Here is a 72,089-nt window from a genome sequence, read left to right on the forward strand (position 1 = left end):
ACGCTCTGTCTGGACTTAATCCTTTTTTAAAGTAATTACCTGTCAAAACACTTTCTTATATACATATAAGACTCAGGAGCAGCAGATTCACAAGTTTTAAATATCTTTCTCAATGAGATCAAGTGTGCAGGCACAGTATCTAAAGATGTTTGGGGTGTTTGTTTGTCTAAACTGCATATTGTTAAAAACAACTTTTCTCTGAGGTGTGAAATAAATGTTCGAAGCAGAATCAGGTTGTTCAAAGTTGCTTCTAACACCTGGTAGGTTGCTGTGTTGTAGCTCCCATGCTGTGCAACAGTGTCACCTTATTACGCTCTCATCCATCTCTGCTGATCCACGGGGGTTTAAAAACTTCTAGATTTTTTCACATTTTCATACTTACGAAAAATTGACTGCTCTGAGGTTCTACTCAACATAATGGACAAGTTTGTTTAGCTTTACCAGACGTCCCAAGTCTCCCGGAAGTTGCGGGAGTCTACCGCATATCAAAAACGGCTCCCTGATGCCCGTGAGTCAGATAAAATCTCCTGGAATTTAGAATGAGCGGCCCAAGAGTGAACACCAACATGCACACAGGTGAGTTTTCATGAAGCGCATGCAAAACAGAGAGGGTTTTGATTGTCCTGATCTCTGCAAAAGTCTGTGAGTCAGCCAATCAGTTTTAAGTGTGGACGGGCAGTGTTTTTTCTTCCCTCCTGGACGCGTTTAGTAAGAGAAGAAGCATCATGACTACCATTAAAACTCATTTCACCTCTGACTACTCTAAAGTATATCCATGTCTGATAAAAGAAAAAAACAATGAAGGTCTTGCCCTCTGTACATTTTGATAATAGTGGTTTTAGCATTGCCCACGAGGGATGCATTTTGAGGTTAGTTAATGTGAATATATATAAAATAGCCAAGAGGTACATTTCTATTATTGTTTGGTATCCTTTGGTGTGTGCTCAAGGATTTTGGGGTGTTTTTTTTGGGTGGGGGGGTTCAGGGTTTGGGGGGGGGTTCAAGTTCGGTTCTGGGTGAACCTCCCGGAAATCTTTTTTTTTTTTTTGCAATTTGGGAAGTTTGGTTTTACATACTCTATATGAAAACTGTCAGTTTTTGCTACCGAATCACTGTTCTTTACTTCTTACCAAATATTTACAAAAGTATTGGGACACTCATACATTTCATACATATGTTTCCTCTAAAAACAAGAAAGTTGAAGTACCTGTCTATTGTCCAGGAAAGACTTTCTTTTTTGTAAGATATTGTAAAAAAAAATATTTCGAAGTATTTTGGCACCTTCCTGTAAGGATTTGATTGCCTTAAAGGAGAGATCCGGTGTGAAATGGACTTGGGATGTAGTGAAACATGATCAGGAGTACAAACTTTTGTCGAAAAGCCTTCCTCTGTTCAGCTCCTGCAGCCCCAGTCTATTTCACACTGAATTTCTGCTTAAAGTATCCCTACTCCACAACTCGCTCCAAAATTACTGCATGGAGCACCATCATTCCCGAGAACACAACTCCACTGACAAACATCCCATTCCTGTTATTAGGCATGGTGCCAATAGGTTTATGTTTACCTGCTCAAAAGATTCCTATTCTATTGCTATACAAGAACTAGATAAGCTGTGTTTGTGAATTTCAACAACTGTGTCAGCAAACGTGCGGAACTTATCGGAAATATCTTAATGTATTAATTCTCCGTGAACATTTGAGCATATTGTGTATGTTGTTGTGATAGATCTCAAACCTGAACTTACCACAACTCACCAGATCTTACCTAACAGCTAACACACGCATGTGCTGACCAACATGGTGTTTTCCTTTAAACAGTAATAAATACAACACACATCTGACTTTCCTCATTTTTGATTTATGCTGTAAAATTAAACTAAGATAAATTTGTGCAACTTCACAACTGTAGATAAAAAGGATTCCACCATGTGTTGGCGTAAGGTAATGGTGCAGTTAGATTGTTTAACCTGTTTGTGTTGATGTTATTAGTTGTTTATCATTTGCATTGAATGTGACTACAAGATACTCAATGAAAGGGTGATAAGGTTACATCTTTTTATCTAACTTCACTGCGCACCATACAGGTTAATTTACGGTTTATCAATGTCTTTGGTATTGTGAAGACAAAAAGTATTGTGCAGCTCAAAATGCACAAAAGGCATGTAGAATTTTTTTTAATTAATCATGGGTGTGTTTTGGGCATAACATGAAATAAACCAGTGTGTCATTCCCTTTAAAAGCCAGGTGCACTCTGAATTTGGCGGACTGGTATTTTAACAGTGCAGCACTTCTGTGCTTCTCAGCAGAGGAAACTGACCTGCACATTAATTTGTTTATGTTTTGTTTTGTATTCTGTTTATTGTTGATGTAAAGTTGGATTTGTGTGTTGCTGTGCGTCCTTGTGTATGTGTGACAAGTAGGGGTGTGTACATGTTGAGTGCGCATCTGCATTGCCTAGATAGCAATGAACGTCTAACTGTTGACTGTAGTCTAGCTTTCAGTCAGATTTCAGTCAGTGGCGCACCTGTATTTCCCATTGCTAATATAGCAATACACCAAAAATGTATTTGAACACACCTCACTTCGACACCACCATGGCGGTGTCGGTGTAGATATATTTACAAGCTCAATCGCTACCTAAACGACGCAGGTGCAAAGAGTGAAAAAAGACTGTTGGCAGGGTGTAAGGTAGCAATGAGCGTCGTGACGCACCTTGCGCAGGATGTAAGATAAGGCCCCTGGACAGAATCATAAATGTAAGATGGTACTATAGTGAGTTTGGGGAAGAAAAGGTAATCTGTGGTGATTGGCTGGATTATGTCACCATGATGGCTCACAGTAGGCATAGCAAAGCTTAGCTGTCCTTTCTGGTATGCTAAGCTTTTAGCCTAGCACATAGCTCTCACTCACTTTACTGCCTTTCCTGGCCTTCCTGTGTTGGCCCTTCCTCAATCAGTGCTTTTCACAGCTTCTTTAACCTTGCCTCCATATTTGTCCTAAGTAGCTATTGTGTTTTATCCTCTAAAGGTTTTTTTCTAGTGGGCTGGATGTATGTAACTTTTGGGGGTGCGTGTCAAGGCAGTTGCGTCACAGTTGGGTCCCTCTAAAAACCTCAAGTTTTTAGATTTAGTGTCCTAAATCTTGTAAGATGTTAATCTCAATATAGAACAACACTAACATCAATTTCTCATCAATGCACCATTATACATCAGTGCAGTACATTTTTAATACCCCTAGCTGTGACCCCAGTATTTCATTTTAGATTTCATACCAGCACCAGCAACATATATGAGGAAAAGCTGCTGTATAGCTGGATTTTGAAAGACCAGTCATAAACCACTGGCAGCTTCTCATCATTGAAATTCAGTGGCATGCGTGTATAGATTTCTCAGATGACCTAGCCACACCAGTGAGAGACCAATACGGACAGTCCGTGAGAAATCAATAGATATGAAAAATGAAGCAGTGAGAAATGCATTAGGCAGAGTGTTTGGGGGGCAGACTGATGAAAATACTTCAAAAACTCCACACTGCAATACTGGTATCATACTCTACAATTAACCTCTAAATTAATATGAACCTCTTAGTGCTAAACTTACTTTACACTACCAGATTGCTGCATACAATTTACTTGTAAAATACAAAAATGAGTGAATAATCAGTTCTTTAACACTTTCAGACCTGACTTATGTTCCAGTTATGGACAAAATATATCAATGATGTCTGTCTGTAAGGCGCACAAAATAAGAGACTACTTTCCTAATATAGCATCTATATTTTAATAAATCCAATTATCTGTAATGCTGACATGAATGTCTGAGTTGCCTTTTTTTCCAGTGCAGTAGGCAGAGCTAAGCTTCTGTTTCATTGGTTGGCTCATGATCTATTCTGATGGACAACAGGTCTCAATTAGTGTTCCATGATATTAAGACCTTTTTCACACTTATATATTAATTAATGCGAAAGCATAAATATCAGGGATAAGCAATTTCCGGTCATGTTCTAATGGTCATGTTGTTGGCAGCTGCTGAAAATAACAAATAAAGTAACTTACTTACTTTTAAACTCAAATAATTCAAAGGAATAATTAGTAATAAGATTACTTTTTCAAAGTAACTATGTCATCACTGGTTATTATTATATATTATTAGCATTTACTCTGGTTCAGTACTGGGAGGGAATAGCTTTCCAGATTTAAGTCCACCTGAATCAAACCTCAGACCACCATTTTCAGGAGGACCAGAGATCAGTACTCTGAATCACTCCTGATCTCAAAAATAGCTTTCACACATGACCAAACGTACTGAATCCATGGAGATGGAGCGTACCCGGATGTAAAAAAAAAAAAACATGTTAAAAACCACCTTATATATGAAGTCCTATATTTGTCATTGTTTTAAGGAAGATGTAAAGTTCTGCAATCTTTGGTGTAAAAGCTCTGCAACCACCTGGACCTCCACACCAACCAGCAAACCAAACCCAACCAACCACTAGAGATCCCATAGCCACTGCATAGCAACATCCTAGCAACCACCTGGGACACTATACCTAGCAACACCCAAGCAACCACTTGAAACAACATAGCTACCTCCTACTGCTTAGCAACACAATCAGCCATTTGGAAAAAACATTGCAACGCCATTAAAAATGTAACAGGTAACAAAATTGTAACACCCTAGCAACCATCTGGGAATCATTTTAATAGTCACAAACTGTTATTATATTTTAAAGTTTGACATGTAAATGTAAGAATAACTGAAAATAACAAGCATTTTAATATCCTATTCATTAAATCCCATCATTAAACTCATGCCCACAAAATTATGTTCACAGATTCGTTTTCATTCATAAGGACTGAACAGAACTGCACAGTATTAGGCTCAGGAGTGTCGACCTATTTAGGGCGTGACTGCTCTCTTAACTGGGTCAGCGCAGCACACACACCTACACACACACACACACACACACACACTTACACACATATACGCACACCTACATACACTCTCCTCTATTGTCCTTCCATGTCCCATATAATGTCAATTTTCTTTTTGTGTAAGTGAGTATGTATGTGTGTGCGTAAGTGTGTGTATGTGTGTGTGTGTAGGTATTCCCTTACCTTACATCATCCTAAAGGTGCTCCTGTTTTTTTTTTCAACCCACTTTGAAGCACAGACACAATTCAAACCATTTTCCCACCTTTGTTCTTTACTTATTTCTTTATTAGTTCACATAAATTCAATAATATTTTTATTTATAGTTTATATATATATATATATATATATATATATATATATATATATATATATATATATATATATATATATATATATATATATATTATTGCTGCAATACTGGAGCCATTATTTTTCCACATAGGTCCCGTAATTTTCCATGTTGCATGGTGCTATAGTTTTATGCATGCTTCAGAGTAAATACCTGCACATAAACAGGGTGCAAAAACAGAAGTAACGTCCCTTATTTAAATATATAAATACAGCCCAGGACACAGTCTAGCCATTCTAATAATGCATTAACAACATGCCATGTTTTTTTTATTATTATTTTATCTCTGCTGTAGGCTACGTGAGAAGTCTGTAGTAGAAAAAAACTTATTTTCCCTTCCTTTGTTTTGTAATATACAATTACGTTCTGAGAAAGACGTGGTAAAAGAACACTGTCTTCATTTTAACTTTTTATATTTTGCTCTCTTTCTGTGTTTTTTTTTTCTTTGTATGTTAAAGCTAGCACTCCGTAAGATAATCTCTAAACTATGTACAGTGGTGAACAGACAGCACCGCGCGGGCTCCAGTAGAAGTGACCGTCAGTGGACGTGAATGCTAACGGCTGTTTACGTTTGTGTTTGTGGTTTTATTTGTGTTTATGTGCAGAACTGAGGGGAGGTGCTGTAGCCCGGCTGCTGTAAAAGTGGGGGGAGGGGCTTATCAGAGGGTCTGTTTTCCTTTTTCTTCTTTTTCTTCTTCTTCTTTATCCATTTTTGTCTTTTATAAATAAATGCTACATATTTAGCATTAGCACAAAGAGGAGAGACAGAGATATGAAGAGACTGGAGCGAGAGAGAGTTAACCTTCATGAAATTTTCTTCATTCATTTGTGTGGAATTAACAATTACCAATTCCTGTGCTCAGCCCAGAAATGTATTCTTACACATATACTGTTTCTAGATTGGACTAGCTAAAAATTATTATTTTTTCTATTTCATCTCATTCTTTCCTGTTTATTGTATATATTTTTTATTTTGTACAAAAGCAAACGTACGACTTTAACTATTAAGTGCACATAGCAAAACAATCAATTGGATTAACATTTCTTTATTATCTTGCTGTTACTAAAAATACTACTAGAAAACTTACTAAAAAGATTTAGTAACAGTGAGAAAAGTTCAGAATTGATTGAATTAAAGTAATTAGTTCAGCTAAAGGTTCTATATATGTTAGCTACATGAAGTTGCACTCACTGAAAGAGAGTGATCCATTATTATAAACACACAGCAGCAGGATCTCTTAATTTCACTTTTAATAAAGTAAAAAAACTTGAAAAATGGAAAACCCTATTTATAGTGTAAGACTTTACTTGCTGCTGGTGATGATGTTGTTTATTGATATGAGAAAGGCTCACTAGAAGGCTAAAAAAGCAGCAGTGACATATGGCAGGTTCTTTTTTTATAACTAACGATTAATTCCCACAGTCAGCTAGCTCACCCACAGAGTTTCACTGACACGCCAGATCTGGATTTTGTGATGTTTAGAGAAGCACAACAGGATCCTGCAAAGATTAGAATTTCCTAAAATAATAAGGAATGTAAAAATGCTTTGGATGATGTAAAAAAAACAAAATGCACAAACCTTTACTGGAGTTTTGTGTTGTTTTTACACAAATTTCCATATTCTAAATGTGAATGGATTTGCTACATATTGCTGAGTTTTTCTTTTTCAAAATGCTAAGCTATCATTTTAAGAGATTTTTAGATGGGTGCTAGTTTAGAAGTGTCTATTATTTGGCATAACATTGGTTACCATTCCTCCTCGAAAGCTGCCCCGTGATTTGTTAGGAGTTAACTGTGGATCGACAGGATTTGGTGACATCTTACACGATTAGCACATGCTAACCCAGGATTAGCACATGCTAACCCAGATATTAGAACTTGCTTACCCTCTTCTTTACCCCTCCATCTTGGTAGAGTTGTATGTGGTATTGTACATGACTAAATTGGGCAGGTTTGTAATTTTTTATCAAGCTGAACACTGGTGTTATAGATCATTTAAACTAATATTCAGATCTGTATCAGGTGTTTTTGGCCAGAGTGATAGCCGTCTCTATGTCATTTTCGCACATACAAAAAAACACAACACTTTTCTAGACTGTTTTGCGTCCATTTAAGTTGTAAAAAAGATGGATTTTTTACACACGTTTTGGGATTGCAGTTTGTTTTTTACCCACAATGTCTGATATGCTTGTAAATTCATACCGACAAAAATCCATGTCTCTACTTATAAAATGACATTTGATAGTTCTGTTACTGTCACGTTAGCTCACAAGCAATTCATCTTTGCTGGCCTAACCGCATCTAAAAAGACTATTATATATAATTGGTTTAACCCCAATACACACCTCTCGCAACAGTGGTTATTATTCTGCCATGACAGTGTTTCCCTGGAGCAGACCACTGCGATGATAAATAAAGCTAATTCAGCAACAGTTTTGGCGTGGGATGCCATTAGATCAGCCCTTAAGGACTTGGTTTCAGCTCATTAGGAGCTGAACGTCTGACAACCTCACCCCACACTTTTTATTTTCTTGCCTGATGTGACAGTGACTGTGTTTGTTTTATATAAGAAGTTTGTCTGTACTTATCCATGTTTTTCAGTGATAATATATAATAATATAAACCTTACCTATTTAAATCCATATGTACAGATCAATACCAAAGTGATCACAAAATGCCTTGTGAAAACAAAAACTTGTAAATGTAAATATCATAATATTGTTCCCCATAGCGATATCTTTATATGGGCCAATTTAAGTCTGGCCCAAAACTGGACATCCATGAGCTTATTTATTCTAACAGTGTGACCTTTCAGCGGCACGTAAAATAAAAAAAATATCATGTGAAATTATAGGTATTTTGACAAACCTTGTCATAAATTGTGAGCTACAGTCTCTCAAAAGCCTGAACAGTTATTTTTTTGTCATCATTTTGTAAAGCTTGTCCAACTTAGCAACAGTAGCTATGAAAGACTGTATTTGTGGGCTCAGCACGAATAGGTCAAATGTATATGTCTCTTTCTCTCTCTCTCTTTCTCTCTCTCTCTCTCTCTCTCTCTCACTCTCTCTTTTTCTCTCTCTGTCTCTCGCTCTCCTCAAAAACAGGCATTCCAAACAAGTCTCTCGTTTTCAGTGCATCTCTTTCAGCATTCCAAACTTCTGTGGGCCTTGGGGAGATATGTGTCCATGTGTGTGTGTGCACATATATGTTTGTGTGTTTGTTTGTGTGTATTCAAGTGCATATGTCCGTGCATATGTGTGTGTGTGAGTATCCTCTGTGCATGCGTCTGTGGTTTGTGTGTTTGTGTTTAGAGGGTTGAGAATCCGTTCTTTCAAACAGTAAAACAAACTCCAGTCTTCTTTTACCAGGAAACGGGATGAACTTCAGTCTTTCGCCAACTCAAGAGTGTCTTTCTCATATGAATTCATTCCTCTCTTGTTTTTTCCATATCTTTTTTTTATTTTTCTCATGTGTCCTTCAATTCCCAGTTCATCTTTCTTTCTTTGTTCGCCTTTTGTCCCATTGTCTCTAAGTCTCAAAGTTCATCCATCTTGTTTCCCTCTCTTTCTTTCTCATCCCAGAATGTTCTGGTCTTTTCTTTCTCACTCTTTCTCTTTGTCTCTCTTGTGTCTCCCAGTTTCCAGTCCATCCTTTTCTCCCCTCTTTCTCAACCCTCTCTCCCCATTGTCCGGCCCATGGACAGTACTTTCAGTATCAAGTCTCAAACACCGGGCGTGGCCTTCGCCCCGTGAGCCACGCCCACCCCCTCCTAAGCCCCTCCCCTACCCGCCGTCAGACGTAAGCTGACTCGCTGGACTGAGTGCGGCCGAGGTTGGGCAGGGAGGACAGGTGTGACAGGTCCTTCTTGCGCACCTCGCACACGGACTTGCGGCGGGCCTGGACGCCACGAATAGCCGTCTTGATCTTCCTCCATCCCAGGTGGTTTAGCTCGGCCAGGTTAAGGACCACGCAGATGCCGCTTACAGCAAACATGAAGACGAGGAAGACGGTCTTCTCCGTAGGCCGCGACACGTAACATTCCACCTCTTTCACACACGGGTATCGGTCACACTCGAACATGGCTGGCACGTTGAAGCCGTACAGGAAGTACTGGCCAGCCAGGAAGCCGATCTCCAGTGCATTCCGGAACACAACCTGAAGCAGAGCAAAGTAAAAAAAAATCAATATTCATCAAAATTTTTTTTTTTTTTTTTGTTAAGGGTTTTTCTGTCGCAGACCATATGCTACATTTTATTTGAAATAGGAAGTCAGTACTTGGAAAGTCAGGAGTCGTAAAGTACAGAATCCAAGATGGCTGCCCCCATATGAACAGTACTAAAAGCAGTAGCATTATATTGTTTATTAGCTCTTATATCTATTTTAGTTTCATTAAATCAATCATACAACACACAGTAGCGTCCAACATCTGTTTATAGACATGTTTCCATGGAGTTTAGATGCAAAAAAACCCCTGTGTAATGCAAGGCTAACCTTGGACACTCGGGTGTGGAGTCATTCCCAACTCCAACCTCTGATATCCAAGGTAAATAGATTATAGCATTAGTCTTAGGGTGTTTAAACATTTTCCAGATTTCTTTTATTTCTGTGTATAAATAAGGTATACAGTAGAGTAGATACAGGTGTCACAAGTACAAGTTTAAGTTGAATTTTGTCAAATCACTTGTTCTTTTTCTTCTTCTGTTGCTTAATGAGTGACAATAGTCTGAATAAACTTCCTGTAAAAGATCCGAAAGTTCAGACCACCAAGACCACCATTTTGGGTCAGATCCATTTTTTGATGCTATGGTCCAGAACTTTGTTTATGGCATCTTTCACACCTGCAATTTTTGTTTGTTTGAAAATGTTTTACCGAAAACAAGTTATGTGTGAAAGCACCCTTCGACTTATCATTTGCAGATCCTTAAAACTAAATATATATTTTATACTTGTGTTGACAGGACTGGGGTTGCAACAACTACAACCTAGTTATAGCCATAATTGCCAGATGTCATGGGACAAGAACTAGTAAAGGGTCCCAAATAGGGTTGTCACGATACCAAAATTTTGATTTCGATACCGATACCAACTGTAGTATCACGATTCTCGATACCAAAACGATACTTGGAAGAAAAAAAAAACAATAAAAATATCTGAACATAAAATGTTTATTTTTGACTGAACTGGATTGAACACTGAACAATCGGTGCAAACGTTTTTATTCTAAAATGAAACATTTGAAACAAATGAAACAAAAAACAAGTTTTGTTATTATAACCTTAACTATAACATAATTATCTAAACACTTCCTAAAAACTAAAACCAGAGGTAATGGTAGCCCGATTATGTGAACCTGACGGGCGGGCAGAAGTTAAGTTCTGAATAAGGAAAATAAAGAGACAGAAGAACATTACAATGTTATGTTCATTTTAACACTCACTGCTCCGTTTTATTAATCAACCGTTTACCGTTTTTAATAAGCCCATGTTCAGTGTAACGATCAAGCAGGCTACGTGCCTGACCACAGATTTGCGATAGAAACACGAAAACGTGAACATCCTGGCTGTTTTCGGGCTGTTTGAATGAGCGAAATATGATCAGAATTATGTTAAATAATCAGTTCGGGTCAGTTCGGGTTCGGGCAGAGAATCTAAGCTCTACTCCTCTGCACTGGATAGACTTATAACACCGTTTATAAACTGGGTTTGTGGTGTTGGTCGGATTCCCTTCTTCATCAGCGATGTAAGCAAAATTTGCCCACACTTTACTCCTCGCGCCCGTTTTGTCCACAAGTCGCGGACGAGAGACATCTGTTATTTTAGCCGTCGCCATTCTACACTCGCTGCTGCTCTGCTGGCTTGGGCGTGCGTGTGTCGCTCTCAACCGAGTCAAATGAATCGATTCACAAGTGAATCGATTCATTTGTTCAGAACACTAAGTTTATCTGAATCCTGCCACACCGACTGCTGCGGTGTGAATCAGTTTCTTATGAACTGAATCAAATCGCGCCTACTAATTTGACACATTTGAAGCTAGTGACTGGGCTATATACAGTATCGAAAGCATCGAACGCTAAAGAACCGAATCGTTTGTGATGACGTAGTATCGAAAAAGAATCGAACCTTCGGTACACCGTGCAACTCTAGTCCCAAAACATTTACCCTGTTCAATAGAAGCTAAAGGATACACTGTCATGATATCATAATTATGTGGCTTCTGAGTTGCTTGTCCGTTCACATGGACAGTACTAGCCATGTGTTACCAGCTATAATCATTACCACCTATTGCAAAATTACTACTATCTGCCAGCATCAACAAAAATATTTATATCCCTTGACTACAGCCAACCCTACCTGAATGACATAGAAGCGTGAGATGCCCTCCTGCCGCCGCGTCTTGGCGCTCTTGGTGGAGGCATGCGTGAGGCCGCGAGGAGCATTGGGGATCTCCTTGGTCTCCAGGCACTCGTGCTCGTCTTTGGAATCCGGGTGCACCAGGATGCCGTTGAGGTTTCTGAGCTTGCGGCTCGGGCCGTGTCCGTGGTCAATGTAGGGCCCGTGCAGGAAGGTGTACTGCCGGTCCTTCTGCTTGGCAGATTGGTGCACGGAGTAGGTGATGAAGCACAGACTGGGTGTGCACACCAGGATGATCTGGAAGACCCAGTAACGGATGTGCGATATGGGGAAGGCCTTGTCATAGCAAGCCTGGTTGCAACCTGGCTGCAGTGTGTTACAGATAAACATTATCTGCTCGTCCTCATACACCTTCTCTCCCACTATTCCCACAATCAGGATCCGGAAAATGACAACCACTGTCAGCAGGATCCTGCACAGAGAGAAATAATTTTTTTATCAATTTGTATGAATGGATACATTGGATTAAGGCAAGACACTATTTATGGCCAGTCAGTCTCCATACATAGTAAAACCATATGTCACAAAATCCTTTTTACTTCCTTTTTAATAATTAACAGCATTTCCACAAATGGGGGTTCAAAAATTAGTTTTCAAAATCAAAAATAGCTTTTATAAAGGTATGGATTAAATTTCACATGTTATTTTCTAACCAAATCAGAAATATGTATCACAGCAGGATATTATTAGGAGTAAAATATTGCTAATAACAAATTTTGTTATATCTGATTCCCACCCACCAGGGCTTCCCCTTGGGTTCAAACTGTGAATGACACAACACCACTGAAGCTCAACATGCTTCAGCAGTTACCGTGTTTTTGACATTTGATAATCATTTAATAGTAGATCTGAGATACTGAGTGAAACCCAGTTGGGGATTTAATCCTCTGTTCCTCTTTTATTTGTGGTGTGTTTTTTTGTCTCTCTCTTAATGAGATACCCCATACAGTTTAAGTAAATATATTAATTAAACAAAGATTTTGCTTAAAATGTAAAAAAGAATGTTTCATCTTTATGACTTTTGACATTCAGTTAATATGTTCTACTCACCTGTTCACAGTAACAGAAATTAAAATGTATTCAGTACTGAAATATCACAATGACACAAACATACACACAATTCTCAACTGACACAGAAAATACCATTGCATTGTGTGTATGTGTGTGTGTGTGTGTGTGTGTGTGTGTGTGTCTGTCTGCCAGTCCGTCCAGTAGTTCTAAAAAGTGGGCCACACTATATTAAGGCCATTGAAGCGGTGTGCACGTGTATTAATGTGTGTGTGTGACCTGCCTGCTATGGATGACGTCATAGTTGGTGCTACAGCAAGGTTATTACAGCGGTGAATGAAGGACACAGTCAGCTTAAGTGTGTGTGTGTGTGTGTGTGGGTGTGTGAGCGAGAGAGACAGAGGGGGAGAGAAACCATATGTGCACTTACTGCAGCATAAATGAACAAGGACAGCTGAATGTGTGTGTGTGTGTGTACTGTGTGCACACTAGTGTTATATGATATATTGTTTATTATCAGATTTATCGTTCTCCTGATATTGGTCTTTAAACTACTGATATTGCAGAAGGCTGCAATATGCAAATGAGCCCTCTAGTCTATCCTTTCAAACTCTAGCTCTTCTAGAATCTGGCTCTTTACTGCAGATGTTTCAGGCTTTGCATCTTTCACACATGCAGCTCTTAAAACAGCACTAGGTAGAATTTCCTTGATTTTTTATCTTTTTAAAAAGCGACCTGCTTTCCGCCCTTTAGTTCTAACAGTTCTACAAGGACTACTGGTCCATTTTTTACAAACTAACATACAGACACTCTGGCAGAAGCTGGAAAGAGACCAAATATGTCTGTGAAAGCCAGAAAACAAGAAAGAGAAACTAATTCGCCTGAAACATTTATTACACTCTACAACTGTAGGGGGAGCCCACAAGCACAAAATCTTAATCCTACCTAGTGGAGCTTTAAGTGGTATATTACCAGGATGAACAAGTTCACCCTCACTCTAAAATTACTGTTACTATTACCATTAAAGTGTTTTTCTCTCTGTAAACTTACTAGACAGAACCAGCGAACCAGCGATCTCCTGATCACAGTGGCAGCGCTTAGCCCGCTGGACCACTCAGAGCCCCGAGGTTATCAGTTTGTATATACAAAAAAATCATACTTGATGTGAAAGGGGGTTTGGTCAGAATTAGCTAAAGTTAATGACATGCTAGCCCTGGTAGTAGGTCATTAGCTCATCCTATTAGTTATCCCTCAGAAATGTAGCACTCTAGACTAAAGTGGCTTTTTCCATAAAATTCTTAAAATAGTCAGGCACTATGTTTATCCATTGAGATTCCCCTTCAAACCATTACTTAACAGCTCTGATATGCTCAATTTATCAAATGAAGTAGCAAATGTATCAATTGGCAACTGAAGGAATTAAGAATAAGATGAAACTTATATTTTTCAATTTAATTTACTTTTATAGCATTTATTAGACACACTTATCCAAAGTGACAGAAGTGCTTCCCTATTCTAGCCTATCTAGCTATTATAGTATTAATATTCTAAATATTAATAGCTTGTGTGATCAGGCCACAGTTTAAAAGTATCTAAACTTAGATACTGCCAAATGCAAAATTCAGTATTCTAGTGTGTACTAATACCCAGATACTAAAGATACTGAAGATGCACAGTGCTGAAGAGCTGGAATCATACACCACCTATGTGTAAAAATAGTGCTGAATGTAGAGTTGCTGAAACAGAGGGTTCTGAAGTCTGCACTTATAGACAACAAGCGTCTCACACTCTCGGACACACCAGGGAACTGGTTCCACTATCTTGGTGCCAGGACAGAGAAAAGTGCTTGTCTTTCATGTGATCTGAAGAATAGATCTGAAGCCATACTCGAAGCTCAAAGGCCTTTTGGGATAGATGTGGTTTTGAGCACTGCCAATAAACCAGGAGAGACAATTACTGTGTTGTGTGAGCATCTTATTCAGTGTCCACAGCTTCAGATTAATAAAGGGGTTCATGTAACCCAGGGCCTTAATAAGGTTAGCCAGCAAGATAACTTGTATATAATTTTCATAGAACATAAGGTAGAATAGTTTTTTTAAGATATAGGTCTGATATATTCTCAGGATTGGTCTTTATAATACTTGATCTGAATCGATAAGCGTATTGAACAATCACACCTCCAGTGTTTCACCTCACGTCACTGATTGATCAGTGTGTGTTTAATAGACTGTAAAGCAGCATATCATAATTGCTGTATGTAGCAGTAAATTCCCAATGCAGCATTTTGCCCATATTGTGCAGCTCTAGTGTACGTTCATATGTTCATACGTCTGTGTGTCTGTGTGTGTTTGTTGGGGTAAAGATGTTTCGCTCTAAAAAGCAAGCTCCCTCATGATGGGTTAAGGTGTTTTTATTGCCATCACACCCTCTCCACTGCGTATGTACGTGTGTGTGTGTGTGTGCGCGTGTGGGTGGGTGCGTGCGTGCGTGCACATGCATTATCAGCATTCATGTTCACCGTGAACCTCCCTGTTTCTCATACACACACTCGTCTTTAATCCTGTCTTGCTTTGTGTGTGTTTCTGTCGTAAATAAATTCTTTTTTCAATGCTGTTGGATGTTTTTGCTTCCATTTATTGTAGATTTAATTGGAGAGTGGTAAATAAAGTAGTAAGCCATGTTTTTTAAATGTGTGTAATCTGACTGATTGTTACAAATAAGTAAAGGGAAGTGAAGGACACACACAGGGGTGTGCAAGATCAAATTCAATCATTTCCAGAGGGAAATGAGGGATTGAAATGATTTTTTTTTATAAGCTCCTATTCTCTTGATTGGCTTTGTGTTTTTGGAAATATGCTACAAGTTATTGTTAGCTAATAAAATGAAAATGAGCTACATTTTTAAAAAATGGACTGACTTTAGCCTGTTTTGTTATTTTATCCTTAATATTTTTAATTAAAGGTATTCACTTTATTTCTTTACTACTGTTCAGACATCCCACCTCTCCCACGATGCACGGCAATCATCCACCTCTTGGTAGCTATTTCCTGACACCAGTAAATAAATACAGAAACCACAAAAAAATTAAGAAACTATTTCATTTTCTGAATCCGTTTATCTGATTTTGCTATTTATAGGTTTATGTTTGAGTAAAATGAACATAGTTATTTTAAAAAATACAGACATCATTTCTCCCAAATTCCAACTAAAAATATTGTCATTTATTTGCAGAAAAAGAGAAATGGCTGAAATAACAACAAAAAAAAAAAGATGCAGAGCTTTCAGATCTCAAATAATGCAAAGAAAACAGGTTCAAGTTCAGAAATCAATATTTGGTGAAATAACCCTGCTTTTTAATCACAGTTTTTTATTCTAGGTGCAAAGATTCAAGCAGTTCAGCTTGTTTTGATGGCTTGTGATCATCCATCTTCCTCTTGATTATATTCTAGAATTTTTTTCAATTTGGTAAAATCAAAGAAACTCATAATTTTTAAGCTGTCTCTTATTTTTTCCAGAGCTGTATACAAATACAACATCCCTAAAATCGGGAGATTTAATATATCACATTCATTTTTTATAGTTTCTGGATGTCAGGGAAAAAGTGTGATTGAGTGAGAGCGATGTAGCAGAGAGCAACACAGAGAGTATCCTGTGTGATCATATGTAAGTGGTATATACACAAAAGCACCCATTCAGTTTAGTTCTATACCTTTATGGTACAGCATTTTTTTTTAACCAAGTGAAATGTGCTCTTTCACTAAAATATTAGACATCTATTTATTTGGACAGAAAGAGTCAAGCTTTTCCTGGACAGAAGAGAGCGTTCTTATATAAAAGCAGGATCTCTTTTTTCGGAAAGAGATTTCAGAAGAAATGATAAATAAGCAGGTGTCCCAATACTTTAGTCGTTTTAGGGTATGTAAATCAAAAAGAGCAAGCTTATGTATTTAAAAAAATAAGTTTCTTTAAATTATTTTCCCCCCAAAAAAAGCTTTTCCAATCTCTCAGGACCACTTGAGGAACCAGTGTGGTGTGATAAACAACAAGGCCATAAATCCTGACATGTCACAGCCTCTTTTGAGACACTTTCTCAAGCTAAGTGCTAAAGCAAGGGCTTTAAAGACAGGCGCTACAAAAATATTACTGCTGGCTGTGTAAGATAGCAGAGTTTTGTACCAGTCAGCACGCCGACACGCATTAGAGGTCGCAGCCTTAGCTCTAAATGACACAAAATGACGTTAGCTTAGAAGAGACTACAGCTCAATCAGTTTGAATGGCAAATTCGCTAACTTTAGCGCAGTGCTTCCGTTGCAGATGTGTGTAGACAGATAATGTGACGACCACACAAAGCTGTACGAGGTGACGAGCTATAGAAACGCTAATGATGTGCGTAGCATATGCTAACATTAGCGTCGTGCTGTGTGTGGGAAAAACAGATGCTTCATTAGCAGAGCGCTGCACAGAAGAAAGCTATAGGGAAGTCAGCAGCATGAATGACAGATATACTAGCGTTAGCGCATTGCTGGTGCAGAGGCTATAGGGAGGTTAGCGACGTGGCTTCGTGTTAGCGGTGAAAGCCCCTGGTGTGTCTTTAAATTAGCCGCACCCTCCCCCCCTCTCTGCCGCCATTACCACAGCAACCACATAGTGAACCACTCAGCACACCATCCATCTACTGTAGTGGGGAGAGAGAGAGAGAGAGAGAGAGAGAGAGAGAGAGAGAGAGAGAGCAAGAGAGAGAGAGAGCCAGAGAAAGATGATTAATAGAATATTGGGTTGGAGAGGAAGGAGAGAGAGAGAGAGAGTGGTGGGATGGGGAGGAGAGAGAGAGAGGGGGAAAGATGGATGGATCAAGAGAGCAAGGGCACATTGAGGGAAGGTGTGAGAGAGAGGAGAGCACAAAGACCACAGTGATAGAATGAGAGAGAAAGAGAAAGTCTATTGAGGCTACTGAGCAAAAGAAAGAAAAGAGAAAGAGATAAATAGATAGATCAATAGTAGAGAGAGAGAGAGAGAGAGGAAAAGATGGATAGAGAGTGAGATTGACAGAGACAGATACAGCACAGCTTTTCGCAAACTGTGCTGAGGTGGAGGTGACCGTACCGATTCCACTTTCTCCACAGCATCACAGAGTCCCATGATACCTTGAAGGAATTATGGGATGTGCTTGCACTCAAACATAAACAGCTAGCTAGCACGTTAGCCACGCTGATAAGCACTTTTTGTACAATGAGTGCAAGGCAAGAACACACTAAAAACAATGGCACAATGGCAGTTCTATTGTACAGAGGCGTCAGGGGTGTGGAAAAAAAGTGTCCTATAGTGTTTTTAGCTTCTTTAAAGATTCTGTTAATAGAAACGTTTGAGATTAACTTTTATCTCCAAGTGTTTTTAAAAGATTTTTAATGTAGTGAATAAATCTTTCATATTTTTACATCCCAAAAATAGGCATTTCTGGAAAAAAAAGAACCTATGGTCACACTATTGAAGTCTTACCAGCTGAAGCAAACCATGTGTATTAATAAGGAAGGGAGAGAGGAGAAACTGTCTACATTTGACTGTTTTTTTTTTTTTGCCTGATGTCCTTTTAAAGAAAGAAAGACATTTTTAAAAAGAGACAAATGGAGAAAGAGAGAAACTGGCTGAGTGAGAAAAGAGACAGAAGAGAAGAGAGAGTGCATGAACACAGCAGAGACGCAAAAACAGGCAGCAGTAGTGTAATAGAGAGAGAGAGACAGATGGAGAGAGTGAGGGAAGAAAAATGAAGCGCTAGAGGAGTGTGAGCAGATAGAGAGCGACAGAGTGTGAAAAGAATGCAAGTGTGTGTGTGGGGAGGCAGAGAGAAAGACAGACAGACAGAGAGAGAGGAAGAGGAGGGACAGAGAGAGAGACAAGAGAGAGAAGAGGAGGAGAGACAGAGAGAGACAGACAGACAGAGGAATAGGGACAGAGAGAGAGACAGAGAGAGAGAGGAAGAGGGACAGACAGAGAGAGACAGGCAGAGAGAGGAAAAGGAGGGACAGAGAGAGAGAGAGACAGAGAGAGAAAGAGGGGGGAAAGAGAGAAAGTGCAGGAAAGAGAGAGAGAAAGAGGAGAAGGGGAAAGAAAGAGAGAGAGATAGGGAGAGAGAGAGAGAAAGAGAGTATGTGAGCAGCTGGGTAAAAACACGGTAGACTGAGTCTCAAAACAAAATTGAGGCACTTTCTGTGCCTTGGGTGTTTCTGAAGCCTTACACACACACACATTCTCTCTCTCTCTCTCTCTCTCTCTCTCTCTCTCACACACACACACACACTTTCTCACAAACTCCATTTACACACAAGGAATGACACTCACAGAAAACTGTACACACATTGTTTCATTTCATTTTACACACACAGACACAGAATGATTCTCACCCACTCACCCAGGGTAACTACTAACTACTAAAACTAAAATTGGGGTTAGGTTTTGTTGTAGACAACTTAGATTAAGATCTGGGTTAAAATTACTGAGATTATTGAGACTAAGGTTGGGGTTATTCTGAGATTAAGGTCAGAGTTATGATTTGTTTATTAAGACTAAGATCAGGGCTATGAAGGATTCTGAGATTAAGGTCAGATTTATGACTTTTTTTATTGAGACTAAGATCAGGGTTATGTCTAGGATTCTGAGATTAGGGTTGCAGTTATGTCTAGGATTCTGAGACTAAGTGTAAGATTATGGACAGGGTTAGTAAATGATTAGTACATTTATTAGTAAGTGATATCACTGATCTGTAATAATATCTTTATTATTTAACATCTTTAGTGTGATAGCATCTTCATTGCCTTTCAGTATGACCTGTTTAGTAAGTATCTGATTAGGACACCGACTTGCTTCTGTTTGCCTGAAGCGCTTACAGTTAGTGCACATTTGAACAGAGAGAGAGAGAGAGAGAGAGAGAGAGAGAGAGAGAGAGATGAATATGTGTACTAAAGGACAAACAGACAGACAGGGAGGCAGGGCTTCATTCCTACAGACGAGCAGTCACTCTGGAGACCCCTGTCCTTATGCGCTCTCTCACAAACACCGGTACACACAGACAGAGAGAAACACACATGCGCTCAAAAAAGAGGCAGAACAAGTCAGATGTTTGAAATACAAACGGAAAATGTTAAATATTAATGTAAAATTAAATTACATTAAATTGGTATGATTACCTATCTACCTAACTAACTAATTTCGGTATTACTGCAAATGTGTGGTACAATAAAAGAATGTAATAAAGTATTTTAAGCACTGCCAACGAAGGATTAGTTTGGTTCCTTAAAGAACTATTTTTTTGTAAAAGAGTGTGAGTGTAAGGAATCTTTGTAATGTTAACACACAAACACACAACTAGAATAATCCTTGTTATAAATATAGTCAAGGTGTATCCATCCAAAATATAATACAAATCTTTCCCTGGACAGTAGAGACAGTTACTTCAACAAGGCAATATGAACTCTTTTAGTAATATTGATTTTGAAAGAGGAACAATGAATGTGCAGTTGCCTCAACACTTTAGTCAGTATAGTGTAAGTCAATAAGCTGTATTGCGGTGAAACATGCTGAAAGTTTATTTAACTGTAAATGTGGGCATATTTAAATAGAATATAATCTAATTTATTACACATTCTGGGATGAATTAATCTAACTAATCACATTCATAATTTTGCTAAAATAGTATTTTAAACAGTACAAATCAGTTAAAGTAGTATTAATTAATTAGTATTTGGCATTGACTGTTATAAAATATTATAGTTTGATGCACCTTTATTTGCCTAAAAATTACAAAACATTTGACAAAACACATGCCAAAGGTTACTTTCAGGAGATTCTAGGCTACTCAAATATGTATAAGAGTAATAAGAAGACACTCTGAGACATTTGTTTTTTATATTATTAGGTTATTAGGTCAATATTGTGCTCTGTAATAATAAAATATAACAGGATTTATAAATATTAGCATTTTATAATCAAAGGTAAACTTCATGACAAAAAAGTCCAGACTTTTATTATGAAGCCCCAATGTCAGAAAAGTCATAATCGTTACCAGCTAACTAGCGATGCTAGCTGTTTTCCATGCTGAATTAAGGGTTGATGTTTGGTAACAGATGGATGGCGCTGTGATGATTACATTAATAGGTTCTGGGATTTGATATGAAGTGTGGATTATGGTTATAGTTCAGTCCAGTCTTTAGTAAATGACCTCAGAACACCCGAATGCAGCTAACGGCTAAAAATGTTAGCTAACAGCCCAACTCAGCAGTGACGATAGAGGGGTGTTAGCTTGGATGCTAACTGTTTTCTGAAAGGAATGAATTGCAGATTTTTGCTACGTTTTGCCTAATTGCTTAATGATCAATTGCACACAGATCATGATACACAGATATAAGATTAGTAACAGTACACTGTGGTTGGAGGAAGGCACAGCCGCCAAGTTTGCTCTCAGTTTGGGCTGGATAATCACAGACACATCCAGCAGTATTAAAAACACTGCTTTTATTGGCCACAGAGAGAGACGCTAGCCTCAGGGCTATGGAGTCAGTGAGAGAGGGACTTCTGAGTGAGAGAACAGCAATTAAGGGCAGAGACTCAAGTTCAGTATCATAGAGTGTTTGTTTGGTTATGTTTTGATGCACTGTGTGAATAAACACGGGTTCAGGGATTTGCAATCTCAGTGTGTGTGTGTGTGTGTGTGTGTGTGCATCAAGTTTGAGATCACACTATGCATAGAGCTTGTTAGCAATATTAGCCTAGCACCTCATGTTCCCAACTATTCAGATAGATGCTGCCTGATCTGTGGAATCAGGGGTCAGTGATTAATCATTTTTGATTCTTTGACAAACTGGTAGCTTTTTCACTCTGTGTCCGGACATAAAAAACGCATGTCAAGTTTTAAAAAAGTACATGCATATGTTAATGATTAATTTAAGACTGCTACGCTGCATACATTTTTTTATTAGTTTGATTTTCTGCATGGTTGATTGTGATATAATGTATGTTAATGTACGTTAAAATTATGTTTTTTTTTTTTTTAAGTCAATAGCATGTTTTTCTACTCACATGTGCTGTTAATCGTATTTTTTCCTAATTGTGCATTCATTGTGTGTGTGTGTGTGTGTGTGTGTGTTTGTATGTAATGACACACATTCCCTGTCCTGATTGGCTCTAATTCCGAGGGGGGCTGACCCGAGAGTAAAGCTGCAGTCTTCCCTCATTTGTCTCTCACTCACTCGCTCTCTTTTTTTCTCTCACTCTGTTTTTTTCTAGTCCCTTTACACACATACATCTGTCCACTTAAGTCAAGATCCACATCAGTCTTTCCTTGAACCAGAGCTCGTAGAAATCAATCACTTCCAGGAAATACACCTCACACAGAACATTTGACTGATGGTAGCTTTGTCCTGTAACATCTCTGTTTTAAAGCGATAGTTCGGCTGGTACCTTTCTCTAACCCCACATATATAGGCGGTCAACAAAAATTGTTTCTTTGTTTTTGAAGTGGAAATGAACCCCAAAACTACTTAGCACTGTGCAAACTTTATAGCTACTGTATATCATCACAGGTACTAATCTGACAGTATGTGTAAAAATTAAGGGCACAGGGTTTTTAAATAGGCAAGATAGATTTTATTAAAGACTACTGCAAAAACATTACGTGCTATTCTGTGCATCCAAACAGCATGAAATAGTCAAATAAAAAAAGGTTGAAACAGCATGGAAAATGCAGTCACAAATCCAGTGTTTCTTTCATTTCCTATTATTTTTTGTTTATTAATATATATATATCTGTCCCTCTTTTGGGGACAAGTCAGGACTACAGACCGACCAGTTTAGTTTTTGTAACTTTTCTTTTTCCACAGCCATGCATTTGTAATGTGTGCAGCATGTGGTTTTGCACTGTCTTGTTGACAAATGCACGAATGTCCCTGAAAAAAATGATTTGTGCTGTTCTTAGAACTAGTGGATTTTGGATTTTGCAATACTATACAGTGCTAGATAGTCCTTTTCTTCTTTGGTCTAGAGCTCACAGCACCCAATTATTGCAGAAAAGATTGGAAATATGGATTAATCTGACCACAATACACATTTCTGCTGAGTGAGGCCCAGAGAAATTGCCTTTGGGCCCAGAGAAATTGACACTGTTTCTGTAAATGGTTAACACAAGGCTTCTGTTTTGCACAGTAAAATTTTAAGTGTAATTTGTGGATGTAAAAACTCTGTATAGTAGTGCTTGACAAATAATTACTAAAGTAATCCCTTGCCCATGTTGTTCTATCAGGTATTTTTGAATTATGGTTCTTGATTGCGTGCTGTGTAAAGAATCGGAGTTCAGGGATGTTTGGCTTAGGCTTGTGTTCTTGCTTTTTACAAACTGAAATTCCTCCCAAATCCTAGATTCATTTAATGATTATTATTGTTATTATTATTAATTGATATTTTGCACTATAGATGAAGAAATATGCAAAACTCTTCCAATCTGTTTTAAGAAATATTGTTTTAAACACGTCAATAATTTTCTTATCCATTTGTTAGAAATTGAAGATCTGCCCATCTTTGCTGCTTAAAGGCTCAGCTTTTTGTAGATGCTGCTTTAGTATTAAATCATCATTACAATCACTCGTTAATATCATCTGTTTAAAATTGCATCATTGTTTTATTTTTCACCTCATTATTAGCCTTAAAATATGGATGTATATTAATAAATGAAATGATGTTGAACACTGCCTTAATCCAGCATATATCTGGTTCCTAATGGTGAAAAGGGGGTTTGATTTTCCAAACATTTGGCTTGGATTTTGGCTTGTAGATTGGATTACATTCTAACTTACAAAGTCCAACTGTCTCATTACTAACCTTCAGCACAATCACATGCAGATCCCAAAATCCAATCAGGATTTATTCTGTAAGACCTTTAATTTGGCTGTTTTTCTGCATCCTACACTGTGTGTATTCTGTGTGTGTATTCTGTGTGTGTGTGTGTGTGTGTGCTTGAGCTTCTTGTGTGCGTGCATGGGAATTGTGAATGGTGCAGAGACAGACGTATGATGTTTCTAAATTTACTCAGGGCGGCTCTAGAGGAGCTTCATTCTGTCCCTGAGCCTCTATGGAGATTAATACAATACAGTATTCATAAAGCCTAAGGTAAGTCAAGACAGCAGTTTTTATCATTCTTTCAGCCTTAAGTGTATGTTTCACTGTTAACATGTATATAGTAATATACCTATATAATGATACATGCAAATTAATATAAAATAATACACATGTAAAATAAAAGATTGATGTTTTTAAACTGTACTTTAAAATGTACTTCATTCTCAGTCCAAAAGAATCATACAGTGTATAGAAACTAACTCCTTTAAATTCATTTCAGTGTTCGTCATGGTAATATGGCCTAAAGCCATTTACTCCCACAGACATAAGCAATGTTTTAAAATTGACTGCTCTTCAGAATCTGAACAGAGGTCATTTACAGAGGTCAAATCTATCTCAACAGTAACAAAAATAGTCTGTCTTTTCTAAGAATAATAGAAGCTTGTAAAACAGTCTTGTTAATTTTTATTATGGTTGTTTATGGTTAAAACAACAAATGGAAATGTATCTAAGTGCCTTTCACCCACAACACACCTATATCCTTAAAAAAGAGGCTGATGTTTCCTAATGTGCATTCTAGCCTTCACCCTCAGCACTGAGAGAGCTCTGAGAGACTGGGTCCTAGTTAAGAAGAAATGCAAATGACTAAAACCTGGAGCAAATTGGTAAAAAAAATGGTGAAAATTATATGAACCACAATAACTCAGAGATCCAGCGATTCACTCAGAGTGCTAAAAAAAAATATTCTTCTTAAATTTGGATACTTTTAATTGGAATGATAAACTTATTCTTTAATTTGTTTTATTTTAATTGGAATGCTAACATTTCATCTTTAATTTGGATGCAGAAATTCTTCTTACATTTGGAAAATGTCTTAATTTGAATGTTTCTAATTGGATACTAACATTCCTACATTTGGATTTGGTTCCAAGTTTGTAACTTAGTCAGTCAATCCAACTGAGAAGCACTTTTGCTTAAAGTGTGACTTACATACATGTGGAAAATATGACTCTGTTTAGTCTACAGAAGCCCTGCACACTCAATCTGAAGTAGAAAATGACACTATAATGGAGCATCATTTTCCCCCAAAGATCAAAACAATGTACATCTACTCTTAAAGGTACAAGGTGGTCCATAAGATTCAACTACACACCTTTAGGCTGCACCCAATGCTGACTCAGATGTGCAAATACACATAAACAGCTTGTTTAGGCCCTGTAGAAAAATGTTGCAAATAAAGGAGGTCTTTCTGGATCAGAAAAATGAGAGCCTATTATTGCCATGCCAAATGCCAAGTGTGGATTACATTGGTATAGTACTTTTAGAATGAGTTGGGGAGCTGGGGATGGGGTGGGGTGGTGATCATCCTAATGCTCAATCAGATCCTCAAAGCAGTGCTCCACCATGTAGTGGAAAGCCTTTCCTAGACAGTGAAGACGACTATTTCCTTACACAAAAGCAGGACAAACGTTTCGTATTAATCCTTTATTAATGTATATTAATCAGGAGAATATGCAGGTGTCCCATTACTTTTGTTAATTTAGTGTTTGGAAATGCATTGGTTTTTGTGCCAACAACAAACCTATAGACTTATACGGGCTGGTGTAATCCGCTTACACCAAAATGTACTATGAGAAGAAGGCAGGCTGGTGGAGATGGTGTTCTGCTCTGTGCAATATTCTGCTGAGAAATCTTGGGTCCTGACATTTATGATTGTGTTACTTTACGCATATTTTACCACCTACCTAAACACTGCTGCTGACCTTCATGCTAACAGTATTGCTGGGGCAGTGGCCTCCCTCAGCAGGGTAATGCACCCTGCCTGCTGCACACATGTTCAGAAATGCTTCGACAATTATGTAAAAGAGTCATTGAACTGGCCTCCAAATTACCAAATTACCCAGATCTCAGTCTGATCAAGCAGTCGTAGGATGTGTTGGTAAAACATGTCCGTCCATTAAGACCTTGCAATTAAAAACATCTGCTGCAAATGTACTGCTGTCAGTTATTACAGAACACCTTCAAAGGTCTTGTGGAAGCCACCTACACAGTATTAGGATTTAACTAGGTTTTAATGTTGTATATAAATTATCTTCATATTAAAGCTCTTTTCTGTAACTGTGTGTGAATCTCTGTTTCACTGTGCGTAAGAATTATAACTCACAAGCTATAAAAACAATAACTAATACACACAGGAAAGAAAATAGATAGTTCATCTGTTTTAATGTAGATACAATGCTCCTAGCAGCACACACACACACACATGCATATTCACACACACACACTCATGCATGCACACACATTCATACATCCCCTAAGGTTAAACTGCATGCTGTTCAGTTGAATATTGTACGCACACACTTAATTAAACACTGTAAAGTCACACACGCAAGCATTTGGCTCACACACACTGCTGCACAAACATGCCCATATAAGCAAATTCCCTGCATCTTTTATGCATCTTTTCTTTCTTATTAACATGCACCTACACACACACACATACAGGGAACTGTATAGATTACAATGTTGTGACTCAGCAGTAAGTGTATATTGATACACTAAAACAAATGCACAGATATCTGTTACAGACTTTCACATACACACACACACACACACACACACACACACAGATATCAGGTAACACTGTTAGACAAATGTGTGGTGTAAACTAGATATATACATTATTAATGAAAGTTAAGTGAAGTATTCAAACGCTGCCATACACATAGGCGCACATAAGCAAATAGAGTGAACCTGGAGGCCGTGTCTGGAAAGGAGTTTAAAACACTTTAGTTTAAGTTCTTTCGGATCTGGAACTTGAATCTGAAACCAACACAGTAAAAAGAAAGGAATAGTGAGCCTTTAGTTTGTGTCTGTATTTGGATCTGTTCATTAATTCCTCTTTATTCTGAGAAACTGTATGAAGATTCATCGTTGCACACTTTATGTAGAGCATCTTCACTGAGTTTACACTGCAGCCTAAAGAGCCTGAAGCGAAGGAGATTTTTCCACAGGATACCCTGTTCCACCAGGAAATATGGGGATTTAACAGTTTTATAATTTTATTTTATAATAAAACAATTAGTATTTCCTTTAAATTACATTATTATTAACAACGAATTAGTTAACACTAGTCATTTTACATCAACAGCAGACTGCTAAGAACTTTGTACAGAATATTTCAAAGGTTTATGTCTCAAAAGCACAACACCACGTAGTAATATTATAGATACTGTAATTAACTAGATTAAAAACTTGCCACTATTAGTACAGGGGAGACACTGGAGATGCAAATACAGTCTAAAGGAAAAAAAAGTAAGATGTAAAATTGTCTGTTTTGTCATTGAAACATAAGGGGATGTGTGGACCTATGTATCATACTGCAACCAGCCAGCAGAGGCACTAGACTTGTGTTGGCTTCAGTTTTGACAGCTGTTGTGCTGTCCATGTTTTTCTGCAGTGATGAACTAAAACCTGTTTCAGTCAGTGATGTTTATATGCACACTTAAAATCCTTATATTTTCCCAAAAATTACAGTGCACCTTATAATCCGGTGCGCCTTATGTATGAATTTTACTAGTCAGGTATTAAGGAGCCGTAAAGCCACTCTGCTAAAGTACAGCATTATATGGTGAGTTGACATTAGCCGCTAACAGCAGTGCTAGCTCTTTTGCTGTTCAGAGGGGAGAATTATTGGACTGTAGTCTGTGTGTTTACCTTGTTAAAACGAGCTAAACTACCGAGAAACACTCAAGGTTTCTAAACACGGCTGGCTAGCGCTGCTAACCATGGCTGGCTAAGCTCTTGCTAACCACTGCTGGCTAGCGATGCTAACTGGGGCTGGCTAAGCACTTGCTAACCACTGCTAGCACTCACCCTTGGACAAAATACTGGAATTCTAAGCTTACTGTAAAAAAGGAAGCGCTTTACTCACCCAAATAAGAAGTTTACAGGAGAGAAATCTGTGTAGATTAACATCCATTGCTCATTTGACTTTGAAAGAAAATGTTTTTTTAGGAATTACAGTTTTGTTTACTTAGGCGCCCCCAGCTGGAGACCTGCTGAACTAGAAACATGGCAACACCCTTGTTCATTTCAAGTAGGCATTCTTACTAGTGATGCTTAAAATGCACCTTATAATCTGTTGCGCATTATGTATAAAAATTGACTAGAAAATAGACGTCCATTGATATTGTGCCTTATGATTTGGTGCTCCTTATACTCAGAAAAATACGGTGTATGTACAATAGGTCGTAGGCTACGCGTACCCTGATGTGCACCTCCCAAGCAGTGATGGTAAAGTTACTTTGAAAAAGTAATCTGATTACTGATTACTCCTTTAAAAAGTAACTTAGTTACTTTATGGATTACTTGATTTTAAAAGTAACTAAGTTACTTTACAAGTTACTTTATTAGTTACTTTCAGCAGCTGCAGACACCACCTCCTGCCGCCTTAACATAAACATTATAACCAGTTTTGCCAATACTCCCGTTATTGGACAATGCATTTTTAACAGCAACAATTTATCTCTATTAAGTTGAACTATTTCCTAAAAAAAATAAGTTTTTTTTTTATAAAAATAAAAAATTAACATAAATATTTTTTTTAATAAAAAATAAAATATGGTCTTTCTTGATTTTACTAAACATAAATACTTGTTTTTATAAAAAAATATATAAAATAAAGAAAGTCTTTCTTGACCTGACATATTTAACACTGTAAAACTGAACATTGAACTTGTTGTTCTCTGCAGGGCAGGGAGTGGTTTTATAAAACAGAACCGTGTATATGGTCTAAACCAAGGATCACATATTTGCAGACTGCGGTCCGGGTCCGGACCCAGACGTTGTCCAATACGGACCCAACTACTGAGAAGGATTTAATTCTGACAGTGTTCATTTAAAGTACCGGAACTTTTCTTGTCTTTATGGGTATGTGCGCTCTGCGCCACAGTGAACTTCCAATCACGTGTGGTGTAAAATCTTTAAATGCTCTCCTCTGCCAATCAAATTTGTGGCAGACGCTGCCCTGGCGAGTGAATTGGGACGCGGCCGCAAAAAAAACGCTTTAATAAAGAGATAGGGCGCCGAGAACTGGCGAAAAACGAAAACGGGCGGAAACTAAAGACACGCCGAGCGCGAGAGAGAGAGACAGGGGAGAAAGCGAGACGCGTGTGATTGGGGAAGAGCGGAGGGGGAATGGGTAAGGGAGCGGTGTGTGTGTGTGTGAGTGTGAGGTGGAGAGAGAGAGAGTAACGCACAGTGACTTAAATAAGTAACTTTAATCTGATTACTGGATTGGAAATAGTAACGCGTTAGATTACTCGTTACTGAAAAAAAGGGTCAGATTAGAGTAACGTGTTACATCACTGCTCCCAAGAAATGTAACTACAAAGCATTTTAAATGTATATTTTTAATTAAAAGAAAAAATATAATATGGCTAGGCTTTTTCAATGTCTGGGAAACTGCCCTAGTTTAAATACAAGGATCAGTCTACTGAATAAAAATAACCTACCCTAAAATAGAGATGTATGAATTTATTTATTCCCAGAAACCATTAGCTCTTCTCTGAAGGCCTACACAGCCCTCAAGGTTCCCCTCTGGTAACACAAAATCCCAGTAACATCCCTCAGCTCCTCAGGGTTAATATGGCCTTGATTTCAATAAATGCAGTATGTCTGATTTAATTAGAGAGAGACACACAATTGGCCTTCTTGGCAAGCTCGAATAAACAAATCTAACAGATTTTCTAGGCCTTTATGAAGGCTAGAGCCAATCTAAGCACCTTATTATCACACACTCACACACACACACACACACACTCTCTCACACACACATACACTCACTCAGAAAGAATAGAAGCTGTATGTGTCAGTACGATTAAAGATCACTGCTGGCAGACAAACTCTGCATGTGCATCTCTCAGTGTGTGTGTGTGTGTGTGTGTGAGTGTGTGTGTGTGGCAGATGAACGATAGTGAGCCTTTTATTCATCTGTTCTTTCATTCACTCATTTATTCGTTCCACTGCTCTGCCACTATCGCTCCTCAGACGCTTGATCATCGCTCAAAGGAACAAGGCGAGAGGAAAACACAGATTAGAACACACACACACACACTCACACACACTTTTCAGTGCCTTCCAAATGAACATGAAGGCCTCCTTCTGAAATTAAAAGCAGAGCGAAAGATCTGAAAGCACTTCGCTGGGATTTCCCCTATAACTCTTTCTGCCTGCTTTAGTTTAGTCTACTTTATCTTCATATGTGTCTCAGTGTCTAGAATATTTACATCTATCTGTGTGTATCTTTCTGATTGTGTTACGTAAAAACACGCCACGCTCCCCGACAGGCCTCACCACAACTTTATGTCAGGAAGCTTGTTAGCAGCCTGAAGTGTGTGTGCACTCTCGTTCAGACATTTGTTTAGCATTGTTTAGCTGTGGAGATGTCATCCTTTGAGATAAAATCTGTTACAGAGTTTCCACAGATACCCCGAATGCAGTCAGTCAGCCATGACAGCTGTTTTTAATATCTTACGTTTTTCTTTTTTAGTTTTGGTCTGGATCTATGAGGCTAATGTAGGTAACAAGCATTAGAAATTTGGTTAGCATCTAAAGCCTGACACACTCTTGCAACTTTTTACTCGATAGCACTCGATATGGTGCTTCCATGTCACAGACTAGACAGGGCAGAGTCATGTGACTACACATGCAGTGATATGTTTTTAAGAGATCAGTACATGAACACGAACACTGGATGAAAGTATTCCCAGAATAAAAAAAGTAAAAAGACAAAAACGATATTCAGGGCTGGGTAGTAACAGAATACATCTAACAGTGTTATGTAAGCAGAATACAAAAACTGTAACTGCTATTCGTTAGTTACATTAAAAAATAATGGCAATGATTACATTACAGTTTAGATTCTCTACTTCAGCTCGACCCAATTCCCAACTCAAACCATTTCCCACCCCTTTCCTTGGACCAAAGAAAACTGTCTGTGTGTTAGACCTACATTTTTTTAATGCTATGTTTTATTTGATATAAAGCTATGGGTTGATAATGACAATAGAGCAAAGTAACAAATCACGTCAGCTCCTCCTCTCCATATCTGCATTACACTTTGGAGTTCCATTGTTAATAAACAGTTTTTAAAGGTTTTGTCTTGTACTTCTTCTGTGTTGCACAGATTAAGCTCATTAAAACAACTCAGAAATTGTGGTTAAAAAGGTCTCTTAGAAAAAATGTCAGGTTTAAATCAAGATTGGGCTCATAATGAGTGAGTATAATGTATAATGAATTAATGGGGTGGGCTGGGGGGGCTCGGAGAACGTGAACATGCTCGGGTAGGATCTTTTAACTCACCGTGTAGATCACCACACCTACCATGTCCGTTTCTAATCAAGTTGGTTTGTGTGTGGTTGTGATATGCTGTTCACCTTTTCACGATGTTTCAGTGTAATAATAAAGTGTAATAGTGCCCCCATGGCTCGAGCGGAGCATTCTCTAAAAGAAAATTTGCAAAAGAATTTCGTTGGTAAAGCAAAAAGGAAAAGAATATCTCTGTCAAGAGTAAGTTATGCCTTTCAGCTAAATAGCAAAATATTCTCTCCGCTTCAAAAGACTGATTTTGCTATTTCGACAAATTTTCCAGACGGCACGGATTTCACAGTCAGGAGCTGAATTGGAAGCATTCGTAGCACAGATAATCTGATGTGTGAAATCAGCAATGAGTCAATTCTAATTCAAAACCTCCCAGTCCAGCTCCTGAGATGATCAGTGGCCCTCAGACATTTTCAAACATATCCAACATTTTTACGATTGAAACCTTGAGTATCTTCTATAGTGTAACATGACCTACAGTCAAGAAGCAGTCTACTGAATAGAGATCAGCTACAGCTGTAGAAATCTGGGAAACACACAATCATCTCTACAGTGTGTCAAACAAAAACTATCATAACAGAAATGTATAGCAGGCGTAGTAATATGCACATTAATTATGAGGTGTTACCTAGGAGGATAGTTTGGGATGCACACCTGTATAAGTTGTGAGATGTTATCTTGTTTGTGAGTGAAGCTGAACACTAGCATGTTCATGAAAAGGCCACGTAAATGACTGGAATGAGTTGGAATAAGGCCTGTTAGTGGATGCCAGATTAATAAGATATTCAGTTTCTCTATTGAGTGTGTCATGGTCATGGGGGTAATGATCGTGACTTGCTGTGTCTGGTTAGGATTGTCCATGCAATCAGATTCAAAATGACTGTGGAAAGAAAATACACCTACACTCAGTCCAGGAGCTATGGGAAGATTTGGATGGAGCTTAATTTGACTTGATTTTAGTTGAAACAACTCAAACTTATTCATTATAGAGATTTGTGACTGCTTTTGATACTGTGCTCTGTTACCATCATGCTTAAAATCTGCTTTAAACTGCTTCCCAATCCTACTTCTATGTAATGCGCCTTCCACAATTACATCGCTGCTAATGCAGGTATTAATAAAGTCTCACTTAGAGGAATAGTTAGACATTTGCCTTTATTTTGTACCAGAATTCTCTGGATTAGGCTTTATCATCCAGGGACGTCTTTAGTAGATTAGCCTGCCGCTATCTGCCTGTGTGTATGCGTGTCCAGCATCATTACGGTGTCATTATGTTGTCATTAGCATGTGGTTATGCTACATTGCTAAATGGGAAATGACATTAACATGGTGCTTCTCTGTCTCTCTCACAGAGACACGCTGCCATTATGCAATTAAGATGTCCAGACTTATTTCTAAAGGAATACATACGCACCGGCTTTGGCATTTTGATGAAAACACACACATACACACACACACAAACACGCGCGCACACACAAATACACACAGAAAGAGGACACATAATGTCCTTGCTTTGAAATACCTGGAGTACAGTGTAATGATTCTTCAGAGTGATGCTTACACAGCCACCTCTCTCTCTCTCTCTCTCTCTCTCTCTCTCTCTTGCTCTCTTTCTCTCACACACATACAAATACAGCTCTGGAAAAAAATTAAGAAACCACTTCATTTTCCGAAACAGTTTCTCTGATTTTGCTATTTATAGATTTATGTTTGAATACAATGAACATTGTTGTTTTATTTTATAAACTACTGGCAGCATGTCTTCCAAATTACAAATAAAATATAGTAATTTAGAGCCTTTATTTGCAGAAAATGAAAAATGGCTAAATAACAAAACATATGCAGAGCTTTCAGACCTTAAATAATGCAAAGAAAACAAGTTCATATTCATAAAGTTTTAAGAGTTCAAAAATCAATATTTGGTTGAATAACCCTGGTTTGTAATCCCAGTTTTCATGCATCTCGGCATGTTCTCCTCCACCTGTCTTACACACTGCTTTTGGTAACTTTATGCCACTCCTGGTGCAAAAATTCAAACAGTTCAGCTTGGTTTGATGGTTTGTGATCATCCATCTTCCTCTTGATTATATTCCAGAGGTTTTTTTTAGTTCAGAGGTAATTTTTAGTTAGTCTCTTATTTTTTCCAGAGCTGTATATATACAGGGGTTGGACATGAAACTGAAACACCTGGTTTTAGACCACAATCATTTATTGTCCAGACGGACAGTTCTGGTTGAAAAAGGAGAGTTGAGAGTTTGGGCAACCACAGTTAATCCTGCTGGATGTGGTTCGTCCTTCTTGGTGGTATGTTGACATTACCCTGGATACCGTGGCTCTTGATACATCACAAAGCGTGCACCTGGTATGTCACCCATAATGTTGTGTGCATTGCAATATTTTAAGCAAAACTGTGCTCTTACCCTGCTAATTGAACCTTCACACCCTGCTCTTACTGGTGCAATATTGTGCAATTAATGAAGATTGGCCACCAGGCTCGAACTTTAGCCGTGAAACCTCCCACACTAAAATGACAGGTGTTTCAGTTTCATTGTCCAACCCCTGTATGTTTGTGGATGTTTCTTCTCATGAATGCAATTAGCAACTTTAAGCAAATACAGTCACACAGCTTGTCTAATCCCAGTAAAGGAGTGCGGCCAATAGAATAGTACTCTCTCCGACACACACTTTCTGCAGCTTGTATGTGTCAATGCTATTGCAGACAAACAATACTCTCCAATCAATTGACCAATTAAGAAGACCTACATTTCAACCTCTCTTACCTTTTTATTACCTCTCTCTATCTAGCTCTCTTATTGTCTTGGACATACTGTCCCAATCTTTCTTCTCATTCTCTTCTGTTTCTCTCTCTCTCTCTCTCTCTCTCTCTCTCTCTCTCTCTCTCTCTCTCTCTCTCTCTCTCACCCACGCTTAATCCCTGTAATGCAGTTTATTGATTACTTATAATTAACTAATTCTTAAACCAACCAGCAGAGCAGAGAGAGGAGAAAGACTGTGTGTGTGTGTGTGTGTGTGTGTGTGTGTGTGTGTGTGTGTATTGGGGGGTTGGGGGTTTTGTTCAGCATTCACTGCCCACACCACCCTCCCTTATAAGTGCACAACTGCACCAGTGCCATCTTTCTTCAAACACATACAAACACACTTATAGTAGTGTACCTCCTTATACAGTATGTCCTATAGATATACATAATGTGTGTCTCTTTGTCTCTCTCTTCTCTGTCTCTATTTCTCACACATACACATATACACACATACACACTTACACACACATACACAGTTATACACACAGATATACACACAAGTTATATACACGTTAGCGACAGACGTGTGTTTGTATAGTGTTTGTGTGAGGAGGACGTTCACACTTATTACAGATACAGGTACAGAGCAAATACAGTACCAGTGTTAATTTAACGCTGGTTAAATCTAACAGTGTGTGTGTGTGTGGCATATTTGCTTTAACCCTTGTGTGGTGTTCATATTTTTGTCACTCGTTTACTTTGTTACTTGTATTTAATTCAGCAAAATTAAGCAATTTTACATTAAAATGCTTTACACATGCTTGCTTCACCTAAATTGCAAGCAATATAAACAGCTTACATGGTTAATATTTGCCCTTTACCTTTCTTATGTTACATTTCTTTCAAAAAGTGCTACTCTTTTTTATTAGTTATTTTAATAAAATGTAAAAGAAAATGAATTAAACTCAAGATATGAGTAGAAAATTTGTTTAGTTATTAGCCCTTGGCCAAACATACTGTATGTAATATAAATGTGTGTGGGGGGGGGGGGGTGTACAGTGTGTGTTTATCGAAGATGTGTTTTGATATATGTTTTTCACAAAAAATGAGCCAATGCCAATGAGTTTGAGTTAGAAAAAATATTTTTTTAGTATCATTTGATGAAAAATGAAAACGGGTCCCACAGACCCGAACACCACACAAGGGTTAACATCACTAGGAAAGCAGCTTAAATGTTGGAATTGGTGGCTTCCTGCAGTCCTGCAGAAAGGGGCTAAAATGTGTACTATATTTAGTCCAGTGATTTGAATGTATTGTTCAGAAGCTGTGTGCATGTGTGTGTTGAACTGAGACGTGGACATTGAATAAAATAAAAAAACTTACTGTATTGTATCATTCAGCTCAAACCTATTTCAAAATGTGTAATGTTTGGTATAATTGTGCTAATAAATACATATACTACGTACATTCAACATAAAAAAAAATCGCACCCAGAAGTGTTGAATTGCAATGCTATATAGCATTAGCCAATATATTTTGAAATAGTGTGTAATGCAGGTGTAATGCATGTATAACACATGTATAATACAACATGTCAGACATCTTGGTTGTAGAGGTTCCTAATGGTGTCCTGCAGTAATTCTGTTCCATGCAGTTTAAATATTCTCACACATTTCCTGCAGATTTTGCGGTAGAGGTGGAGTGCTGATACCACATTCAATAGCATCCCACACATTTTTAATCAGGGATTGATCTGGCGATGCAGCTGGATGTGGCATAGCATCTGTGTCTTAAAGGCATGCTCTTAAAACAGCCAACAGAAGGACAGTGCACATCCTCATACTGCTGTTGGCTGTTTTAAGAGCTTGCCTTTAAGACACAGATGCTATACATAACAGCAGGCCTTTTAAATGTTAGACAATGATCCCTTTATCTTGGATCCCTTTATCTGGTGACATTTATCTTCCCTTTTAATAGCATTGCAACACTTTCTTCTTCCTTCTGGGTGCACCTATTTTTCTGGTGATGTGTGAATATCTTTGCAGTGTAATCACTGTAATGTTTGCAAGCACATAAGTCACATTGTAAGTCATGTAACATATCCTTCTTAATTTTATTTCAATTTTTTTTATCCACTTTTATCGCCAATTTACACGGCCAATTAACTATTCCCTCATTAGGCCTCTCCCTATCACCAGTGATGCTCCAACCCGAGGAGGGTGAAGACTAGAACACGCCTCCTCCGATACATGTGAAGTCAGGCTCCGCCTCTTTTCAAACTGCTGCTGATGCAGCATTACTGAGTGGCATCACAGCGCAGTGAATCGGTTCTGATAACGATGATCAGCTCACAGATGCCTTGTGCTGATCAACATCACCCAGAGAGAGCAAGGCCAATGTGCTCTTTCTTATGGCTCCGGTATCCGATGGCAAGCTGCATGAACAGGATTTGAACCGGCGATCTCCTGATCAAAGTGCTTTAGTATGCTGGACCACTCGGATCCATGAAATCTGTATTTTTTAAATTTTAAATATATTTCACAGAAAAATTAATTACATTGCATACATTGCAATGTCAGGTTTTTTTTTTTTTTCAATATCGTGCAGCCCTTATATGCTAAATGTTAATGGCCATTCCTTTGTATTAATGCATTCAGCTTTAGGAACTATACCTATATATGTCAGGGGTAGGCTGGAAGGGTATAGAGTCCCCTTTAAAAAGAGCATAGTGAGCTTTGTTCTCCGGAATGAAGGAGCTCCACCCTCTACTTTTGGGATTTAAAAGTTGGAGATGGGATGATAGGATGGGGTAGTGAGCATCCAACATCCTCAACTTACTAATACTACTTTTGTGTGTGTGTGTGTGTGTGTGTGTGTGTGTGTGTGTGTGTGCATACACTCGTCTCCTACCTGCCGATCATAGTGGAGTGCTGCTGAACAGCAGCCTCCAGCAGCCTCTCCAATATTGTCCACTCCCCCATGGCGGCCCTCTTAGCGTCTCCTTCACTGCGTGCCTCCGTGCCGAACGACCACCTCGACGACCCACGTTGGGGTCAGTAGCTCTGACCTCTGACCTGAGACCCCACAAACGACTCCCTGAGGGACCCCCAGCTCGGCTCGAGTGTGCCTCGTGTGTGTGCCTGGGTGTGTGTTTGTCTATTGCCTTGAATTTGTGCTACTGCAGCTTCTATAGCAAAAGAGCTAATGCTAGCAAAGTCATTCATACACACACACACAACTCACACACTCATACACACTCTCTCTCTCTCTCTCTCTCTCCCTCAATCCCTCCTTCTTTCTTATCTGGATTGGCCTCTGCGGCCAGACCACTGACAGTGACAAAGGTTACACTTTAACAGTGTCTTTCTCTCACACACACATACATACACACACACACACACACTCACTCACAACTCTCTAACTGTGTCTCATACACACACTCGCTTTCTTTCCCTCTCCATGGCTCCTTCTCTTCTAGCTTCTCTCTCTCCTCTTTGCATCACTGCACCTGTCTTGCTGCTACCCTCACACACACACATACACACACTCATACATATACACACACATACACACCCCCAACAGCAGCAATGCACCTATCTGACCCCTCCTCCTTCACTCACACACAATCACACACTCACTGCAGAGTCCTTCTGTCCATCAGTTGCAGCGAACACACACTCAGCACACCACACACCCTACACCCATACACACACACCCCGATGCAGCTTTCTGGATCTCATAGCACCGACACACACACACACACACCGTTCACACACTAAAGCTACAGAAGCAGCAGCGGCAGCAGCATCAGCAGCAGCAGTGGGTTACGTCCGGATGTACAGGGATGCTGTTGCCATGACCGCAGCAGAGGGACCGCTTCTCTTCTCCTCTCCTCTCCTCTCCTCTACCTATCCGTCTATCCTACCCCTTCTCTCCTTCCCTCGCTCCACGAGCCAGTGTGTGTGAGTGTGCGCGTGTGGTGCTGCACTGCTGAGCCTGCTCACACCTCTTTCTTCCTCCTCTCCTCTTCCTCCGCTCAGCTCCTCCTCTCTCTTTCGTCTGCTCACACGCGTGCTGCCTCTCTCTCTCTCTGCTGTCACACTCTGCAAGCGTGCCACTCTCTCCCTCCCTCCTTCCTTTTGCTCTCCTTTTTCCTCTCTTCTCTCTCTCTTCCCCCTTTTATCTTTCTAAATATATGACTCTCTGTTTTCCTCTCTTATTTCTATATGCAGTGTTTCTATCTATACATACAGTACATATATACCCTATGTACAGTATATGTCTCTCTCTCTCTCCCTCTCTGAGTATCTGTCTCTTGCTCTCTTCCCCTCTTTCTCTTTCGAAATATATGACTGTTTTCCTCTGTTTTTGTATATGCAGTTGGTTGTTTGTGCATTCATACTGTACATATATACATATTTGACTTACGTCTCTGTTTTTCTCCCTTCCTCTCTTTCTATGTATAGTATGACTCTCTCTCTCTCTCTTTCTCTCGCTCTTTCTTTCTGTCTCTCTCTTTCTCTCTCTCTCTCTCTCTCTCTCTCTCTCTGTTTCTCTCTTTCTGTGATATCTGCTCAGCTGAGTGCTTTACTGGTGCTGCAGCTGCAGTTGTACCTTATGTATTAATCCCAATCAACCACACACACACACACAAACACACACACACACACACACACACACACACACACACACACACACACAGGGAAGAATCTAATCATCCATCAGTTTGTCATTCATGTTCAGGCTCCAATGTTTTAAACACAGGTCTCTCTCTCTCTCTCTCTCTCACTGTTTTTCTCAGCTTGTGCCTGTCAAAAGGATTACAGGGGAAATCATGCTTCTACTCTCTCTCTCTTTCTCTCTCTCTCCTTCCCCCACCTCTGTATTCAGCATCATTTTGTGCCCTGCTACAAAACACCTTATCATCTCCTCACCTACTTTTTTACAATCCACCCCCCCTCCGCCCGCATTCTCTCGCTCTCTCTGTGTTTTATGATATTGAACACTGCATTCGTTTGATTGATATTGCTCTCTCCATCACAGTACAGAGAGAGGGAGGAAGGGAAAGAGAGAGAGAGAGAGAGAGTGTGTGTGTGTTTGAGAGAGAGAGAGTAAGGCACAGCAGAAGAAACTGGGAGAGGGAGAGAGAGAAAAAAGAGTAAAACAGAAGAAAAGAATAGGATATAGGAAGACAGAAAGCAAGTAAGAAACAAAAGGGAGAAAATAGAGAGTACAGAAATCCAGAAAAATGAGAATGAAAAGAAGAAAAACAGGTAGGAAAACAGTTGAAAAGAAAGAGAGGGGGAAAGGGAAAGGAAATTAAATAAGATACATATTTAAAAAGAGAGAAAGAAGGATAAAAACAGGAGATATGCAAAGAGAAACAGAGAAACTGAGAAAGCAAGAGAGAAAGCAAAGAAGAGAGAGAGATAAAGAGTAAATAGTAATGACTAGAATAAAGTCAGTGCAGGTCTGTGTTTGATATTCAGGTTCAGGTTGTTTTCTGTGTATTTCATTGTCATGGTAACACCATGTGGAATGTAATTACATTAGTCTTGTACTGAACACACACACACACACACACACTCTGTGCCCCCCAACCCCCAACAATGTTCTGCATGAGTGGCAGTGCTGAGAAACAGTTAATCACAAGGCAGCGATGTCATTATCAGAGGGCATTGTGGGTAAGGACGTGCTGACTTTGACCACGTCAGGTGTTTCTGCGCTTTTTAACGATCTTTCACTTCACACACACACACACACACACACAGGCTTTTGGGGGGAGGAACAGCAAATGGTATAAAGGATAGAATTGTGGGTAGTGTGCAGCCAAGAATTGTGGGTAATCAGGGTTTGGCGCTTCGTGGGAATTTAGGCAAGAGAAGAGACGCAGGTGTGCTGCCGCCAACCCTAAACAGACCACACACACGCACACATACACAAACACACACTATCTCTTCCCCAGCAAAGTATTACAATCCAAATGCAGAGCTTCACTTTATATATCTATGCTAACAGCTATTTACAACATGTGCTATAACACACACACATACACACACACAGCATCCATCCATTATCTGATACAGCACACACACTTTTCACCTTTCTTATTATTACTGTTAAAACATAGATGTTGAATGTTCACTTGAATGTACCATTTGTTTTCCATTGTCCAGTTTGTTCAGACAACAGAGGGTGCTCCTGAGCTTGTCCAGAATTATGACTCTATAACACATGGATGCCATTTCCGAAATATTGTCAGTCAGACTCTTTAATCAATAAAGACTAAGGCTGAGCCAGGCTCACCTACTTACATGTCCTAGATCAAGAGTGTCTCAGACTGCCTTCATTGAGTTTTACAGTGCAGATCACCTGAATACCCAGTTTGACTGGTAAGTTAAATGTTTCAGCAGTTCAGCTACTTCTTATATTAAACAGGCCGTGATAAAGGCCCTGCCAATGATCATCTCCAGCCAAAGCTGTCAATCATTCCATTCTAAAATGTAACTCAGTCTTCTTGAGATATCGCAAGATAGCATTAAAAAACAGATTTCAATGGAAAATAAAAAGTGTGCCAATAATAGAATATGATGGAATACAAATTTATGTATAGTACTTTTTACTACAAAGCAGCTTTACAGAGATATTTGTCCAAGCCTCTTTTGAGTAAGCACCTCGGTGATAAAGACAACAGTAACAAGAAAATTAGTAAGGTTTACGTTTGGTGTGTGACCTGTAATAGTTAGTGGGGCTACAACAATAGTAATTAAAAGCCTGTTTCGAAGAAGGTACAGGACAATAGTGTATGGCAGCCGGCTACAACTACAGAGAATCAACATAATGAATAAATTATTAATTCAAAAGTTTGTGTAAAGAGAATTATTTTGACCATAAAGGATCAGATAAGTTCAACTTAAATCAGCTAGCGGCAAAAACTATACAAACAAAAAAAGTATATATATTTTTTATTTGCCAGCAGAGTAATCCTTCACAGAGTTAACAGTCAGATTTGGTGTGGTTAAAACCAGGTGTGATGTTTTTAATAAAAATAAAATAAAAAATTATCTTTTACACATGAATGAATAAAGAAACTCTTTTGATATATTAACTGAAACCGCATGATGCACTGTATATGTATCAGTGTTGGCTAAGTTTAGCAGTTAATCCATTACTATCTATTGCTCTAAGGTGACCTCCATAGCTTTAATGAGACTTAATGTCCTGGAAAACACAAACCGCAAAACACAAATCACACAGTTTTGGAAATTCTGCACAGAACAGTGCTGTCATTGAGGCTTCATTTGCATTTGACCCAAAACTGGAGCCTCTGCATGTTTCTTTTACTGCTGCTAATCAGATTATGGTCAGTTTGAGTTAAATATAGCCCCTCGTTTTCTCTGCTGGGATGAGGATCAGGTCAACAGAAGAAATGGGGACTGGACTTAAATTGGGAATGAGGGGTTCAAATTTAGCTTCTGGACATCATTTATTAATTTTAAAGTAATTTATTCATTTTTTTATCTTTATTTTTTGATAGCGTTAGCTTATTACAGGAACATTACAGGGAATGAAAGTTGAAGCATTAGAGTAAAACTTCAGATCTGACTTAAGTAGATGAAGTAGATCATTCCTTCATTTATTTATTAAACAGATTTGTGTCTCTCCTGTCCTAACACGCCAGAAGACAGACTGAATATGTAGCAAATTTGAATAAACTATGTAAAAAGCAGAAAGCATCTTTGTGGATGGATCTTCAGGATATAAGTTGTGATTCTGTTGCCCAAATGAACTTATACATTCATTCATAGAGCAGGAAAATTATTGATGTTCTGAGAGTTGAGAGACGAGTGCTTTTTCTGATGAGTTGAGTCAGATGTGGGTTACCCTCAGAGCGAGAGAACTGATGTGGTATGTGTGAGACCACACTGAAAGTGAATGAGTAAATAAAATAATTATAAACAATAGTTTGATGGGTGGATGTCTTTCTTAACTATAATGTTAAAAATCACGAGAAATGTAAAATGTCCATGCCTTAAACTATCGTGATATTCAATTCCATTCGTTTTTGTTCTAAAAAAGACTGTTGAAACGTGGTATAGTTTCAGTACAGAGTGCTGATAATTGTGAGTTTTACATGTAATTGTAATAGGGAAATAGAGGGAGGTCAGAAAAAGGAGGACAGTCAGCAGACAGGCGGAGGTCAGGAGAAGAGTGTGCACGCAGATCCTACTAGCAAGGAGGTGAGTTAGAAAGGACGTCTCTTTGGACCGATTTCTCTTTACACCCCCTCCCAATTGTCGCTGTATAAATCGCACTCTGAATATAGCTAACCAGCAAATGGAAAGCTGTTAACATGCAGGGTTTTTTTTTTTTACATCTATTATAATGTTATGCTGTTTATGCATTTAGGATTATGTACAATAAACTATAATAAAAAATATTTAAAATAAATTATTTGTTTCTTTAGTGCTTTTCAGATGAAACTCAGGGCTGATAAAAATTGTTATATATGTGGTTTTTTAATGCTTGGTGTTTTTTTTAGAGAGTTTATTTCAGAACTGTTAGATATCAGACTGCGATCATGTTCAGCTCTTGGGTTATTGTGTGATGATTCTGGTTTTAATTTGAAGCTAATACAAAAGAATATCCTGATGGCAGGCTCAACAGCCTCTATAAAGGCTATTTTAAAGCAATATTATGAGCCTTATATTCTGTTAAGAAACATATGGCTACAGTATTTTTTGGACATTTTGATTCTGGAGCGGTCTACAGCCAAGCTTTGCAAGGCTACTTCAAAAACTGTTAGGAACTGGACAGATGCTATTTGGTTTATGACAGATCATATTTGTAAAGAGGGATAAGAGATGGGTATTGTTCTCTTTCAGTGGATGTGTATGTTTGTGAGTATGTTTGTGAGTAGTGAAAGTGTGTGTATTGGTGAATAGTTATTGTTATTATTGGGAATCCAATAAATTGTTTTTTGCAAAAACAAATCTGTTAACCTTAAATACATTTTTAAATTGTCTTTTGGGTAACATTGCTAACAGCGTAACATATCAATAGTCAGCCACACAGTCTTTTCCATATGAATCTTTAATATGATCACATGGACTGGCTGAAGTGTCTTTCCCTTAGTCCCCATCTGCAGAAGGTTTTATAAATGTTGATAATTTACAGAAAATCATACTTAAGTATATGTATTTATACACAGAATCCTGTTTGATATTTCAAGTCAAATTTAAAATTAAAGAAGCACAATTTGTACAGCAGTTATGTCTAAAATTGTTTTAGTGTGGTTCAGGCATAAGACAAAGAGTTAGCGCAGTGCTAAACATCTGAGTAGAGTATAGGTTTGGGTATAAGTCATAATGCAATCATAGCTTTGTAGGTCCAGTGCAGAAGTTTGTAACATTTGTTATCTACACTCTTGTCCATAAAATGAAGAAAACATACAACACATAAGCCAGACCTTAAATAGCTTTAAACACAAAGGAGCAGTTTCCCCACACAGGGATTAAGCCTAGTCCTGGACTGTACAGCATTTTGAATTGAGATTATCCATTGAAAGTAAAATAAGATATGTCTACGACTTAGACATAATCCCTGTGTGGGAAATCGCCCCATATGGTTTCCATTATTTTTAACCTAAATATACCTTGTAGCTCTAGTGTAAAACTGGTGCAAACAAACTTTTTTTTTTTGCTTTTTGTGTGGCCAAAGGCATCTTGGTTAAAGACGCCTCACCAAGTTTCTAGAAATGGCATAGTGTGTTCTACTTTGGGAACATAAGCTAGCAAGCACATTTAGCTTTTGTGCCGTGCATCAGCAGTCCAGTGTGTTGTATTAGCATCCTATTATCAAAGCTAATTCAGCATGGCACTTGCTCATGGGGATTTCAACCGTATCTAAAGACTAATGCAAGTGGAACATCCAAATTTCTGAAGCGCAGTTAATATTCCAGTCATACCGGAAATACGCTCCATTAGCAAGCTGGACAGGACTGGATCAGCACACAAGGAACCTTTTGGTTTGACGGACTCCATACAGTATATTTGCTCCGCACCAACATTTAACCCTACGCACTCCCCCCCCCCCCCCCCCTTAACACACACATTTATAGTCATTGGCACCATAGATTATCTTCCATTTGATTAAGCAGAAAGCATCCTGATCTACAGTGCGGCTAACGGGACTTCAGTAATGTATTGGAATAGACATAAATAAATGGAGCACGTGGAATAATGGGGTCATAACACACAGCTGTGACTTCCAACAGCAGACGTGTTCCAATGTTTTATTTATTAAGTTGCTTACGCTGGAGACCCCCACTGGGATGGTCTGTTTGTTCGTCGACAAGCGTCACGCTTGGATTTCACTTGACCACGTGAAAAGCCAGGAGTAAACACATCCAGGATGCTCTCCACAGTCAGATCTCTACATCTCTATTACAGTCAATACATTCAAATACGGATACCTCGATTAAGTGTGTTTTTAAATCTGAGGACCTTAATACTGACTGTACGATATCTATCTGATCTAAACATTGTGTTCCTGAGAAAAATACAGCCACAGAACTAACACTTTTTTAAAACACTAACTAAATCACTTTATTTTTAGTGAATAGTTTATATAATATAATTAAGCAATAATGCACTCGAGGTTTGTGCTATAAGGTGTAATATGTAACTAGTGCTGCGGTAGTACAGCAGCACAGCAGTGCCAATATTACACCTTATAGCACAAACCTCGAGTTCATTATTTCGATTATACCACAGTTCCATTATCACTGTTTATTGATAGATTTTACATTAAAGAGGACCAGAAAATACAATTTGTTTGGTTATAAAAAAACTAGTTTAATTGCTGGTCTGTTTGTAGCTGCACTGTTTGGCTTGTAAGTGCTACATCGTTGTTAGGTTACCTGAATAATAGTAATACATGGAGAGATTCAGTTACAATGCATTACCGGCTGATAGCGGCACTCACAGAATACCTCTCAGCCAAACACATTGCCAGGTCAGAACTAACTGTGGTATAATGAGTAATTTATAACTGATTTATTTAGTTTAGTAGCAGCTTTCTTACTGCTGTAAACTTTATAGTTTGTTTTAATATCTAATTATCCAGTCTGACTGACCTATGTGACCATTCAGCTTCCGGTTTTGTTAGAACACTGTAGTCAAATCACTGTGTGTGTGGTGGAATGTGGTGGAATTAACCAGATGTAATTCAAGAGTAAAGACAGGGTGGGAGTATATCTCCCTAAATGAACATAAATAGAATACAATTGCTGCACCGGTACAACCAAACTGGGCCTGGTTACCCAAAAGAATCTTAGCATAAGGAACATCCATTTACAGAAAATAGACAAACACTGTTCAGAGGAGTAGTTTAAATAATTATTTTTTAGGCATAAACTAACAAACGCTTTTAGCTGTTGTTCCGTGTACTGTCTGTTGTGCTGCGTCACGCTTACAAGAAGGCTCTAACCTGAGCTAAAATTTTCCTTTATTTAAACTTTCCATTCCACCTTAAATAATGCAGTGGTTACACTATGTATCCCCCACACAGGGACGAAGCCTATTCTTGGACTTCACAGCCTTTTAAATGGAGATTTTCCATTGAACAGAAAATATAGTCTATGACTAGGGTTATCCCTGCCCCTAAATGTTACATAGTGTAACTGTTAACTGTTAAAGTTGTAAGCCAGTCTTTAATTTGATTTTCGTGGCTCAGATACCTCGGGTCATATAACTTCAAGTTGTGTAGTGTAGCCTATAGCTTACATATGTGTCATGAACATGTAGCTGCTAATTTTCTTATTTCTAAAATTTATTTTAGTTGGTTTTAGGATATCATTTTTTTAAGATGACAGCAAAGCATAAATCAAGTAGCCACTCCCATCTCAGTCATTTCTGCCAAGATTTTTTTTCAGTGTAGTATCGGTCATGCATTTTACAAATATCCTGTAGTAAAAAAACATAACCCACCTCTCTGTTAAACCTAATTCCACCCAAAAAGATCTAAAGTGCAGGACTGGTTAAAAGCCTTTTACCAACAACTTTTTGGCAGAACAATTCACATCAAATGTCTAAATTACTAAAATTATTTAGATGATAAAGACATTTTAAAGAAGGTGGGGTGGTTATACATAAAGCGTGATCCCCTTATGGAACCATTTAAATGGTTAAATTATTCGGTGGCTGGTCACGTAGTTCTTCACTGGGATGCAAAGCCTATTTTCTAATATTTTATCTATAAAAAAAGATTCCTCAGCTATCATGAGTTAACACAAATATTTGGCTTACAGTCTAGGGCAAATTCAGTACACTCCAATCCAGCCAAACACTTCCCCCAATGGACATTTCCAGGACTGCATCACTTGGTGTCTCTCCTTTGCTCCAATGCCTTGGCAACTTCAAGGAGGTAACGTATATTTAGCCACCGACATGCAAATTATGACTCACGCTTTTCTCATGCAGCCTCCCAAATCCGGAGCTTCCCTGTGACCGCGGAGTCGGGATGAGCACGCCCCACGGCTCATCGGACATATGGATGCTAACTGTCTTCCCACAGAGACTCACCTGGCTATGGCACCTGGCTGACCTTTCCCAAAAGCTGGCCCTGTTCTCTGATTGGCTAGTCCTGTAGCAGTCATTCATGCTGTACCAAAACCAAATAAACACACTTTACATTATAAACTAGCAGCGCTAGTCTGTAGATATTGATCAAGGTTTTTTTTTTTTTAAGTGATCACTGATACACACAACAACAGTGTACTATAAATTAAAAAACAGGAGACTATAAAGTAAAAAATAAGAGACTATAAATAAAAAATAGGAGACTTCAAAAATAAATAACAACAATTGTGTTTTACCAAAAAAACTAAATAATGTAAAACTTGCATAACATAATATTTCTTTACTTGCATAATATTAAAAAAAAAACAAATACAATTTTGAGAATGGGAAAGGAGATTTTTCCTGGTAGCAATAGCACTTTAACAACCTTAAAATAAAGTTGTAATATTTAGAGAAGAAAATAGAATATTTCTGATGAAGTCAGAATTATTTTTTGAAAATAAAGTCAGAATATTTCAAGAATAATGTCAGATGTTTCGAGAATAAAATCAGAATGTTTAGAAAATAAAGCCATAATATCTCTGTAATAAAGTCAGAATATTTTAGGAATAATGTCAGAATATTTTGAGAATAAAACCAGGATTTAGTATAGTTATACTTTCGTTAGCTTTACCAATATAAGAGTAAAAGTCTGTGCAAAAAACTGTTTATTTAGAAGGAAGATGGAATCTGGTCTCATCTGATGTAAATTCACAGTATTTTTATGACACTGATATAAATGAACTGCCTCCCACACATTATTTATTGCTGTTCACACACCTCCTATAGTGGCTGGGTGTTTCTTCTCCACACCCTCCACAACACACACTCCCGCAACTTCTCAGGGGGAATTAAATCTGGAGATTAGAATGGTAGAACAGGGTTATATTCTTAACCTTAATTTATATTTGTGTCAAATGTTTACACAAAAGCTACGCTTTACAAACATATGTTACATGAGTGATGCTTTGTAAGGTGTTGTTACACTTTTCTATTTTAGCTTAGAGAAACTTTGTGCCCTATGTAAATGCAGATCCTGCAGCAACAAAACCCTAAGCTGTAAAACTACACATAGGAAGATATTAGTACAGTAAGCTACCTTCCATTAAATAGAAATAACCTTACATACCAAAAGTCATGGGAAAGCATTCCAAAAGAATACAAATTGATTATGAAGTGTTATCTCAGGGAATGGCATTACCAGTCAGTTCAGCATTCATTAACCTCTTTGGAACATGGCAAATATCCTGGGACACTATACTACATCCCCAGACCATCGTGCTGCCTCCACCATGCTTAATACATGACATTAAGCATAGGTCTTGCATCTGCTCATTGTTCTCATGCCACAGAAATGTTCTTCTGTTTGATCGACAGACCTTAAACTTATACTTATTTGTCTACAACACCTTTTTCTAATCTCTCAGTGTCAAATGTATTTTCTTTTTACTGGCCAGTGTGAGGTGTGACCTTTTCTTTGCAATTCTGCCATGAATTCCAGCATCCTGAAGTCACTTTAGTGTTGACACTGACACTGGTGTTCGACGGGCTCCATTAAGTGCAGCTGTCAGTTGACAATATGTGAGGCGTCTTTATTTATCTTTTTGCACAGTTGTGCATCAAGGCCTTCCACTCCTTGTTCTATCTTTGTTAGAGCCTGTTTGTGCTACTTTCTGAAAGGACTGGTTAACAGCAAAGTAAAATATGTTTTAGTTTTTTTCAATATGTTGTCTGACATTTAAATTTTTTTTTTTTTTGGCCCTTTTGCACCTGCAGGCCAACAACTACTGATGCTCCGGATACTTAACTAACCTAGAATGTCATGTTTCTTCTGTGTTACCTTATTACTATAAAGCTTTTCAGCTGTGTAACAAAATTGAAAAAGGTTTCCTAACAAAGGACTGAGAATTGCTGATAATAGTGCTAAATACAAAATAAGCCTCTAAATAAAACTAGGCTTTAATGCACACATTTAAATTAACTGTATAATAGACACATTTGTTTTGCTTGTGAACTGATTTTAAATGTGTTTTTCTTTGGAAAACAACTTTGCAAGTGATCCCAAATTTTTTGACCAAAATAGCTTGATTGATGGACTGGGGATTTTTTTTTTGTAAACTATTATTTTTATTTCAACACCCCAAATAATATAAAAAATAAGGCAGGAATGTACCTTAAATGACCTGCTTTTCTTTTTTTTCAGGCTTTGAATTACTATCTTAAAGTGTCTCAATATCTCAACCTTATATTTACATAAAAAATGTCTAAATAATTGCTAACATTAATATAATTTTTGCTTTCCATAATCATCATTTTGACTTAACTGTGACATAAGTAAAAGGAAAAAAAATCTAAAATACTGCTGCAAGAAACATGGACATACTTAATGTCTGTTGCAGGCAAAACTGTAGTCAGCCATCAGAAACTGTAGAATTTAGTAGCAGAATAATGGCGGGAGAGAATGTATGTTCATTACATTACGGTTGTTTCTATCCAGACTCAGGTTCTTTCTTTCATCGGAAGTGTTGATGTTATCGGGACACCAAACCACCACAGTGCTGGCACTCAATGAAAGGTCTCCGGGTTAAAGCTTTTCTTCTTTGATTATCCAGACAGGAGTTTTAAACGCCCCAAGGTCACGCCCTCTCAGAATCAATCAATACTGCATGACCTACACCTACTAATACTGCAGTCTGTGCAGGGCTGCAGTTAACCGTAGCACACAAAACAAATGCACATGAAGCGAGCATCCCATTTTAGTAAGCATCTATTTGGCTAATGATCACTTAACCCAATTAAAACAGACAGAGAAGCTGCACTGTAGAATCACTGCGATGGCTGTGTTCAGGGTGCTTCAGGTGCAGCTATTAAATTTAGGGATTGAACGGTAAATAGGCAATTGTATTGTTCACAGCTGACTTGCTCTCATTTTTGGATTTCAGAGACCAGGTGTGTGTGTGTGTGTGTGTGTGTGTGTGTGTTACACACAGGGGAGTCCTCAACTGTCTTCCCCAGTAACACACTGTTCCTAACAGGCTGTCATTTGTGTCAATTAAAGAGGCCTCTACGCCCTCTGCTGTGTGAAAATAGAATTTCACTAGCTTTTGAATGTCTGCAGAATCACATTTAGAGATGTAAATATCCAGAGTGAGATTTGGTTTTAATTGTAATTGTAATTGTAAAAGAAACACTCATCTCACTCTGCAGGCTTGTTTAGAACAGTGCCAAAACCTCTTTTATTGACTTTGCGTGCATCTCACCGATTGTATTATAAAATTTGTGGATTGTGTGTTTTTTTTTTTAGTTCAGAGTGAATTTAATGTAAAGAACTATAAAAAAAATCTAACTGTTTTAATAGTTTTATTTAAACTAAAGGGCAGTAAAATATAATTGCAAATAATTGTCTGCAGCTTTATGATTAGCTCTTGGCAAAATCTTCTGGATATGATTTATAAAATAACAGAAAACAACAAATATTATTGCTATATTCCCAACAGTCTGAGCATTTTTTTTTTACAATATACAAAAATAATAGATTACTATAAGTGAGCACTTTATTTTTAACAGTAAAAAAATACCTTCACCTCCACTGGATATATTATTCAGCATAGAAAGTTGATATTAAATTATTAATATTTTTTGAGAGGGCATAAAATGAAGAATCTATCAATCAAACATTGAATTAATCAGTCATTTTATTTTATATTAATATCAATAGTGCACAGTTCTTACATAATTACTGGGAAAAATCTATTCATTCTGGAATCTGTTCATATTTAACATAAACATACAAAATTATATATGTATGTATGTATGTCTAGAACCAAGCAAGTAGGTGTTTCTTGTAACAAGTAAACAAGTAAGATAAATTGTTTTATCTAAAACAAGCAAAATAATCCACCAAAATAAATCTCTAATTGTTTCTAAATAAAATTTGTGTGAAAATAGATTCAATGTTAACATTCTTACACAAAGATTTGAGATGTTTTGGTACATTTTGCAGTCCACAGTCACACAGCTGTATTCTGTCTTTTCCAGAGGCTCTTTAGCCCGATTTTAGGCACTTACTGAATACAGACTAGCTAAGAGCTATTTTCGCACTCTCTCTCTCTCTCTCTCTTTCTCTCTCGGCCCACTGAGACCAGACTAAAAGCCTACTGGACTCAAGAGACAAATACAGTAAATAGTCCATTAGGCCTGACAGTTACAAACTGTTCCTTTAATAAACATTTCAAACATGATTAAATGGTCTGAGGAACACATATATAGTGATGAACAATGTGTAATGATTTACATCAGCTGGGATACTTTTCAAGGGAAATGCATCTGTCTTTGTTTCCTTAAATGTCTACTTAAATGTCTGCAAGAGCCAAGGGGCGAGAGAGAGAGAGAGAGAGAGAGAGAGAGAGAGAGAGAGAGAGAGAGAGAGAGAGAGAGAGAGAGCAAGAGAGGGAGTTTTAGAATATTTTAGAATGTATTTTCCCAGTTCAGTGGCAAAAACAGCCTGAATGCCTATTAATATATATTGATTTTGCAATAACAATAAACCTTATTATGTTTACATATATCCATCTGCTCAGCTTACATCAGTTTAATCACAGCCACTAAAGCTGCAGTTGCTGGAGTCACTCCAGATTGCTTTGAAGCCAAATATATAAGGCAGGCAATCAGAACAGAGGTCATTTACATATTTCAAAGTATAAAGAGATTAAAATTAATTATATCTGGTTTGGGGACATTTTTTAAACTGTTAAACTGTCACTCAGAAAATAATCTCTTTAGCACTAACATGTCAATCCAATCTATAATGATGTACAATAAAACAATTTTATTTGGAAAAAAACATTACATATTTTTTGTACATTATTGTATACTTTGAGTCAAGTCAAGAGGCTTTTGTCATTTCAAATTATGAGAAAAATTCCAGAATGGAACACCAATTTAGAACATGCAGAATCACAGGCATCAATAAATACACTCTCATATTATCCACCCCAAAGCAGTTCAAAGCAGTCTCAAAAATGTTTCTTCCAGCCGGCCCCTTTAAGAAAAAAATACAAATTTAAGTATTTAACACAAACACATTTATACAAACTTAATCATCTTTGTTATATATATCATATATACTGTGATTGTCATTTAAGTTATGTGTATTGTGAAAAAAGTATTTTTTTTTTCTACTAATATATATATATAGCATGTATTACGTATTTTATTATTATATTTTTACCATATTGTTTTAGATGGACTGGAAGTTTTTAAGTATTTCACAACCAGTTGTTAGTTTTATAAAAAATAGTGAAAACTCGATTTTAAATTAAAAGAAATTTTAGCTTGTAATTTGACGAGCTCATAAACTGTTTATAAGACATAATTAGAAATACAGATATTACAGTTAAATAAGATGTTTTTTATATATATGTAGTAAATAGCAGATTAAACTAATGCTTCTAATTTTGAGCTCTTATTAGAGATTAGAGTTAGACAGTTAAAGACTTTGCCGCGGATACTTTATTTCAGGCTGCGGTGGTAACTTAGCTAAATAACGATAATAAATGTTTAAACAGTATAAATGAATGAAGGAAGTGGTTAAACCGGTTCAGTCTGGTCTCAAACATAAACAGGAAAGAGAACCGATCATACTCTATAATCAGATTAATCGGTTATCGGATGAGGTTTCGGTTTTAATTTGTTTTTAAATCGGGATTATTGAAGCTGTGTGTGTGTTACGGTTAGTAGGAGGGCAGTGGGTCTGTCTGGAGGAGGTTTTATCTGTTTACAGTTAATTCAGGTGCATTGTGGGAGAGGACTGGTGATTGACGCGGCGGCCATTTTGCCGCTGGCCGCTCGGCTCCCATTGTGTGTGAGAGATAGTAAACAGAGCGAGTGGAGGAAAAGCTGCACACGGTTTACCGCCTCAAATTCAACGCACTCGCCGCAGGTAAGCGCCCCGCCGGCCCGCAGTTCTTCGCCTAAAGCACTTTTCCGCCGCTTTGTGGAAGTTTTAGTGGGATCGGACGCTGTTTTGGGTGAGAAATGAGCGAGTAAAGCGCCGGGTCGTCGTCGTGTTGAACATGAGCTTTGAGAGCAGAGCGCGGCTCGGCTGCTTCTCTGAGGAGGAGGAGGCGGAAAAATACCCACTTTCTTCCTCCTCTGATCAGCGGCTTTACCTCGGTTTTACAGCTCGGATTCGCGGCGGGAACCTCGGCTACCAGGCTCGTTCTCCTCCCCAGAGTGTGAGCTCTCTGGTGGGGAGTGTTTTGAGGCGCTGCGCGCCGCGGTTTTTGTGTTTTGTGTGAAAGTTGAGGTGCTCTCCACTGGCTCCCCACTACAGTTGCTCTTCAAATTGCGGCCATAATCTTGCGGTTTAGGGCGGGGACAACGATTTTCGGCTCCGCCCCCGCAAAGGTTGCGTGAGTTCACCATTGGCTAAGGTCTTGAACTCCTAACTCGTCATTGGTGGGGGTACGCGGTGACGTAATGCGCTCCGCTGTGGTTGGCTGAAAGGAGGCTTTGGCCAGCGCTGATTGGCTTTGTTTCATTTATTGGGTCTTTTTTTTTTTTTTTTACATAAAGCCTGAAATAGCATGTGGGACAGAGTGTCACCTCGGGTAATCTGCACAATGTTAAAAATAATGTGTGCTTTTATTATTATTGCATGTTTAAATGCAGTATAAATAATTTATTTATAATTAATTCAGATTAAAATCACTAATTTTGCAATCTTAATGTAATTAGGTCAAATTTAATATACGTATGTTGAAGACTAGTTTGTTCTCTGATAGACTCCTTGGATTTTTAAGGATTTTATTTGGGTTCATATCCTGTATTTTCTGGCTGCAGGTGACTGAGTAACAATGGCCCGTACCAAGCAGACCGCCCGTAAATCGACAGGAGGTAAAGCTCCCCGTAAGCAGCTGGCCACTAAAGCTGCCCGCAAGAGTGCGCCCTCTACCGGAGGAGTTAAGAAACCTCACCGCTACAGGTAAACTCTCTCTCTCTCTCTCTCTCTCTCTCACTTACACACACACACACACACCCCAAACAGATGATCTGAGCTGCTTATGGCACAGAGCTTTACTAGCGCACTTGTACTTTTACACCACTATTGCATAAGTTTTGTTTACAATAGAAGACAGAAAGCATTTTGCACATATTTTTTATTTCACTACAAGCTGATCATTTCTGCTTTATTATGATGGCACTAACAAAAATGATCTACATAATGTTACCTAAAGTCAACAAATAAAAAAATAAAACTTGTTTTAGTAAGCTTACAACAAAAATGTAAGAATATAGTAAGATTATAAACGGACAAATAGACCTTATTTTGACCCACTTGTATCTAACATGTATTGGATGTAAATTATGCATTGTAACTTTATTGTAAAGTATAATAAATAACTATATAAAAAGTAAGATATGGAATTGTGTACTAAAAAATATGGTTTGTTGCCTGAGGACAACATCAGGGTTAAACAAAATGTATACTAAACATTATATTACATTTGGCAGATGCCTTTGTCCAAAGCAATTTATAATAATGATGTACATTAAGTAATAGAAGACATAGAAGTTCAAGGTTTAAAAAAAAAAACAATTAAGACTGGGCCTAAAGGACTCTAATGGGGAATAGTGGGATAGAGGAGGAAAGATGGGGAAGAAGAAAATGAGGTTAGAAGTAGTTAGTTTGTTAGAGGTGTTAAGAGAACACACATGCAGTATAAGTATAGAGTTTAATAATAGTATGTCACATATGTATTTGTGTACTATTAGTATTAAAATCATTTGCATGAGCCTTTATATGGAACTGTTGAATATAGAGAAATATAAACTATTTTTTAAAAGAGTCATTTATTTTTATTTTATTTTCCAAATCTTTGAGTATTTGTTATACAATTTATACACAGGCAGATTGTATATTATTCACCCTTTATTTTTGTCCATAGGCCCGGTACTGTAGCTCTGCGTGAGATCCGTCGATACCAGAAGTCCACTGAGCTGCTGATCCGTAAGCTGCCATTCCAGCGTCTGGTCAGAGAAATCGCTCAGGACTTCAAAACAGACCTGCGTTTCCAGAGCGCCGCTATTGGAGCTTTGCAGGTGGGTTTGCTCTTCAGATATTGTAATTGCATTTAAACAATACAAGAATACAATGTTTTGAGGGTTTCAGGTTATTGTAATAAGCGTTTACTGTTCTAAAGGCTGCTTTTGTCACTTTTAATGTCATTTCACTCAAGAAGTGATTATTGTTGTAATGAGGATTTATAAAGGTTTGTTATAAGTAGTTTAAGGTCAGTTGTCATCTCACAAATGTTTCTCAACAAGGACGTGTTATCAAATGTTGTTATTATTATTATTATTATTATTATAATAATCTGATGAAACATTCTAAAATTTCTCCCTTTCTACCTTTGTGTTTGTGTGTGTGCAGGAGGCCAGCGAGGCGTACTTGGTGGGTCTTTTTGAGGACACCAACCTGTGTGCCATCCACGCCAAGCGTGTCACCATCATGCCCAAAGACATCCAGCTGGCCCGTCGCATCCGTGGGGAGCGTGCTTAGGCTCTCCTCTTCCCGCTCCTTTCCCTCTTTTTCGCATTCTCTCTCTCTCTTTCTCTCTGTCTCTCCCCCTCTCCACTCGTCTCCTCCCTCTTTCTTGGTAGAGTTTAGAGTATCAGCGACGGGGAGGCCAATGTGTTTCAGTCTACTAGTGCTGTCTCACTGACGCGTAGGGTACCTGTATGTGCATGTAACAGATGCTGCTGATCACCTGCCCACTCGCACTCGCAAACATTTATATATACATATACATACATGCATATACATTCTGGCGCACGCACGCTGAGTACATGTATACACATAGTTGGAGCATAAACGAGGTCCACCCTTGCCAAGCTTGGGGTCTTACACAGACGTTTACGCACACACACACATGCACACACAAACACACACACATACACACACACAGGAAGAACAGAGGTGTGGTTTCTGGGGTTAGTCTGCTTAAGGGGAGCGGCAACTTCCACAGCAGGGTGCTACTAAAACTGCCCCAGGCCACCTTTACATAATTTTTACACACCTGTACCTTCATACCTGTACCCATACACTTATTAACACACACCTTAATGTCCTTTATCTTTATAGCCTCGTCTTTACATCTGTACTAAATTACTTGTACCATCATATCTAAACCTACACCTTCGTACCTGTACCTACACACCTTTACACACCTACACACCTGTTTTTGTCCAGCTTAATACACCTCAGCTGTCCTTCAACGTCCCTTATGTCACCACCTGTTGGCAGATTTGTGTTTGGGTGTATGTGGGTGTACATGCAGGTCCATTTAACCATCCTCCCTAACCCAACCCACCTCCACCCCCCTTCCAACTGTGTGCGCGTGTGGGTGATGTGATCAGCAAAGCAGAATCGTATTCAACTGCAAACCAGCATCTATTGGTTAAAAGTTATAATATTGATGATTACTATTATTGTTAATATGGTGTCTTTTTTTTCTATGATGCATACACATGACTTGTTTTACCACTGTTAGAGAAAAAAAAGAGCAAAACTACAGAAAATTTGAATGAATTTATGTTTTTTTTTTCTAAACTTTTTTTTTATCATAGTGATTGCCGATCCTGCTCCTCCTGTTATAACTTCAGGCAGCCACAGGGGGGCGCTCTAAACCAGCCTCTCATTCACTCTTCTTTACACTTTTTCAGACATCTCTTTTTTTTTCTCTCTCTCTCTTTCTCTCCTTCTGTCTCTCTTGCTCCTAATGACCTTTTTCTTTTTTTCCACAGATCGGCATTTGTCACGAATTGTAGCAAAAAAAATGTCACGTTTAGTTTTGGAGTGTTTCACTCTTTGTGTAGACTTTGTGTGTTGCTCCTCTGTATTTCTCGCTCTCTCGTTGTGATACACAGTATAACTTCATGTTTCTGTTTATTTTTCGTATTCAGAAATTTAAATAAGCTGATCTTTGTATTTTCCAAATTTCTCATACTATGGTGGTAATAAATAGATGTTACACAATGTTTTTTGTCACTGAAGTTTTTTGTCTCTTGAATGCAAACATACAAGTGCTAACTTTACTTTATATCTCATCAGACTTTTTTTCTTTTTTTTTTTTAAGAGAAAGATTATAGATTTTTGGATAAATGAAAGAACCAGTCTGTGTCTATTGCATGTTTATTAGTTGCAATTATGGCTATAGTTAGAAACAAAGTTTTATTTGGGCAAACTTATCAGTTTGTTATGTGAGGTACATTTTGGATTCAATAAATGATATGGCTAAAATGGTCAATTTAGTCTTTGGTTGGCTACTGATAATTAATAAAACAAAGTCCTGTTTTCACTACAATTATATTGCAATTTATTTTCATACACAAGGCGCATAAGGCATGTTATGTGACACTAGATAGAAACAGGAGTGTCGCCATGTTTTCCTTCTAATTCAGCTGGCCTGTAAAGTAAAGTAAACAAACCTATAATTCTTCTAAATCATACAAACGCTGGATGTTAATCTACACAGATTTCTTTCCAGAAAACTGTTTATTTGGGTTAGTAAAGCTCTTTTGTTAATTTACAGTAAGGTTAGATTTCCAGATTTCACTAAAGCTGGAGCATTAGCATTAGTTTGGTAACATACATTTATGCTGGGAAGTGAAATGTAAACCAACATTTATTACTGGAGTTTTTATGAATTACCCCCGTTGGTGACCAGGATTCCAGTGTACAAGTAAGAGTGTGTGCAGGGATCAGTTTTAATAGGTAAATGTAGTGCGCTGGTCACAGACATGACAAGAAGCAAAAATTAATTTCAGGAAGGTACCCCCGGACCTATATATATGTAGAGAGAGAGAGACACAGACACATTTACTAACTTTACTCACTGAATCCAGTCCAGGAGGGCACAAAAAAACATCACTTAAAACTTACTGTCTGACTCACAGACTCTTTGCAGAGAACAGGCCAATCAGAAGCCTCTCTGTTTGGCATGCGCTTCATGAATTTGCACACGAGGGGAGGAGTGCCTATTTCTTGTTCCAGATTCTGAGTTTTTTTATCTGACTTGCGGTCATCAGGGAGCACTTATTGATACGCGGTAGACTCCCGCAATTTCCGGGAGACTTAAGACGTCTTCGGTAAGGAACAGTAACTCAAAAGGTAAAACTCAAAACATGAGGAAGTGACACTTAAAAGGGAAGCAGACTCAAAAGGGGAAAGTCCCACAAAAACGCAAGGAAGAAACATAAAACAGGAAAAAGACTAAATAGAGGAAACAACTATAAACAAACCATAAAAACATAAGGATAAAACTCTTAAGAGGATTTAGATATGCTGTCATGTTAAACAGAATGTAGACAGAGTATGTTATTAGCCATTCCAAGTTACCACTGGATCTGAGGCACTGTGCTGCAAACAATTTCCTGTAGATTTTACAGTAGGTTAGATAACAAAAAGTATTGCTAAGACAACAAAGGGTCGTAAAATCAGGAGCATAGCAGCAAATTCTGGACCCTGTACACTCTCAATGTCAGTGCATGCCAGTAAACAAGAAACGTGAGTTAAAAAAAAAATCAGGATTTTCATGGCCCCCTCTCCCTATTCTGGCCCTGGGTAGTCAGGTCCACTTTTCCCCCCATTACCACGCCCATCTGTAAAATTATCTAGTAATTCACTGTAAAGAAAGATTATATAGTATATGACTTTCAGTGTTGGGCACGTTACTTTGAAAAAGTAATTAGTTATAGTTACTCGTTACTTCTCCAAAAAAGTAACTGAGTTACTAACGGAGTTACTCCACTATAAAAGTAATTAGTTACCAGTAAAAGTAACTATCCCGTTACTTTTTATTATTCGCCCGTCAAAAAAAGGAAATCAATTATGCATTTACTATTATTATTAGAAAAATAACAGAAAATAACAAACGAAAATAAACCCAAAATGTTGACAAAAATATAATCTAACGAATTTCAAAAAAATAAAACGAAATTCTCCACACAACCAAAGAAAATTACTAAAACTTGTAATACTGAAAAAAGCGGAAAAACGCGTCTGGGGATGAAATTTAACAAACCAAGCCACACTCAAAAGAAATATGTATATATAAAACAAAATAATGGACAAAAACAACAATTTAATGCCCGTTAAAATGGTATTAATATAACAGCTTCACCAAAAGAGAATAGAGCTTAGATCGTGCCCAAAAAATCCGACCCAGCCGGAGCCCGTGCACATTCTGCCCAAGCCCGAACCATAAACTGTCATTATGAGCCTGACCCGATCCGCCCCATAAACTGTCTGTTTTCGGGCTGATTGAATGAGCGAAATATAATCAGAATTATGTTAATTAACACTGTAACATAGAAGCATAGAACTATTATTTAATTTAAATGATTTTTAAGAACAGTAACACACAATGCTGCAAGTCAAACGCGGAGGCGTTCACGTGCGCCCAGAGCTACGTGATTACAGTTTTCATTTTTATTATAGTTTAATTTTATTTTGTTTTTATTTTTTCTGTTCATTTTAGGGTGGGCTTGCTAGCGCGAGCGCTTTACACAAGAACTAACGGACCACGAGTGCCGCGCGCTCGGCACAACAACTCCCGCTGTACAACTCCGCTGTACAACTGCGCTTATAAATAAATTAAACACAAAAATGAGGGTATTCTATCAGTAATTTCAGTTCGTTTTAGTTAGTTTTATAAACACAAAATACAGTTCGAGATAGTTATGTTTTTCCTTTTAATTACCGTTTTTATTAGATTCAGTTAACACAAATGTTTTTTCACTTTCAATTTTCGCTATTTCGTTCGCTTTAGTGAACAATAATAATTGGTTACTTAGCAACATTGTGATTATCACACCAGAGCTTTATATAAAATAAAAATAGGAGCCTGATTTCGGGTCGGTCCTCAGGTCAGGTGGGATTCGGGCAGAGAATCTAAGCTCTAAAATAGAAAGCAGCAGCACCACAAAAACCGGAGCAGCTAAAAAGAGCTTAACGTCCTTAATTCGGAACTTGGGTTGTCCACGGCAATCACTGAATTGATTAGAGCACGCAAATCGTCACAATTGTGCCTCACTTCACCACGCCAAACCACAGGCACAGCGGCCAGAACCTCAAGTTCACCGGACAGAGGAGGGGTTAACCAGGGCAAAGCGAAATAAAAAAAAAGTTCATAGAGCTGCTAAAGTAACGTGCAGTAAGGGGGTGTCGGAAATGGTAAGGGCGTTATAGTTACAGTCATAGTAATTAGTTAGATTACTCGTTACTGAAAAAAAGTGTTTTAACGCCGTTACTCCCAACACTGATGACTTTAAATTGTAGATAGTTTAATTTAAATTTAAATAATTTAGCATTACACTCTTAAGAACTTCACTGTTAATAAACAGTAAAATACTGGCAGCAGAGATGCTGCAGAGTTACAGCATTGCCGTTCTTAGCCAGCAAAAAGTCATGCTTTGCAGTAAAGAAAATGGCAACTTGCACTTATTGCCTACAACACTGGCCATGCAGTCAACCATATATATAAGATGTGACTGACACCCTAGGAAAAGTAGCAGCAGTAGGCAAGAGTAATAACAAACTAAGATTTTCAAACTAATTGTTCAATTTAGGTAATATTGTCTAAATATATGAACTTTATCCAAATAAAATTAGAGCAAATTGTTGCTTTAATGCTTTAAATAGATACTACAGTCTATCTTTGGGTAAACTTAAGCATGTGGTTGATTTTTTGTGTTGCCTGGTTTTTAATCTCACAACAAAGCTGTGAGACTTCTTGGGAAACTTCTTCAAACTTTCCAAGAATTCACTGTCTTGTCTAAACATCCTTTTTTCCCCAAATGTTACAGTTAAATAAACAGGTGGCAGCTGATTCTTTAATAGGGTATCCCAAGATGAGTTCTGCAGTTTAACAATGGAACATAATTAAACAGTTATTTATTGTATGACCTTACCGTAAAAATACAACAGTTACAGTGTGTGCATTTGTGACATCATTAGATACATTTATTTATTTCTGTTTTTACTGTTCGTAGCTCAAGTTGTTGTTAATGTACTTAAAGAACCAATATGGATGATTTTTTTTGAAGAAAGGTTTCTGGTCTAACCCCACTTACACCTATTTGCAAAGACAAATATGACAAATGTCAAATGACCCATTTCAGTGTTTAAAATATTAAAAAATATTTGTAATATGTTTACTAATGTCTAATTAAATGTGTTTATATTACATATGTTAATGTACAGTGTGTTTATATTACACACATACTGTTCCTGTCAGTTTAACCTAATAGTGACAGAGGTTTCAAAGGGTCAAAATAAATTTAATTTAAAAGATTATTTAAAACATATAACTATGTTCTGTAACGGGTAAAATTTTGGATTGTTTAACATGGTTAATAATTGTAGCTGTTGCCCACAGTTTAGCATGGCAGTTCAACAATTATTGCCTGCTGTAACCAAGAGTTACATGGTAAACATAAAGAAAACATGAATTAACATTGACAGTTTTATTGTTAAGTGTCAGAATACATTGGGAAAATTAAAAAGAAAGAATACATGAATATCACCGCACACTTGTAAAAAAGAGGTGGCAAGTCTTTACAAGTAAAAGTTGAGGGTTAATAAAAAATATTCAACTTAAAGCACCATTTCAAAGATTAAAACACTTGCTTTGCAAATTAATACATTATTCTTTACATTGCATGAAAAATTCTAAAAAGTATTTTTTACAGTGACAAAATGGTCCATTGCCTGTTTTGGATATTATATTCTATGATAGGAAAAAATCAAAGAACCCTTTAAAAATAGTTATATAGATCACCACTATTTATCATCAAACAAAATTGTATTATTGTTATGAATGAAATTACGCTATTTAATTGCTACACAGGACTGTAAGAGTACATGAAAATACATAATAACAGAAAAACAGTCCAAAATCTTTGGCTTTAAAGCTGGTTTGATGTGAATGGGATCACCTGCGTCTTTATCTTCTTCCACTGTACAGCTCGTACAGGTTCTTGGATTTCAGCCACTCAATAAACTCTTCAAAAAAATACAAATATTCACAATGAATGACAAAATGTACATAAACATTTACTGACAGAAATAAATCTTACTAAGATTAAAACAACGCGCCATCGCATTGCTCTCCTCACTGTCGTTTAAATTCAACTGATCAAAAATAAATATAAAATCTTTCAGCAGTGTACCTTTTCATTTTCGTAAATCACTCCACGTATTTTGACACTTCTTAGGTAGAAATGTACATTACCAGTCAAAAGTTTGGACACACCTCTTCTCATTCAACTTGTTTTCTTTCTTTTCATGATTTTTACTGTAAATTTAATCCTAAAACCAATAAAAAGTTACACATGTGAAATTCATCTTTAAACAAAAAGTGTTAAACAAATCAGACTATGTTTATACTTTTGATTCTTCTAAGTAGCCACATTTAGCTTTGGTGACAGACCTGCACACTCTTGTGTATTTTCCTTAATGCTGTGAAGCTCCAGCAGCTCATCCCAAATCACTTGGCACCTCAGTTGGGTTTAGATTAGGGGATTGTCGAGAGCAAACAATTTTTGTTTACTGCGTAATTCCACATGTGTCCTTTAACTCTTTTTGTGTGTTTAATATTAATCTACAATACAGAAAATTAATAAAATAAAGAAATAAAGAAAGACATTAAATGAGAAGGTGTGTCCAAACTTTTGATTTCTGTAATAGTAAATTGCCTGGACTCAGAGATGAAGGCTGTATCCTGTGTTGCTGATTGCATTTGATTAATGTAAAATACTTCACTGACTTTTACTTTTTTTTTTACTTGTTTCTAAATTCTGAGGTTATCAGCAAACATTACAATACACATTTCACAGAATTAAATTTAGACCAAATTGAAACAGAGAGTGAAATTTTAAGCTTAATTAACAGTTGAATTTTACAGTAATGCATGCATATAATAAAATATAACAAAGCAAGATAAGGTGTCACATTTGTGTACATGAAAAATAAGTGACCCGAAATAAAAATTAATATTAGGCACACTTGTTGGTGGTTTTCTTCTAAACATTTTGAGTTTTTTTACATTTTCATGTTCACAGCATTGTGATAAAGCTGCAGAAGTACTATTTAGCACCATTTATAAACATAGCAAAGCTCAGCTAATGAGAGCTGTCATCTGTCTTAATCAGAAGCCCCACAGTAGAGCAACAAGGGTTCTCTCGACTGTAACTGACCACTGACCAGGTTTCATTCTTGTCAGCAGAAACTGATGTGATCAGCTGTTTAAAGACTGACTAACTGATTAAACAGGTGGAATCAGGTGTCGAAAGTCGTTTAGAATAAAAACCTGCAGTCACTCCTGCCCCTTACTGATAATGTGACACCCCTGGGCTTTAGAATGCAACCAATCAACAGTGTAAAACTGGATACATCTCTTCTGTGCTTTCACTAATTAGAAACCTGATAACTCACCTTGCTGCACTCTTTGATTTTTACTCGTGGTGGTTGTAGGAACTTGTGTGGTGATTTCTGTATAAGACAAAACCAAATTATTTTAAAGCAGCCCGTAAAAAAGAGCTAGAGGTCGACTTACACAAACAGAGATAGAAGGAAGAGGTATAAATTCATAACCTGTGCATTACCTGATTCAACTGAATGTGGAATCCAGATGATGATGAAATTGGTGTGAAGAACAAATTTATAGAAGAAGAGCCAGGCATTGTTTAGAGAGAAAACAAAGAGAAAACATTAGAAAAAAACTCTGTTGTCATTTATTTTAATCCAGTGTTATTGTAACACACAGAAACTAAAATCTAACTAAAAACTAAAACTGAAGTAAAATGATTAAATGTGTAAAAAAATAAAAGTAATAATGTATATATTAGTAATCAAGTCAAAGGATTTGACTTGATCACTAATACATTCAAATCCAGTCAAAATCTTTTTAAAGCTTTTAAAATTAATCTATAATGTAAAAAATTAGTAAAGAAATAAAGGGAAACGTTGAATGAGTAGGTGTGTCCAAATGTTTGAAAGGTACAGTATGTATTACAGGTGTCAATCAATTAAAAATATAATCAGATTAATCACAACAATATTCTCTGATTAATTGTGATTAATCTTACAATACTTGAATGGATTTTTACACTTAAATTAAAAATAAATGTAGGATTGGCAAAACTGAATAACATGTATATTAATAGTGTCTGTTGCTTAAGAAAAGGGTAATTATTTTATTAAAGAATATTTAAAATGCTAGTACTGTATTTTTGAGAGAGAGACAGATATAGTTGTAGTTTTAAATGCAGTTGTTGATTCTAAGAACTGGGACTTTGGAATTTGATCCCCTGGCATAGTACTGTTTATCTTTGTGTTCTAAAATTACAAAAATGACACTTAACAGCAAAAACATTATGTTGCAAATTTTACTCTTAATTACACTTATTTAACTATTCCTCTTTACATTTTAAACCGTTATATCCTTCTTTTCTATAAAGTCAATTTAGTGTATATGTATACACATTACTTTCCTTTTTAGTTATAGTACTATCTCTACATATATCTTATATACTTTTTATTTGAAATCTTTACTTTATTTTTTATATTTTTACTAGTTGTTTTGTTACTATCTGTAACTATATGCTTTACAATTAAACTTAGATCTACATTAAAGATTTGAGGAATAAATATAAAATCAAACGAATGATTCATTTGACGAATGTAAAAATCTAAGTGAACTGATGGGGAAGAAAACTTGACATGCTGTTGAATTAAGTGTGGCACGTGCACTTTCAAGATGCAGCCACTAAGGGGCGCCACATTATAACCAGCGTCTGCTGCTTCACCCTTAATCCACAGCATGATTTCAGACATAAAAGTTTAGTACTGTATATAGCACAGTCACTTCAGCTTCATCTGCAGCTGCTCCAGTGCAAGACATTTAATTGGTCAGTTCCATTATACAAGATAAGAAGCCTATAGCTGTTGTTTTGTACAACCGCAATCTGCCACCTAATATGGTAGCTCACTGGCAGGAGATAGTGTTATCCACTGCGCCAAGCACCTTGTTATACGCAATTTTTTTATCTTAAAGTGTACATTTGTAGACATATATTATTTTTAATATTTTGCACTCAGTATTTGTCGATTTTGTAAAATAAAAGTGATGTAATTTTGGAGATCCTTCCTTCCCATCAGCACCACTGTACAGAAACTGAAGTTAGTACATCTGCTGTCTGTTTGTTTTTTATGAATTTAGTCTGTATTAATATCTTAACATATTATGGGAACCTAAAACAAGTATTCTCAATATATAAAGCTTAGTAAAATTGTAAAAAAGTAGCCTAAGAGTAATTTGCTGGGGGGAAAATGCTTCCAAAATGCTAGAGCATTTCAGTAAGATATAGGGTGAATTAAGGGTAATTAGGACATAAGATCAAATGAGACCATCAGGCTATGCAAAGTTCAGGCTATTTCGTAAACCACAGCTTTACCCTAACACTGGATTTGGCAGTACTAACAGGAGCCTTGTGGATGTTGACTCAGATAACATGTGCATCTGGGACCTGTGTGTGTAGCCCAACTGAAACTGCAAAGTTTAGTCCATGGGTTTTATGTTGGTCCCACAAATAATTGTCAGTGATGGGACCCATCAGGGTCAGTAATGAGACCAGGAGATGACAAATATGGACTTATAAAGGGGCACCAAACCCCATGATTTTTGCTGACCCTCCCCTCAGCTCAAATTTGAAAAAGGCTAAAAAATGGGAGGGGTAGTTTGGGAGGGGCCCTGAGTGATGTATGGGTTTAGGGACAGGGCAGGAGGGAGAGCTAATTGGCTGAGCTGCAGCCTCTAATAGAGGTGAGATGCAGATGATTGTACATCAGGAGCGGAGCGGTATTATTGATTGACTAATCTGCATATTGTGAGCGTTCACATACGCACATAAGTACACGAAAACATCATCCTCGCCTATAGCACAGTTGAAACTGTGAGGGCGCTGCAGAGGCGGAAATTACCACAATAAAGGGTTTTGTAAAGCTTAAAAAAAGTTTATAATCATTTTAAACAGGACTGTTATGTTTCACAACTTCAAAGTAACACATTTCAGTTTATAATGAAAAATATATGGTTTAGGGTTTTAGTGGCTCTTTAAATATCTGTGATAAAGGATGGCTGTAATGATCTGGTCCATTAGAGGAGCCCAACTTGGTTTCACCCTTATAATCCAAATCACAGCAATGGTGGCTTTTGGCTTTTGGCATGACACATTATTATATACTAATGCCAGGTTCACACTACACGATTTTGGGCCAGTTTTTCAGTCGCCGACAGTTTTTCTTTGATCGCCGACAAAAAATTGGAGGGAAATCGGGGATCACTTTGTGCTCGCGCTTTCGCGTAGTGTGAGCTACTGAAAGACCCTCGCCAAGCCTTCGCTGAATAATCGCCGACGAGTCGCAGACGCTCAACAAATATTCAACATGTTTAATATCTGGCTCAGTCAGCGACTAGAAGTCAGGAGCAGCAGCTACATACAGCCACTGAGATCACAGAAAGAGAGAACCACGAGTCCAAAACACACCAGAGCTGTTTATGGAGAGTTTGACCACCTTACCATTCCCCCTGTTATATACTGAAATGACTCTAGAGGGAGAACGTGAGTAAGTCCTCTATGAATAGGGGTGAATGAAGCTAAAAGCTAAAAACTTTAAATAAAAATAATTATAAACTACTTGTTCTTAGTATTTGTTAAATTTTACAAAGTAGAATAATGTATGTTACTAAAAAAAACTAAGAAAGGGTGCCTATATATTTCAATTTATCTAAAGAAAACAGGTTTTACGCTGTAAAGCACTAGCATTAGTGCTACTAGCCTATGCTGAGCTGATTGATTGGCGAGCTGATCCTGGAGATACAGGTAAAAAAGGCATATAACTGGAGTTCAAAATGAAAAAAAGTAAATGTCTGCGGTACAAAAACATTTGATACAGTCCTGTGTTCAGGACATAAATACAAATTTCAGTACAAAACTGATTAGACATTTATAAACTCTGATTTTGCTCAGTTGCTTCATATGAACCCGTTCATGTTGGACTCATTGCAAGTGCGTATTCCCCTCTATAGATATTCTCTGGCATGGCATCGCTAGTTTTTGTGTTCATTTAGTTCAGGTGTGTTCTCGTGACGAAACGTGTTTCTGGAGAGCAGCCAGGTGAGTCGGCGATTCCCCACAGTGAGAAATCGTGTAATCTGTGACCCCGTGTTGCTGATCAGTCATGTAGTGTGAAAGTCTCAACAACTGAAGGACTCAGGATTAAAGCACAACCAGTCGTGTAGTGTGAAAGTCTCAACAACTGAAGGACTCAGGATTAAAGCACAACCAGTCGTGTAGTGTGAACAGCACAATGACTGACGGCTTAAAAAGTCGCGTAGTGTGAACCTGGCATAAGCTTAAGGGTTTAATTTGTGCAGCACTTTATTTTTAAATGTGCCCTATAAATAAATGGACTAATTGAAATTGACAACAATAATAAACATGACTCAACAAATAGACCAAAAGATATGAACCAAAACAATTTAAGATCTCATTAAATACATTTTTACACTGATCACTAAACACCATACAGACCTTTACACACTCCTAGACGGAATCGTCCACTCAGCACACACACTAGCCCCTCATCACACCTGCCAGAGTCATCAAACGGACCACCGCAGATCTCATCCTTCTGTTTGGCGCACTCGTGACAACAGCGGCAGGGCTCCAACAGTTTCCCCCCGGGACACTGAAGAGATTCCTGGCATTTGGCCATGTAACAGGGTAAACACGAGAGCGCCCAGCTGTCCTCTGCCACCAGCACCACCAGCAGCAGCACCTGAGAGACCAGGGTGAGCTTCAGGTGTTTCATGATTAAGTCCAACAGCAGCCTGGATGCTCACACTAAATCTGAGAAATGACTTAAAGACACACAACGTGTTCTGATCCTCCTTTTAAAAGTGTTCCTAAAACTCCACCCATCATGCTTATCACAGGTGCTGAGTCCATTTGGAATCTGAAAGATTTCTATGGTTTGTCCCGACTCGTCCTGACATGTCCACTAACAGAATAGACTCTTAACTGAAGGATAAACAGTGAAGAAGACTAAAGCAAGCTCATCTTTACAATTTGAGGTCATTTCTGTGGGTTTTATGTATGTGTTGTTTTTACATGACCAAGGCTCAACTTCTTTATATCCTTTAGAGCTATAACCCTTTAAACTTTCTGTTACTCTGCCGCGAAGACTGGCTTATGCAAATGACCTCCGTTCTGATTGGCTGCCCTGTATTGTGCCTCATTCTAAGAACAGTCTGGGTTAAATCACTTCTAATAACATCAGCGTTAATGGATGGAGTTAAACTGTCTGTTACTGTGTCTTAAAGACTGGTATACAGTATGTACATTTCCTTTTTTTCCCAGATTGGCGGCTTCATATTGTGCCTCATTCAAAATAATATTTAGAGATAAACTGATCTATGTTGAAAAGGTAAATATACAGTATGTGTTACAAATTAGCATACAATGTTAGCCCAGATTTTATATCTAATTAAACCCATTTAATTAGAAGGTACAGAAATTATTTTTTTTTGTAATTGGATCTTTCAAACAAACAACCAAGCACAATTAAAACATTCAAACAACAAATAAAAATATAAACTATATTGAATATTATTTAAAAACTAACCTTTTAGATGTGAATGCATCAGTAACCTTTCCCAATAAACTAAAAACTGCAGAAATTGATATATGATATATATGGCATATAATTAATAGCTATTCAAGTTATTCTAAAGCAGCAATGTCTGTTTTTATAGAAACAAAGTTCAGCTTTATTTAAAAACTTGTTTATGTTTCTGGTTTGAGGTGTGATAATTTCTTTTTATTTATCATGTATAGTGCTTTTTGTGTTACAGTCTTACTTTTAATGTTTTTTTTTCATATGTATTGTGTTCTATTATACAGCCTTGTTCTACTGTTGTTAAGTGTTAAATATAGCCTAGTGGTTCTGGGGCAACAATGTTTTGGTCTCCTTAAATTCCTGGCTGTGATGGGAAGAATGATCATAAAACTTGACTTGACTTGAAATCAGGTGATGGAATGTAATGGATGGTTGAACCAAGGCACATTTAATTTAATGGATGTTATCGAATTGGTGTAACATTGGAGACTTGTAGGCATTTCTGAGATGTCTCTCAGGCTCCCATTTCTTATTTATATGACCTCCACCTTAACATGTCTCCTAAACTAGGATGGTGATGGTCAGCAACCACACCTCCTTTGTACTGCTAAGTAAAGTGTGGCTCTCTTGCTCTGATACATCAGCTAACCAGTGTTAGAAATTCGGACTTCGTGTATCAGTAGGCAGATTCAGGAGTCAGGAGGATGAATGTTCAGATTGCGACTTTATTCTCGAACAGACAGAAAATCATACAGGTACAGCTTGGTCAACAGTGTCGACAGAGCCATAGACAATTATACAAATGTACAATAATAGGACAGGTGTTGGAAAAGTTACACTAAATACATTTAGTGAGAGACTACATGAATACTAATCCTGATAGAATGAATCAAATTGTCTACACAATAGAGAAACTGATAAAAAAAAACAAGTAAATCATTGTTAACTGACAACCCTAGAAAAAAAACATTAGTATTGTTGCTTTAATGTATAAAGTTGTTTATAAGGCTGTTTCTCTGCATTCAGTTTCCTCTTGGGGTAGGTTGTTTGGTGAGAGCAGAGCGCACACCACGTTTTCCTCCCCTGCGCTCCAGCCTGGCCTTCAGCCACGCCATAAACTCTACAAGAGACACAAACATTCATTCTTTACACTCTACACGAGACAATGCTGTACAATAAGGGTATTCTGACATTTATAGAAGTATTTTCTGTGCCAATCCTGTTAAAATCCAAAACTTAATTTCTATGCCAGTTTGCAAATTTTCCAGTTTCATCCATAATAAAGGCATTTAATACTGAAAATCAGAACCAAGGTTCATGTGTTTGTTACAGTCTAATGAGCAACCTTAAGCATCCCACTGTACTCTACATTAATTGGTTTGTTGAAGGGTGTGCATCTGACATCAGTGTGTTATCAATTTGTCTTAGTGGATTTTCTAAATGTCATGCTGAATCTGATTCCATTTGAGTGCAAGTGCAAGACAACCCTTGGATTACTTTTTATTTCTGTGTATAAATTAGGGTTTTTCTACAGGTACAGTAGATATAGGAATCACCAGCATAATATAATGTGCACACGAAGGGAAGTCAGATTTTGGGCACAAAACAGTTCTTTTATTCTTCTATTGTTTAGTGATTGATGATAGCCTGGCCCTACTTCTAAATAATTGGTACAAAGATCTGAACAGTTTAGAAAATCTTATTACACAGCAAATCATGTTTGAGTTGATCCAGTAGAAAGCAACTATTTTTGTATTGCTGCCAAAAATACAACTGAAATGAAAACACTGAAAAAAAGATGCTGTGACCTTTGTGCTTTCTTTTTTGTGTGAAAATATTATAACAAAATTAAAAACAAAATTAAATCACTTCATTTTTTTATTTAAGTTTTTACTTGAGCATGGGTCATATATGACTAAAGTAAAATTTTTTGTCATTTCATTTTCATTATCATACGGGTATTTTACAGCTAAATGGAAAATGCAAAAAGCTTGTGAAAAAAAAATTGTAAAATAAAAAATGAAAGCTTCACTCTGGCTTTGCCGTTTCTTGTCAAATGCAATGGTACCATTTTTATTTATTTGTCCTTGCAATAGGCTGCATGTCATTTTAATTTTATTTTTGCCACATATGACCCATGCTCAAGTGATTTTTATTTATTTATATAGAATTTATTTTCATTTTTAATTTTGTCATAATATAATATATTTTCACACATTTGGAAAAAGAAAGCGCAATGCACTGCCAAGATAGCAATGAACGTCTGACTTTTGACTTCTGCCTGTACACCTCATTTTGATTCCACCACATCCAATTGCGTAGACATATTTGTAAGCTCTGTTGCTATTTAAATGACTGCTGGCATTGTGTGAGATAGCAATGAGCACCATGACACACCTTGAGTAGGGGTGTAAATCACAAGAATCATTACGATACGATTATTTTAGTCAACGATACGATAATGTACGATACATCAAATTATGTCACGATACGATACGATACGATTCGACTTGCTGAGGGCTCCTGCATTGTGTAACTCTTAACTCAAACATGTGCTCGGCAAACAGCAGCGGAGAGTAACGGAGAATAGGCGGAGAATAACACAGAGCGGACCAATGCAATGTTTAAACCTCTTACTGCAGATCCAATTTTATGCTCATTTTCATGTGATTTGCACTACTATGATATAACAATGAATATCTTAAGCACAATGACCATTCAGGACTTAAATTGAAGTAGACAAAACAATAATTCACTTCAAGACTTTAATTTTCATTATTCAGGTTCCATTTGAGAACATCAAATGCAGAAGAAAATGTAAAAAAAAAAAAAAAAAAAAAAAGCACCTGTTATATTTGGAGTTTACAATGTGTGTATGGATGTTGGTAAGGAATAGACAATCATTCTCTACATTTCCTGATTCAGTAGTTGTAATTTATATCACAAAGCAAAGTTACACTGCATTATATTAGGTGTCCACCAGGCGTCTCCAAAGTGTTCAAAATCTCTCCAGAAGAAGCCTTCTGGAGAAAGGCTGTGACCGAATTAGATTGAACACCCACGTGATCCAGCGCTCACGCCATTGGTTCAAAAGACGATCACTCAAGAAAAGAAGTTGTTTGTGGACCAATAAAAACCACAGAATCTTGAAGAAGACACCCTTAGCTTTGGATTCACGTACAACTTTAAAGGGGACATGAAACACTTCAAGTATTTAGTTTAATTCACAAGATGTATTTTCACTCTAACAAATTTTATAAGTTTAACAGTTGTCAGTGAAGCGGAATTAAAATAATAATCTAAATGTCATTTTTTTAAGTAAGGGCAGCGCCATCTTGTCCCAGCGCTGAAAGTGACGTCACGAGGTTGGTTCTCGCACGCCTCACTACTAGAATCTATGAGAATACCGTAATTTAGCGCCTCAATAAATAATAAAATCCAAACCAAAACTCAATGCAGAGCGGGGGGGCACTTTTGTATTGTCCCTGTGTGTAGTAATACTGGGAGTAGTGAAATTTAATAAGGTGAGGAATGAGAAATATTTACTTTCACTTTCATACCTTCAGCGGGGGCTCGCAGCGCTGAAGCGTGAGAATCCTCCGGTTAGCTGCAACGCTAGGGGTTAGTGGCGAGCACTTTCTAGACCAGGACTATGTGAAGGAGAGGGGTTTGAGTCAGGAGCATTAGCGCCGGATAAATAAGCTGCAGTCCGAGGCTTTTTTCCTCCGTTTTTTATTTTTCCTCTGATCAGCTGGAATGTTCTGCACGGCTCCACGTAGAG

At 37.6% G+C, this 72,089-nt stretch overlaps 3 protein-coding genes and 1 non-coding gene across 4 annotated transcripts in view; 1 reads left to right on the plus strand and 3 right to left on the minus strand.

The window, feature by feature from the left end:
• Positions 1-5,296: 5,296 nt before the first annotated feature.
• Positions 5,297-38,024, minus strand: gjd1a (gap junction protein delta 1a). The gene is made up of 3 exons (XM_007261003.4): positions 36,854-38,024; positions 11,634-12,105; positions 5,297-9,438 (listed from the first exon to the last, which is right to left on the minus strand). The coding sequence occupies exons 1-3, from the start codon at positions 36,922-36,924 to the stop codon at positions 9,076-9,078; spliced, it is 906 nt and encodes a 301-aa protein (XP_007261065.1). The 5' UTR covers positions 36,925-38,024; the 3' UTR covers positions 5,297-9,075.
• A 14,321-nt stretch (positions 38,025-52,345) lies between these two features.
• On the plus strand, positions 52,346-56,602 carry h3f3c (H3 histone, family 3C). The gene is made up of 4 exons (XM_022666950.2): positions 52,346-52,504; positions 53,407-53,548; positions 54,513-54,666; positions 54,998-56,602. Exons 2-4 carry the CDS (start codon positions 53,421-53,423, stop codon positions 55,124-55,126), a joined length of 411 nt encoding a protein of 136 aa, XP_022522671.1. The 5' UTR covers positions 52,346-52,504; positions 53,407-53,420; the 3' UTR covers positions 55,127-56,602.
• Positions 56,603-61,077: 4,475 nt separating this feature from the next.
• Positions 61,078-63,123, minus strand: LOC107197939 (uncharacterized). Its single transcript, XR_007438539.1, has 2 exons — positions 63,062-63,123; positions 61,078-61,630 (listed from the first exon to the last, which is right to left on the minus strand). It is a non-coding gene; the product is annotated as an uncharacterized LOC107197939 (transcript).
• Positions 63,124-69,013: 5,890 nt separating this feature from the next.
• Positions 69,014-72,089, minus strand: part of LOC107197937 (cysteine-rich motor neuron 1 protein-like) — a 6,066-nt gene continuing 2,990 nt past the window's right edge. Inside the window, exon 3 of the mRNA XM_015608762.3 lies at positions 69,014-69,428. Within this exon, the coding sequence (XP_015464248.1) occupies positions 69,331-69,428 (98 nt within the window). The 3' untranslated portion in view covers positions 69,014-69,330. The remainder of the gene's footprint in view (positions 69,429-72,089) is intronic.

The sequence above is a fragment of the Astyanax mexicanus genome, chromosome 1 (genome assembly GCF_023375975.1).
Source record: "Astyanax mexicanus isolate ESR-SI-001 chromosome 1, AstMex3_surface, whole genome shotgun sequence".
Classification (NCBI taxonomy): Eukaryota; Metazoa; Chordata; class Actinopteri; order Characiformes; family Acestrorhamphidae; genus Astyanax; species Astyanax mexicanus.

Bases quoted from the DNA above. Each gene is read 5' to 3' on its own strand.
- gjd1a (XM_007261003.4), bottom strand. From the start codon at position 36,924: ATGGGGGAGTGGACAATATTGGAGAGGCTGCTGGAGGCTGCTGTTCAG. The intron at 12,106-36,853 runs GTAGGAGACGAG...CTCTCTGTGCAG, and splicing joins CACTCCACTATGATCGGCAG to GATCCTGCTGACAGTGGTTG. The intron at 9,439-11,633 runs GTAGGGTTGGCT...GCTCTGCTTCAG, and splicing joins CACGCTTCTATGTCATTCAG to GTTGTGTTCCGGAATGCACT.
- h3f3c (XM_022666950.2), top strand. From the start codon at position 53,421: ATGGCCCGTACCAAGCAGACCGCCCGTAAATCGACAGGAGGTAAAGCT. The intron at 53,549-54,512 runs GTAAACTCTCTC...TTTTGTCCATAG, and splicing joins AAGAAACCTCACCGCTACAG to GCCCGGTACTGTAGCTCTGC. The intron at 54,667-54,997 runs GTGGGTTTGCTC...GTGTGTGTGCAG, and splicing joins CCGCTATTGGAGCTTTGCAG to GAGGCCAGCGAGGCGTACTT.